The sequence below is a fragment of the Borostomias antarcticus genome (genome assembly GCF_949987555.1).
Source record: "Borostomias antarcticus genome assembly, chromosome: 1".
NCBI lineage: Eukaryota > Metazoa > Chordata > Actinopteri > Stomiiformes > Stomiidae > Borostomias > Borostomias antarcticus.
Genome location: NC_140234.1, coordinates 37,441,325 through 37,510,791, shown reverse-complemented (window position 1 = coordinate 37,510,791; position 69,467 = coordinate 37,441,325). Strand labels below are relative to the sequence as shown.

Genomic DNA, 69,467 nt, shown 5'->3' with positions numbered 1-69,467 from the left:
CATTAAATTCCAATCTGTAATTTTAGTAAAAATAAATAATTTTGGGCAATTTAGAGGGCCTTTAACACACTGAAGTGGAATTGGTGTGGCATTATGGGAGGTCTCTTTTTAATCTTAATCTGAAATTGGAGGAAAGTAGTATAGTCGTATAGGAGATTTTAGAAGGCCTATTTTGAAATGCCACATCAGAATGTCATGAAAGTCTCTTGGCGACACCTTGAATTGTTCTGCTTGCACACTGAGGTATAATTGTTGTGGCATTATGGAGGGTCTCCGTTTAATCCTAATATGAATTTGGAGGAAAAAGTAGGTCGTATAGGACATTTTTGAAGGCCTTTATTTTGAGGTACCACATCAGAATGTCATGAAAGTCTCTATGTAACACCGTGAGCTGGTCTGGTAGCACTCTGAAGTGGAATTGGTGTGGAATTATGGGGGATCTCCTTTTAATCTTACAGAAAATCTAATTTACAGAAATGCCTTTGCATTATTTTATTTTTTTGGTTCAGTCATACAACTAGGTGTAGGCTACATGTAAATCTGAAGCTCACTCAACTGTGTATGTGGTTCACTTTAGCCTCAAGAGTGACTACTACAGCCTGTACTTGAGTGAACACATTGAGTTTGCCACTAACTACACCCTACAGACCAGTGGGACTCGCCTCAGACTGACTCTGTCAGGAATCCCTTCTGTTCTAGAATGTCTCACCTCTGCTGTCGTGGAACCTGTGGAACGGTAACGGTCCACAGATGTGAGTTTCTAGGGTTGTTGACAGTGGTGTGTTAGAAGCTTACGGTTAGGACAAATGCAAACACAGCAACATGGCCGCTAGGATGTAAGCTGAGGAGGAAATGACCTCCACATGACACCACCCTCTCTCTGGTTCATGCAGAGAGATGTTATCGTGTTCCTGGCATCCCGACACCTGGCCTTCGAACAAACATCCTACATCACACCTTAGAGCATACAGCAGGTCTCCAGATACCAAGATGCAACAATATCATTCCCAGATGCAAGGGGCCTGGATCTGACAGAACCCTACCACGCCCTCATACACAGTGCTGTAGTTGGCTAGTTTAGACAGCAGATGGCAGCACATGCACATGTCTGGGGAGAGACAGCTGTGGGGTGTGTTCAGGGCAGTGTGGCCAACTTGGCGACTTTGTCACTATCTGTTGACTTTCCAGACCCCCTAGGCAACTTTATTAGTCAAAAGTGACCAGCGACAAATCTAGTGAGTTTTTCTGGTCATTTGGGGAATGATTGTGTTGACAAAGCTCTGCAAAAGCATCCAACATACATCCCGTTATGGCAACAACAACAACACAAGTTGTAAATATGTAAATTAGTCCAGGGGGCAATACTGATAATTTCACAAATGTGATGTCTCTAGTTTATATTTTGGTATGATAACCCTGCCTATATAGTAACTTATTAATCGTAAACACTCTATAAACAAACCCTCGTTACAAAACCCTGATTACTCTATATCTTTTTTTGTTTTTTGTTTTTACTTCTCGACAGTATTTTTGGAAACCAATCCAACCAACCAGTCCAACCTTGTAGCTTCATGACTTTTGTAACAGAAAATTCAAAATGGTGCTTTACTTGGCATTCACACAGGAGAAAATCCATATGAGTGTCATGTGTAACAAAACATTTAGACACTAGAATGGCACAGACAGTGCAGGCCTCCGCCCATGAATGCATAAGCATGTACAGTGACATTAGGGTGCCAAGACTTAGAGGTGACAAATGTCTAAAATATCCTGGTGGTGCATCAACGCTGCAGGAGCAGCTGGGTTTGACACAGCTGGGGTCAGCTGACCGGGTGCTCTCCAGCTCTGCTCTCTGAGCTACCTACAGTAGCTAGATGGATATGACAGAACTCACTGCAGTAATCTAGATAGCTACAAGCAAAACTAGCTAATTCAAAGCAGTTGATCTTCGCCATGATTAAACAAGTCCAAATGAATGGAGGTGAATGGGTGGCCATGTGTGGGCGGCCTCGGGTTGGAGCCGGCAGCGGGCAGTTCGGTGCACTCCGGGCTCTCCCCCCACACCCCCCAGTCCAATCCCTGTGTCTCTAGAGCCCCCACACAGGAAGCTGGCTTTGCTCAAAGTTTTGTTTTAATTCGATCCGCCTTGTAATTCAGATCCACTCAGAAATGTAATGGGCTCTAAATTGGCCCATTCAACAATCTGACTCACAAATCAGACACTTGAGTTTGTGGCCCAGAGGTGGAGTGTGTTTGGGTTATCCTTAACTAAATTCACCAATTGTGCTGTTGTTTGAAGTATGTGTGTAAACAGCTGTGCTGTGAATGAACAGAAGAGACATTATAGGATAAATGCTCAGTTTGTCTGTATGACCGGTGAGAGTATCAAAGCACTGTCTGTCTGTCTGTCTTAGTAAAGTACCGTTTCTATACAGTATAAGATGGATTATGTGCGTGCTGTATTTGGATATGGGGGGGGGGGGTGTTTTAAGTGCCAGCGGATGGGTCATGTGGCAGATCAGTGTAAAGGCAAGCCTAGGTGCGCTAAATGTGGAGGTGGTCATGGATACGGCGAGTGTGCTCCGGATGCCAAGGTGTGTTGCTGTAATTGTGGTGGGGAACATAGTGCTGCGTTTGGTGGCTGTCCTGTGCAGGTGCGGGATAGGGAGGTGCAGAAGTACCGTGTGGCGCACCAGGTCTTGTATGCCGCCACACACGGGCGTTCCACAGGCGGCGGACGCGGGTCCACAGGCCCCGGCGCCGCCGGTCCCAAGCCAACGGGCCGGGAGCCAGTCAGGCCCGCACCAGAGCCGGCCACCCCAGAGCCCGCCACCCTCCTAACCGCGTCCGCCACCTGTGGAACGCCCGTGTGTGGCAGCGATCGCTGAGGACACGCTGATTGTAAAGAAGCACAGCTTTGTTGCCTTTGTCTGTAAGGCTGTCAACGTGGCGCTGCAGCAGCGTACTAAGAGTGATCGGATCAAGAATATTGTTGCGGCGGCGGTTGAGTTCCTCGGGATTGAGGATATTACGGCTGAGCTGGTCCATGGGATGCTGAACTCTCCTCCTGCTGATGTTGTGGCCGGCAGTGTTTAGCCTGGGTATGGCTCTTCACGTCCTTCATTGGAATGCCAGGAGTCTTGTTTCGAATGGGCAGGAATTCAAGAAAATGGTGTCTGACTTGTCTGTTGTTCTGGATGTTATTTGTGTTCAGGAAACGTGGTTGAAGCCGTGCCTGGACTTTGTCTTGCTGGGTTATTGTGGGGTGGGGTGTGATAGGGTGGGTAGGCCTGGTGGGGACTGTGTCACGTTCCTCAGGGATGCTTTGGCGTATAGGAGGCTGCAGACGCCGCCTGAAGTGGAGTGTGTGGTGGTTGAACTCTGCAGCCCATGGGGTGTGCTGAAGCTGGTGAATTTTTATAATCCCTGTAAGGTGTTGTCGGTGCAGTTGTTTTCTGAGATTTTGGGTGCTGTTGGTTGGAGGGAATTGTGGTGTGGGGATTTTAATGCGCACAACTCTCTGTGGGGCAGCGGTCACACTGACGGGAATGGGGAGGTTGTGGAGGAGGTGATGGAGGAGCGCTCGCTGGTGTGTCTAAATGATGGCCAGGGGACTAGGGTGGATGTCACTAGGAACGTGACTTCGTGTTTGGATCCGACGTTGGCCTCTAGTGGTTTGAGTGGTGTGTGTGACTGGTCTGTTTTGTCTGGCTCTTCTGTGGGGAGCGATCATTTTCCCGTCTTGTGCACTCTAGCCTTTGCTCTGTCTGTGCAGGGCGCCTGCGCCGTGGAGCGGTGGTGCTTCCCTAAGGCGGACTGGGGGAGGTTTGAGACCTGTTGGGAGGAGGCTGGGGCGTGGCAGGGGTAAGGTGGTTCCGTGGTGGACGGCGGAGTGTGGGGATGCGGTGAGGGCGGGTAATCGCGCATTCCGGCTGCTGAGGTCTCGGTGGAGCCGCGTTGCTGTGGAGGATTACCAGAGAAAGAGAGCCCTGGCTCGGCGGGTGATTAAGTCCACTGTCGTGTAAAATAATTTACTATGTCTTAGGTCAAATTCCAAGAAATAAATCTAAGTCCAGATTGGTTTCAGAGTTCCAAAATAACTTCAGAGTCCGAGAAGAAAAACAACTTGAGGCACCAAGAGTCCACATGCGATTTGACTTTAATGCTCTTCAGAAACAAAACAGCATAAAAGTCGGAGCTTCCCGGGAAGAACCCCTTGTCCTTTGTGTTATTGACTTTTATAGTCTTATCACCACTCCCCCCCCCCCTTGACCACATCCCATTTTCCATACATCACTTACTTTGCCACCAATCAAATGGTGTCTAATTTGCTGGCTCAGCAATAACTTATGTCCAAATATGTCCACATCCGTGCCCCCATCATATTCCCGGGAATCCCCTCTGGGTATATGGGCACCTGTAAACTGCTTTCGTACATAAGACTGCAGTGCCAGCATTAATTAAATCTTTTGGCAACTCTGGGACGAGAAGAGGGGAAGACTGGGAATCTAACAGGAAGACATTGGGATATTTTGAATGCTCAGGCCGGGCGCACATTATTCTTCCCGCCTTAATGCTGCTAGCCTCAGCACTTTCTTAAAACTGCTGAGTTAGCAGGGAAACTCCATTTTCTACAGATCCGTTCCCAGTGGCTACACCTGGTGGTGACTTTTTATACTACTATTGGGCAGTTTATTGTTGGTCTCATCTAATATCACTCATGAGCAGATTAGCCTTTAAAGTTCTGGTTATGTAGAACAATCTATACCATAGGATGATTATGATTACAATATCATGACATGATTAAAATGCAGGGGAGCTAAATCAAATTTAATCACTACACCACCAAGAGAGCTGCCTGGCGGGGGTTCTGCTCGTCCATAGGCAGGGAAGTGGCCTTGGGGGATGTTTGGGCCATGGTTAAGAAGATGAGTGGGCAGAAGAGGTGTGTTGGTGTTCCAGTGTTGGTGGATGGGGAGTGTTTGGCGGTCACGGACAAGGCCAAGGCGGATCTTCTGGGTCGTGCGTTTGCCCATGTGCACAGTGGGCACCACCTGGATGCTATGCATGCGCAACAGTGGGTGGAGGTCCTGAGGGCGAGTGTGGATGTTTCAGGACGGCTGGGGGATGATGGCTCCGCCATGGATGCAGACTTCACACTGCACGAGCTGCAGTTGGCCTTGGATGGGTGTGGCTATACGGCTCCGGGCCAGGATCGACTGTGCTATGTTATGTCAAGCTCAAGACTGAGCTGCTGTTCCTCCCGGGGAAGGGCTGTCCGCACCGGGATCTGGCCATCACCATTGAAGACACAGTGGTGACCCCGACTCGGACTGCGAGGAATCTGGGTGTGATCCTGGATGACCAACTGTCATTTTCCTCACATGTCACATCCGTCACACGTTCCTGCAGATTCATGCTCTACAACATCAGGAGGATTCGCCCTTTCCTCACTAATGAAACGGCGCAGGTACTCACCCAGGCCCTGGTCATCTCCCGCCTGGACTACTGCAACTCCCTCCTCGCGGGGGCACCGGCGTCAGCCATTAAACCTCTGGAACTTGTCCAGAAAGCTGCTGCTCGCCTGGTGTTCAACAACCCCAAATTCTCCCACACAACTTCCCTCCTCCGTTCCCTACACTGGCTCCCTGTAGCGGCTCGCATCCAGTTTAAAACTCTGGTGCTAACCTACAGGGCAATGAAAGGAACAGCCCCCTCCTACCTCCAGGCCATGGTCAAACCCTACACCCCCTCCCGACCGCTACGCTCTGCTACCTCAGGGCGACTGGTTGCCCCGTCACTCCGAGGCTCCTGCGGTCGATCGACACGGTCACGGCTCTTCTCTGTCCTGGCCCCGCAGTGGTGGAATGAGCTGCCCACTGATGTCAGGACAGCAGAGTCGCTGCCCATCTTTCGTCGCAGGCTCCGCGTACAGCTTAGAAGTAGAGCCAGCACGCGCGCTCTGAATAGTGCTGATCACAGCCGCGGAGAGACCCCTCCGAGCTAACCGGCGCCGTTCAGTAACCAGGCCACCAAGCGCTGACCCAGAACCGGGGGGGCCTGTATCGTGCCGCCCGCCTGGGACAGGGCATCCCGCCTGTACAGAATGAGCCAAGGGCGAACCTGAACCAGAGCCATCAGTTCCGCGAACCATCGCGCACTGGGACGGTCTGGCGCAACTAGGATCACTGTCCGACGTTCGGACCGTATTCTGGTCAACAGCATAGGAATGATCGCCACTGGGGGGAAGGCATAGAGCAGGCCCTCCAGCCAAGGGGTGTGCGCAAAGGCGTCCACTCCCAGCGGGGGGCTGTCCGTCGGACTCAGAGAGAACCAAAGAGGACAGTGAGCATTCTCCCTTGTGGCGAACAGGTCCACTTTCGCACGACCGAAGCGCGCCCAAAGATGTGACACAATCTGAGGATGCAGCCTCCACTCGTCGTGGCGCGGCCCGCCTCTCGACATGAGGTCGGCGCCGACATTCAAGTGGCCCGGAATGTGCTGAGCCTGGAGGGAGCTCAGATTGGAGCTCGCCCACAGCCACAACCTCACCACCGTGCGATGAAGAGCCACTGAGCGGACACCACCCTGACGGTTGATGTAAGCTACCGTGGCACGGTTGTCTGAGCGCACTAGCACAGGGAGCCCCCTCAGCGCAGGTGCAAAGTGCTGAAGAACCAGCAACACAGTCTCCAGCTCTAGGAGATTGATGTGCATGTTCTCGCCAGGAGGCCAACGGCCCCCCACGGCTTGGGACAGGCACTTCCCTCCCCAGCCGGAGAGGGACGCGTCCGTGAAAATCGGTATGCGGAACGACACCCTGCCTAGAGGGACACCACGCGCGATGATGCGCGGGTTCCTCCAGAAAACCAGGTCCGCAGCCAGGGACCCGGGCAACGTCACCATCTTGAATTTGTCCCTTTTGACATTCAGACGAAGACGTGCGAACCAACGTTGTAAGCCACGCATGTGCAGGAGGCCCAGTGGAACCACCGCGTGGGCCGATGACATTAAGCCCAGCAAACGCATCACTGTCAGAGCCGTGGCCACCCTCCCTGGCCGGCAGATAGAGAGTGCCTGGGCCAGAGCATCGCGCCTCGGAGCCGCCAGGGACGCGCGCATCGAGACAGAGTCCAAGTTGAGACCCAGATAAATGACAGACTGAGACGGGCGCGGCGTGCTCTTTTCCCAATTGATGGCGAATCCCAAGCCTGTGAGATGAGTCACAAGCTGGGAGGTGTGCGACCTGGCCTGAGCGGCTGACGAGGCGAGGATCAGAAGGTCGTCCAGGTAGGCGAGCACTCTGATGCCCTCGCCTCAGCGGTAGAATCGCCGTTTCTAGGCACTTGGAAAACACCAGAGGAGCCAGCGCATAACCGAACGGGAGCCTGGTGTACTCGTAAGCCACACCCTGGACGGCAAAACGCAGAAACTTTCTGTGACCCTCTCTGATGGGAACATGAAAGTATGCGTCCTTTAGATCTATGCTTGTGAAGAAGTCTCCCTGGAGAACGGAGTCCAACAGGTGCCTCACTGTGAGCATACGAAAATGCCGTTTGGCTACGCATTTGTTCAGAAGGCGCAGGTCGAGGATGGGACGCATCCCCCCTGTTCGCTTCGGGACGAGGAAGTAACAAGAGTAAAATCCCGCCCCCGAGCGGCTCGGTGGAACCACCGCTATCGCCTCCTTGGATAGGAGCTCCGCTATCTCCGACTGGAGAGCGTTCTCCTGCCGCGGACCCGAGACCACAGTCTCCACCACCCCGGTGAAGGACGGAGGGTGGGCGATAAACTGAATCGCATACGCAGATGTCAGGATGCGAAACAGCCAGCGAGGGAGGCATGGCAACCGCATCCACGCCACTCTGCATCGCGAGAGAGGGCCCGCCGCCGTGCGCGGGACGTTCGCCAGAAAGCGATTGTATTCTAGAACGGCCCCGACCGCCACCGCTGGCACCTCCCCACCCGTGGGGGCTGCAGCAGTCCAAGGGGGGCCGCATATGAAAGGGAGGCGAACCGCAGACACTGTCATCACACACCGACTTACTTGAAGTGGGGGCAACATCAATGTCAGAACAGTGTAAACGTCCTCCAGAGCCTGGAGACGTAAGCTCGTAAGTAGCCCGAGAGCTGTTGTGAAAAGAAACTATCATGTCTGCAGACAGTGGGGCCGCGTCAGTGTATGCACATGAAGAGGCCACCGACTTAACCTGTGTAGCGGTAGCCCTTGTATCGCTCACAACGCAAGGAAAAGGAGCATCGCTCTCATATGCAAATGAGGCAGACGGTTGAAGTAGCGGAACCCAGTCATTGTATGCAAATGAGGCCGCTGCCGACATAAGCTGAATCCCAAATCGCGCACTTAGGCGAAAGTGCAGAGCACTCGCGGCCTTGTGGCCTTACATGCGCGTTCCCGCTAACCCTACTAACACAATCAGGTTGCAGCAATGTTGCAGAAACGTGCAATTTAGACTTTTGTATGGTCCACTCAACGTCAAGTTAAACGTGCATGCAACGCAAACGCGGTATCTGCACACAAGTTGCTGCAACGTGCAGGTGCAACGTGTCTGCAACGTGCCTGCAATGTGTACACAACGTTGTGATTTCCGCGATGATTTCGATGTATATTGCTGCAACGTTGTATACACGTTTATATATTACTTTGTTACGTTGCTGCAACGTGGTCTACACTTCCGTTGGCTACATTTATAATTTGCATTACAAAACAAATCAGCTCCTTGCACAAGCTCCACTACTTCCTGAAACTCTTTACAGGCATATTTCTTTACCGTCCTATACTATTGGATAGCAATAGCGATGAATCCGGTGTGCAGCACACCTGATCAATCACTTCCATCCACTAGTATAGGACAGGAAAGAAATACGCCTGTAGAGTGTCAGGAAGTAGTGGAGCTTGTGCAAGGAGCCTATTAATGTCATAGTCAATGCAGCAAGCAAAATTATGGTACAAAAGTTATGACACAACACCATTCAGTCAAGAACAATTTATTTTATTAAAAAAGTACACAATGTCTGGCCTGCAACATGATAAACAAGTTTAAAAACAAAAAAGGATTTAAAAAAAAAAAATACAAAAAGTTATTTACAAAAAAAAAAGGCAGGCTGTGCTCAGATGGGGGGGGGGGGGGGGGGCTGTGCTCAGATGGGCTGCGGGTGGGCGTCAGATGGGCTTGGGGGGGGGCTGTGCTCAGATGGGCTGCGGGTGGGCGTCAGATGGGCTGGGGGGGAGCTGTGCTCAGATGGGCTGCAGGGGGGCGTCAGATGGGCTGGGGGGCAGCTAGGAAGGGAAGTCTTCCTCATCAGAATGCTGGGGAGTGCTCAGATGGACTGTTCTTGGATGGGCTGTGCTCAGGCGGACTTCTGCAGATACCTAAAGACACAATGAAATGGCCGTAAATACACAACGCACATACATGCACAAAAAAGTGGTACACAATCTTTGGAACCATGCAGTGTCACTGGGTAGGAGAAACCAAAAAAAAAGACATCACTTACCCTTCTGCATTTAGCAGGGGCATGTTTCAATGTCTCCTGCAGCTGGGCGGCCACCTACGCCATCATAGCCTTTGGCATGGAGACCATCACTGCACCTTTAAGTTATCAAGAAAGGTAATGGTTTCAATTCACATCGGTCATGGAACAAAGACGATGTATTAAAAAATATTCAAAATATGAACCATTTCTTACGTGTTAGAACATTGAAGAGTGTCATACTCTTCAGTGGCTTCTTCCCCTTCTTCCCACGCACACTGTAGGCGCTCCACACCGCATGTGTGGCTACAGCTGACAGCACCCGCCGGACTGTGTCCGCCAAGTCTCTGCCACCAATGGCACCTAGGTATTGTGTCTGCAAAACAAAGACAGTCATTTACTGTACCCTTCCCTGCACTGCAAAAATAAGACAAAGTTCTGCCCTGCAGACACTCACCATCTTCCTCTGATGTTCCCGGTCCTTCAACCTGGCCTCACAGACCTGCAGCTCCTCGTCCGTTTGGGCAGGGTTCAGTACATCCAGCACTTCTCCCTGGGCTCCAGACTCCCCAGGCCGCATGCTCTGGGCCAGTTCCCTCACAGTCCGTGCAAGCTCACGGAGTTGCTCCCGCATCTCTGAGAACTGCTGATGTACAGACCTCTGGAAATCTAGATAAACACAGATGTGGCTATAAGTACATTGACATAAAACTAAATGAAACTCAAAATATATCCCTGCATGCAACATGAAGTAGTCCCATACCAGCATCTGCAGAGCAGCATCGATTAGGTAGAGGGGTACATGGAGTCAATGGTGCTGGAGCCGTTTTATTGGGCGACGGCATCACAGACCTAACTGAAAAACAAAAGGGATAAAGGAAAGGGATTAGCAGGAAACTGTATGGTGTTGGCAGCATGCTTTGGCTTCTAGCATTTGAAGGAAAATAAATTAAGACATTAACAGGTAGACATCACAACACCACAGCAGTACATGCCACTCTTACCTGGTCTGGCTGGGGTGCTATACATGAAGCCTGGGCTCGCATGGTTTTCGCTCACAGGGGATGAGCTCGGAAAATCTGCAAGATGAGTAAATGGTATTCAATCTAAAAAAGCCAATCACAGAGCTAACTGAAAACCTAAAGGGATTAGCAGGAAACTTTATGGTGTTGGCTTTGGCTTCTGGCATTTGGAGGGAAACTAAATAAAGACAAGACAGGTAGACACCACAGCAGTACATGCCACTCTTACCTGGTCTGGCTGGGGTGCTGTATGATCTGGCTGGGGTGCTATAAATGGGGCCTGGGCCCCGCTCGCCCACATGGGACAAGCTTGGAAAATCTGCAAGATGAGTAAAATGGTATTCAAAATAAATAAAAAATAGTCCAACTATCAGTGTGCAGTAGGCATAGACATTTCATTTCAACACAAACATGCAGTTTCAGTTTTAACAGGAACGCCTGTTTTTGACTCGAACTCCAACAATACACACCGATATTACTAATGTGGCAAACAAAGCTGCCTCCATCTTTGTTTCGAGCTAACGCTATTGTCTATGATACCGCGGTTACCTCGTGGGTGGCATTGTTCTCAGTCTCCCACTTTCCAGATAAATGGAAATATATAAAGCATTATCTTGGCTTCGCCTTCACTGTTGCCTATGTAATATTAGCCTAAGATTCGTGATGGCCTTAGAAAGCCTGACACGAGCGAGCTCCCAATGTGAGTCTCAAATTCAGCAGAGTCAAACAAACAATTCACATTTCCCTCAGTCCAGCGGCCATTTTAGTGTTCAACGTTACCTAACACAAACTACCAGCTCAGACCGTTCGCTTATGTTTCTGCAAATGTTCGCGGCGAACACAAAGCCAGCAGTAACAGAAAAAAGGTTTTATAGGTGCAATAGTTTGTCGGAGTATTTGCAATATTGTCTAAACGTTAGCCAAGTTCGGGCCTTGACTTAGCTAGCTAACATTAGGTAGCGTGCTAGCTAGCATTAGGTAGCGTTAGCTAACATTAGGTAGCGTTAGCTAACATTAGGTAGCGTTAGCTAACATTAGGTAGCGTTAGCTAGCATTAGGCAGCGTGCTAGCTAGCATTATGTAGCGTTAGCTAGCATTAGGCAGCGTGCTAGCTAGCATTAGGTAGCGTGCTAGCTAGCATTAGGCTTCCAATTCCTGAACTTAGTTTAGCGTTCAGGTTATGAGTTACTTCTGTTTACTTAAATCTTATATTACCGGTAAGTAAACAAATAAATAGCTAAACCAACGGTCAAATCAATGTAATTTGATGAGAAAAAACCCCCCGAGGTAACTGGTATAACTTACCAGATCTGAAGTGCGCACCACACTGTGTTTGTTGGTCCCCAATCTGCTCTCTTTATGGCTTTAAACCACAGCTTTCGACGGTTCCTCTGAAAAGGGTGACATCTCGAGGGGATGCTGAAGAATCTGAGGCCATCATCTTGTCCTTTTCTGTTTGTACAGTTCACAGCACAGCAGCTTTGAGGCATAATAAGCTACATGAAACGGAGCTCCTGGCTACTGTGGCTAGCGTTGCCTTTTTACCCAGAGGCCTCGTGCTCGCTCTGCTGTGACGTAGGCGGCGAACCCATCTATAGGGAGGGAAAATAATCTCATCGCCCCCTAGTGGAAGCGTTCCATAATGCCGAGAGAATGAATGGGATTTCTCGACACGTCTTTTGAAAAATGATATCTTGGTCGACACCGAAAAGTTAGTAGAATTTTTTTTAATTAATGAAAAAGCATTCAATTTATAACAAACAGGTAAATATACAATCAATAACATTTCTAAGATGCGTTATTAACCTCAACATACAGTACAATATGAAGGATATAAGCGAAAATAAAATAAAAAATAAAAAAGACAGGAGCAGTTTGGCAAAGAATCCTGCCTACTTTAACTGTGAACCAAGCAAGCAGTGACGTCACGGGATAGCCCGATTGCAATCCTATTGCTAGCCTAATAGGACTTTAATCCAACGTCACTGCAACGTTATTTAATGACGTTGCAGGGACCCATATTGCCAATGTTTCTGCAACGTTGCAGAAAAGTCTAATTAGACTTAGGAGGGTAAAGTTATTTTCGACCTTAGATGGACGTTGTCACAACATCGCCTGATGGTAACGTTGCAACTTACCTAAGTACAACTTATGTGCAACGTTGCTGCAACCCACTGTGTTAGTAGGGAAGTCCACAAGGGCTCAGGGTAGTTCCAAAACTGAATTGCTAGGTCCACAAGTGCGCCACGCCGCCATTTTGCGCACTTTAACCGCACTTACCGAAAGTCCGCAATTTCACGGAGCAGAAAATACCCACAGCCCACCGCGTCCCATGTGACACAGTGCTTGAGTGCATCCGCGTCATGATCCGAGTGCATCACACATAAATGATGACATTTGCAGATAACACAACATTTATCTTGAAATCCACATGCTGCAAACATATCCCACCCAACCTAATTTTTTTATTATTATTAAATTAAAACAGACGTCAATCGGTCAATTTGCAGAGCTGAAGGGAGCGTCAGAGCAGCCTCTGCGTCGGAGGAACGCGGCAGCCAATGAAAACGAAGTGGGAGGGGCATTGAGCGAAACTGGAAGTGCTGTCCCATTTAATTCACGGCCCTGCACCCTCTGGCCCTTCCAGCTGACGTCAATTAAGTGCTCAGGCCTCAGGCCACAAGTGCGAGGGGCCGCAAGTGCGGTTTGCGCACTCAGATTGGGATTCAGCTACAGACTCAGTCTGTGTGGAGGCAGACGCCTTTGAACTTTCCGCGAAAAGTCGGGGAATCTTGCTCCCATATGCAAATGAGGCAGACGACCCATACCGATGCAGCGCAACGGAGGGAACCAATGACGTACGATCATTCAATTTTGAAGTATAGCAGAGCGAGCGCTCAACTTCAAATGAAGTTCGCTTAACGGTCCTAACGACATCAACCGTCTCTCGGGCTGTGTGCGAGAGTAGCTTAGTCGAACGAGACACAGGGGCTTCATTTCCGAGCCGTTCACGATGGTGCGGTACACGAATACCTGCGCTCACCGTAGAAGTAGCAGAGAACGCCTTCCCAGCAGTCCCGTCTCCAAGGGCGGGCATTTGGGGGCCAGGCCCGCCCACTGAATCAGCTGGGCCCGCTCTGAACGAAACGCGAAAGACGTACTAAAATCTCTGATGACGGGATGACCCCCGGGCTATTCTGCATCTGATTGGCTTACCCTGATATACTTTAACCAATCGAACTGACCACTAAAACCTGACCAATCTCAACCAAGGAAGGCACCATATTAGCCAATCCCAGGCAGAGTAGGGCAGATCATTCACTCCGTGCGGTTATTTTTGGTAATGTTAACGACATACTAGTGCAAAAACTTGCATACATGGGATGAATTATTAGTGGATGTCAGAAGATTCAGAAGTAGGCTAGTGGTGATTGCTCCTTGGCTTAGGCTACCCATACAAATACAAATAAAACTTGATTTGTGCGCTTTCTTTCAGTGAAAGAAGGCACGAAAATCGACTTTCAGACTGTGTGTTAAATGCGTCTTGTATTCTGCCATATCGCTTCATTTTCATCCGTGGTTAGCATTTTGGTAGTGCTCCGTTGCCCCCTACAGTCCTCATGAAAATACAGTCCACGTTACGGTCCGTTGACCGGTCTTAATAGCTCGTTATTCACTTAACATTGTAGGCCAGGTAAAATGATGCAACAACTTGACTGTCCCGTCATTCACATCACCTATTGGTCAATCACGTTACCCACTTTAGCTATATAGCTACTGGCAGCATCAATGAACATTGAAAACGGAGATCTTGAGTAGGCTATTTGTTTAAAATTGATTACAAAATGAAGTGGATTAAACGAGTTTGGGTTACGATATAAGGTAGGTCTTTTGTGATTAATTACCAGTTGTTATGGCTGTGCGTTTTGCTTTGCCTAGATTTAATCGGCACTCGAGAGCGTTAACTTTGCTTCCTGGAGCGGTGGGCTAAAAAGCCTAGTAGGCTAGTAGCCTAGTAGCCTAAACACAGATTAGTGAGGGAGTAGGCTATTGAGTGCTGTACCCTAAGGGGGTGTATTTTATCGTTCTGTCATTCCTCTTCGTGGTGCTTGGCCATTGTTGTCATATAATGGCTCTGTAGTTTATTTAGTGTGTCCCTAAAAGCTTGGTTGTTTCTGTATGTTTTTTGCATATAAAAATGCCACTGCTCAGCGCCCTTCTGGTGCTGTGAAACCTCCCATCAGGGCATGCTTTGAAAGCGCATCCCTCCCAAAATTGTGCGCGGTGCGCGCTTGCTTCGCTGGTCCTGACTTACCCGGTTCTAGGACCCACCAGACGCCAGGGCTTAGTTGTCTTGATAAAAACATTTTAGTAATTACAATCGTTTTTAACGTGTTTTAACTTTACCAAGACAATTATCCACCCAGGGTTTAGGTTCTCAGGTCACCCCACCTATCTGGAGAGGAGAGTTGGCTGGTTAAGTGACTCGTCAAATAAGGCTGAAGATGCTAGTTTCATAAGCTGCAATTTTCTTTTGGGGAAAACTTGTTTATTTGTTTGCACAACAGGGATGCCCTTTTGCATGTACAGTACTTTGAATCACTTATGATGGACATGATAGGTTTAGTGTTATTTTTATTTAAAAAGGTTTAACAAAAATGTTTTTGCATATTCTCCATATAACAGCAATCAACTTATTTTGACAGTTTTGATGAATTCTGAGCAGTGAGGAGACATTCCAAAGATATGGTAATGGTAAGGTAGGTAGACAGACAGATAGATAGATAGATAGATAGATAGATAGATATAGACTTATGTCAAAAACACACAGCGGTAGGTGTCGGTGAGAACTTAGAATAACAATGAGAAATTAGATATCCCTCTAAATCTGGCTGAAAAACGACTTAAAACGGGCTTAAAAGCACCTAAACAATTTGTGTGTGCCCCCCCTAACATATTGAATGCCCCCCCCTGGCATTTCATTCTGGAAACGGGTCTGCTTCCCAGTATTACACACCAAGCGAGACACAGGATTAACTCTCTGGCGAGCATTTCTCTTGGAAACGGAAAGTTTAGCTGCCGAAAGCTGACCCGTGGAGGGGGAAGGCTGCCCGACAAACTTCCTTGATATCCCAGCCGGGGTAGGAAGAGTAGCCAGGCTAGCGCTAGCTAACTGAGTGGATGAACTGGCCCTTAGTTTACTTGAGACATGATAACGGGGCAGAACAGCGCTACCCTCCACAGACTTAATTCTCTCGGCAGAGAGCAGAGGGGCAGGCGCAACCATCTCAGAACCAGAACCCAGAGACACATTAATCATAGCATCAGACTGTCGAGCATGGAAATGACACAAGTGACCACCAGTGTACACATGAACATGCTCTTTATTGTGAGAACCCCTAATACAGGGACCACAACCATCCTCTAACGTGAGGGGAGGGCCATAGGGAACAATAGCAGCCTGAGCAGACGTTAATTGTCACGCATTAGTGCCGGGCTTCTTTCTCTTCCACTGCGGAGCAGGACCTTGGCGAGCGGTGGAAGGAGCATGGGGAGCCTGAGCGGATCGCTGGTTCGCGGGAGGGGGACCGGGGGCAGCCCTCGGAGGGGCGGACCTCGCCTTCCTCTTCCTCCTCTTACGGGGGCACGGGAGGCAGCAGACTGGGTCCTCTTGACCCCGAGATGCCTGGCCACCAGCTTGGACTGCTCCTCAACTTTGCCGAGGCGTTCCAGGGTTTCGCCGGCGGCAGAGCCGAACAGCCCGGACCGGTAGATGGGAGCGTTCAGCAGAGCCGTGCGAGCTGTGTCGTTCACAGAGGAGACGCCCAGCCACAGCAGGCGATGGTGCACCACAGCGTTAGCCATGACGCGGCCAGTGCAGATCGCGGCAGCCTGGCAGAGCTGCATGGCCGCTCCAGCCGCAGCTTGGAGGTCGGGAACCCGTTCGGGCGATGGCGAGGCGCCGCTGCTCAACTCCGATGCCAGGGTAGTGACCAGGATGGAGATGGAGGAAACGGCGGCCGTGGCCTGGGCAGCGAGGACATACATGCGGTCGGAGAGGGTAGCCGCTTGTCGGTCTCGCGCCCCGGGAAGCTGAGGCTTCTTGGTATTGCTCCACGCAGCCGCGCCAGGAGCGAAGTGGGCGGCAAAGGAGGGCTCAAGCGCCGGGATGCCACCGGAGATGTCGCGCTCGTAGCCGGACACACGCGTGGCGTCAGTCCAGGCGCGAACCGGGGCCTTAGCCTGCTCGAGAGGCGCCACCCAGGTACTCTCGACAAACCTGTCGATATGTTCCATGACAGGGAGGGGCCGCTTGATTCTCCGCGTCGAGAGCTCAGAGCAAGAAATGCCCCAGAGATTGGTGCAACTCGCCTCAGGCTCTGACGGGAGGGGGATTCCGATGGAGACCGCCGTGCACTCAAGTATACCGGGGAACACCCTCCGGAATACGAGCGGCTTGGCCCCACCGGAATCCCGGGGCTCATCGTCTGGGGGGCCGCCCTCGCCGCCGGCGGGGGGCTCGGAACCAGACACGGATGAGCCCGTGCGTGGGGAGGGGCCCTGGGAGGCGGGCAACTCCCCACTGTCTTCCGAGTCACTTCTATCCCCAGAGTCGTCGTCGGAAGGCTCGGACTAGCAGGAGGGGAGAGGACAGGGGACGGTACTCCGTGCGCGCCAGAAGTCCAGGCGGGCACGCCTGAATTCAGAGGACAGCAGCGCGCACTGGGAGCACGGCGGGTTGGGAGAGACTCCCTCTTCAGCGTGGCTCTTCCCCAGGCACGCCACACACCGGTCGTGGCGGTCGTCCAGGTCCAAGGCACCACAGCCGCAGTCCTCGACCCGCGGGGCATCTTCCAGAAGAGGAGGGGCGGGGCCGTCCATCGGGGATCCAGCAGCGCCGGAGTCCCTCAGAGGTAGGTCACCGCCGCCGTTCTTCTCGCTCTACTTCGTTCTCTTCATATTCTTACTTCAGAAAGGCTTCCTTCAGGTGCTTGATAGCTCGTCTGAAAATGGGAGAGGAGATTGCTGGGGTTTAGTCACCTTTATAGTAGGTGGGGGGTCTGTGATTGGTTAGGACGATAAGGAGTACATTTTTATCTTCAGATTGGTTGTTGGCATGCCAACATGGGTTACCAATAGGAGCGCTAGCGCCCCCCTATGGGGCGTAGCTCCACGATGTAGAACTGTACTATTTGACAGGTTCTTCCCTCCACACCCCCTCCACACGCAATTGGGTGTGGCTTCGGTCCCTTCAGCAGACACGCCCCCACAGTCTCAGACCAGAGAATGCTGCTGATTTTTAACCGATTTTGAAGCCTTATTTTATATACTTAGCGACATTTTTAATCACTCAGATTTGGCTGGCTGGTTAATGACATGTTTTCCTGTGGTGTATGAAGCTCATAACAAAAATTTGAACTGGGTTAACCTGGACTTTAAAGAAGAAGAAGAAGAAGAAGAAGAAGAAGAAGAAGAAGAACACCATTGTCCATAATGCAAGTCTCCTAAATATTCCGGAAGTTCCGGTTCACACCCGCCTTTTCAGTGGTCCTTAAACGTTGCGTACGCAAGATCTTCGACGTTTTTGTAATATTTACTTGCTTTGTTCTAATCCAAATGTCTTGTTACATACATTTACTGATAATATAACGTGTTGTCTTCAACGTCTACTGCCATGTTGCTTCCCTCGGACATAGCGCGGCTCGTTTTAGGTATGTCAAAGTCTGCAGCTCGCTGTGTTGTTAGCTGCAAGCTCTGTTAGCGTTAGCTAGCTCCACTGATTGTTGTATGTTTCCCGGGGTCGTGATATAGCCTAATACTCTGCTCAGCATAACCCTACTTGTTAGTGTGAATATCACGTTTAGAGTTTTGATGTGACGTCTTACCTACGAGTAAAGCTTTTCCAATGCCCCTTGTGTTTTCAGGGTATTTGCAACAAGAGGGACTGTCCTCCACCAGTAAGGAATTCATTCATGAAAGTCCCAATCTGAAGGAGTACGCTGAACACTACTCGGATGATGGAACTATTCCAGCTTGTGTATTTGTAAGTATTATGTCACTGAATATTCTACCACCGGCTATCAGGTTCACGACTGCCAAAGCTTCTTTGTAATTTACTGTTTGTTAGATTGGACACGTATTGAAAGTTACATGTCTGCTGCCATTGCAGTCTCTATTGGGAAAAAACCTGTCAACCATCCTGAATGAATATGTCGCTGCCAAAGCGAAAGGTTAGTAGCAATACCTCTACATCGCACAGTTATCCAATTAATTATTCTGTTTTTCACAACATTAAACTGATGACTGAGACTGCTCTCCTTATTGTTAAACTACTCCTTTCTCATAGATTTGAGTCAAGATATTCAGATACCTCCCATAATGACATCCCTTTGGAAAAAGATGGAAATCACACTCAATCAAATCAAGTAAGGAGTTGTTTTTATCTCATAAATGCAGCAATGCAATCAATACACTAACTTGTTTGGGAAAGATCTCTCTCTCTTCTTAATCTGTTACCTCTCCCCAGATGCATGCAAAACTCCCCATCGTTTAGCCACAATCAGAGAGGTGAGTAAATAACATTGTAGTTATGTGTGTGTGTGTGTGTTAACAGAAGTGCAAACCCATATTTAAGCACTAATTCTACCTAGCACTCCTTTTGATCTGATATTGGTAGTCCCCCTTTAACCACAACACTCGTGGTGGTATTTTCCTGACAGTGCGCACTCGTAACGGGATAGCGAACATCAGGCGCCAGAGTGCGCTGTCAGGCTCTCAGTCCTCCAGCCACAGCGTCATGGCCTCCCCAGCACCACAGGTCCTTCTTGCCATCCAAAGTCCCCGCGGAACGCCCCAGGGCATGCTGGGACACTCCACCCCCCTCAGCTATGCCTCCCAGCCGACCAGGCCCTCTCCCGCCTGTGGCCCACAAACCCAGATCCAAGATGGAGGCCGACTGCTCATCAACGTGAGCAGTAAGTAAATAGTCACATAACAGCTGTGTACGGTAGAGGTTTACATATCTGATACTGTATCTCTCATCTTAAAGGCTTGTTCATTTTGAAACTTGTTTGCTCCGTCTCAGGAGACTCGCCAGTTCATGTAATGGTTCCAGAAAACAGGTTGACCCCAGGTCCAGTGTCCCCAGCAAGACGGAAATGGTAAGATTGTCATATAACCTGTTTACCCACGGTAAAATAGTCTTAAAAGACTCATTGACTCCTTAAATCCTCTCACCTCATCAAAGCAGTTTGGAGGAGTTGGCTTGAGGCTCTTCACCGTAATGAGAGTGTGTTGAGGTGCTGATGAAGGGCTGTTTTCCCCCAGGAACTCTCCCAGGATGAGGGGCGGCGGGTGCGGCGGGTCCAGTGGGACCGGGAGGGCCAGCATGGCGGCCGGTAGCCTGGCAGCAGAGCCCCAGAGCGAGGAGGCTGCCACTGAGAAGTTCCCTGTGAGAGTGCCTTAGGAATCCTGCATTGATTCGTATAACAGTGTTTTCACGTGTTTTTTTTAATATGTGGATTTGTGTCCTCAGCAAATGGTGATAGAAAGTGCGAGGGAGAAGATTCTAGGCGACAGGTCCTTACAAGAGAAGCTGGCAGAAAACATCAACAAAATCCTGTCAAGGTAACAATGTGGATTTTGTAGTAGTGTCACTCTCACGTATTCACTCGTCTTAAAGAGGAAGTGTTGTACTAATCGTATCACTCGTCTTCAGATGGAGAGTGTAGTACTGACCGTATTGCTTGTTATTCTGCTCTCTAAGTGACAGCAGTCCCCAGGTGTCAAAAGCATCATGCAGCACGGTGGTGCCGGACCAGTCCATCGACGAAATTCTGGGACTGCAGGTAATGAGATCTACCTCCCTCCCTTTCCCTCCCTCTCTCTCTCCCTCCCTCCCTTTCCCTCCCTCTATCTCTCTCTCCCTCCTTCTTTTTGTTGTTATGTGGGTGAGGTGTGCTTTTGTGTCTTTTAACTTTTTATCTTTTGATCTTTATTGTTGTTGTGGTGTGAAGTATGTGTTTTTGCTAACCTGACCTGTACAAAACAAATTTCCACTCGTGGACATTAAAGATTTGCTTTGCTATTCTATTCTATTCTATTCTATTCTATTCTATTCTATTCTATTCTATTCTATTCTATTCTATTCTTTCACCCCCTCTCCATTCTCTCTCGTCCTCTATCTCCCTCTCCCTCGCTCCCTGTGTCTCTCTCTCCCTCCTTCTTGTTCTCTGTGTTGAAGGTCTTGTGTCTGTGCTTCCTCCTGCGCAGGGGGAGATCCACATGAGTGACGACGCCATCCACGACATCCTGGAGCAGACTGAGTCGGACCCGGCCTTCCAGGCTCTCTTCGACCTCTTCGACTACAGTAAAAACTCTCACCATGATTCTGTCTGCCGCTTCGCTGTCTCGTCAGCGCTAGAAATAACAACGGAAACGTCTTTTGAACGCCAGTGTTGTCTTAACCCGGAGAAGAGGAAACGATCTCTCCCGTAAGCTGTTTTTCTAACCATCTGGATGTTCTGGTTGAAGGTAAAAGTAAAGCCGGCGAGGATCCAGAACAAGGAGCAGGGGTCGGGAACAGGGGCGCCGTGGAGAGCAGCCAGACTGGAGACGCAGCCTGTGTGGACACCCTCCCTGAGACCGCAGATCAAAGTACGGACAAACCCACTTTCAGCTCTTAAAGACTACATGACCGGCTCCTTATGAAAAGAATGTGAACACGTCGCTAACTGCAGAATGTAAACAAACACTTTAGAGGGCTTAGCTCATTGTTCTGTCCAAGCAAGATCTGAGTGTTTATTCATATACTTGTTAATTCATTGACATATTCATCGAATTAAATCCTCCATTTTGTTTCACAGGCATTGTGCATGAAGATGCCACTAGTGCACAAGAACCTGCATCGGTAGCCGGAAGGACAAAATCAGCGCAAGAGGCCAAGAACAAGAGAAAGTGTGCACCGGCAAGCACTTCGAAGGCCACTCTGGGACCTAGCGCCTGCAGGCCGAGAAAGGGGACCAGCCGGACGAGACCCTCGGCCAGGGAGGACGCACCAGCGGAAGCTCCGTCAGCCGCCGCTCCGGACGCAGAGAGACGTGACGCGGACTCTGTCAACGACGACGGAGCGGCCATGGATATAGACCCGCCTGCGAACGCATGTCCTCCGGAGGTCACGGCCCCTCCGGAGGTCACGGCCCCTCCGGAGGTCACGGCCCCTCCGGAGGTCACGGCCCCTCCGGAGGTCAGGCCCCCCTCACCCGAGGTCAGGGCCCCGCCCGAGGTCATGCCCCCTCCTGAGATCAAAGCCCCCCCACCTGAGGTCACGCCCCCTCTTGAGGTCACAGCCCCCCAGACAGGGTTTGAGACGGGCAGACGGGGCAGCACTCCAACCCCCTCTACGACACTGACCGGGCCTAACGCTCGAAAACCAGAAACTAGAACTTCTACTAGTGTGAGCAAACCACAGGAAAGTAAGATGCAACGCGTGCAAGGAGGCGCAGGGTCCGGGCGCTTAACTACCACCCCGGCCGGGAGCGCGTCTACTAAAATCCTGCCGTTCCATCGCACGTCTCCGCCGGCCGTGTCATCGTCCACGCCGGCGCCCGGTCAGTTGAACAAAGCGCCCGCACAGAAACCTCCCGTCAACGCTGCGCCCGCGCAGCCTCAACCGCAGACGACCGGGGGCGTGTCCACTAAAATCCTCCCGTTCCATCTTATGTCCGCGCCCGTGGCATCCGCGCAGAACGCTTGCCTACCTCAAGTTAACGCGCCCCCCCCCGCCGGTGCGAGGATCCCGCAGCCTCCTCAACCGCAGCCCGGCCCCTCCGTGACCGTCCCGACGGCCGCGCCCCCCTCGCCGACCGCCCTCCCCGGCGCCGTGGCCAAGGACGTGGTGGACCCCAGCAAGATCGTAGCCCTGAAGATCATCATCAGCGACGAACCGGACGAGGCGTGCGGCGACTCCCATCTAAGCCAGGCTGCCGCCAGCGTGGGCGGAGACGGGATCCCCACCATCTTCCTCTCCTCCCCCGCGCTCACCGGTGCCCCCGCAGCCCAGGAGGAGACGGCGCTGGCGGTGAGCGGCCTGCAGCGAGCCGAGGCCGGTCCTCTCGGCGGGAAAGCTGGGGCGGTGGCGGCGACCATCGCCGGGACAACGCTCGCTGCCGTTCAGGAGAACGTGACGCAGCCCAGCTACATCATCCAGCTGCCGTTCGACTCGACCAATCCCGCCTTCGGAGGGGCCGCTACGAGCTACTTCCTGGTGACCGAACCCTCGGCCACAGACACTCAGGCCGGTAAAACGGCGCTGTCTAGCAGGGTCTCACAGGGACAGGTCGTGACCCCCGCCTCCTATGCCCTGGCAACACCACCTCGCTCTCAAACCTACACCACTGGTAAGATTAGGGAATGACCAAAACGCTCTAGAATTGCTCTTGATCCGCCTAGACATTTAGAAATGATTGGTTTGATAAATTTTTTTTAGGATCGTTTTCAGGATCAACACTCATCATATCGTCCCCCGTTCGGCCCGTGCTTCAGAACATGGTGGTCCCTGTATCCGTCACCGGGCAGAACAACGCAGGGAAGATTCCAGTGGTATCCAATCAGGTCAGCATCAATTGTTTTGACAGTTTTTGCTGCTATACTTAGCTACAGTATTTGCATTTAAGCATTTTTTGTTTGTTTTTTACTGATCTAATGATATTTGACTGATCTAATGATATTTAACTGATCTAATGATATTATACTGATCTAATGATATTTGACTGATCTAATGATATTTGACTGATCTAATGATATTATACTGATCTAATGATACTCTGTCAGTTTGTAGCCATAGCTAAACCAGCCGCTGCCACAGCCCCAGTGAAGCAACCTGAAACTGCGAAACTCCAACCTAAACTTGCCTCCATGGACACTGCAGTCTTGAGTAAGAACTGGTTCTCAGCTTCCATACTGCTTCCTCTGTGTCAATTCATGCTGTCCTCTAATGTTTGCATCTCCCTCGTATGTTTCAGGCAAGACTGGAGCTATGGGGCCCGTCGTGGTCACTAAGGCAGCCCAACCTCAGTCCTCTGAGAAGACCGGCCAGTCCAAGGTAGCCGCAGGCTCCAGCCCCGGCCACAGACGGATCCTCTGTTTCGACACTTCATCTGGCCAGTCTTCAACTCCGCCGAGAAAAACCACACTCAGAACCACGCCCTCCAAGGCCCTGGCAGCGAGCACTACCTTATCACCTCCTAGCCAGCAGACAATGAAAGATGGTCCCAAACAGACTGCAGTTAAACCGGCCATCTTGGGTGGGAGCAAGCCACAAAGAAGGATCGAGACGGTGAGGTGTACGGATGACACCCAGACCACATGGAGCGCTACACAGACGGAGAAATCCTCTCCCATCCAACAGCAGAAAAGGTCTCGAAAAGATAAACATAACAGAAGGATTAGTGATCCAAGCGAGAGCGCCAGTCAGAGCGCAGGCAGCAGTAATATAGAGGCGTCACCTCCAGAGCTGTCTAAGAGGTCCCAGTCCAAGAGGAGGTCACAGTCGGTGGGCCAGAGGGACGAAGGCAGGAGTCGGTCGACAGAGGCCTGCGGCACGCGCTCCTCCTCTGACCACAGGCTGAGGTCGGGCAGCAGGAAGGAGAGGGAGGAGAAGGACAGCAGAGCGGAGTCGTCCGAGAAAGGCTCTTCGAAATCCCGCGAGGGGCGGGCGGAGAGGAGGACTTCCTCCCAGGAGTCCCCCGTCACGGCCAATAAGGAGAACGAGGTGAAGGGGAGCAGGCTGGAGCAGCCCCCGCCCGCCGCACCAGCGTCCAGAGACTTAAGCCCGCCCCCTGTGACCCCGCCGACCCCTACCCTGCAGGTGCTGCCCGGCAAGACCCCCCCCAAGTCCAGCCCGCTGGCCGAGCAGGCGGCTGAGGCGCTCCAGGACGTCCAGCCCCTCGACCCTCCTTCCACCCCGCCCAAGAGGCCCGGCGTGGGCTGCCCCGACTTGCCCCTCCCCCGGACCCCCGGGTCCGGCCGTCTCCAGGAGGAATCCCTGGACTACTCCAGGACCCCCTCTCGGCAACGGCCAGGCCCAGACGGAGAGGGCACCCCCAGGCACCTGCTGCCCCCCCCGACCCCAGACCTCCCCACCTGCAGCCCCGCCAGCGAGGCGGGCAGCGAGAACAACATCAACATGGCGGCTCACACGCTGATGATCCTGTCGCGCGCCGCCATAGCCAGGACGGGAACGCCGCTGAAGGACAGCCTGCGCCAGGAGGGGGCCGGCGCCAAAACGCCCGAGGCCTCCAAGAGCAAGAAGAGGAAGCAGCCTGAGCCTCAGGTCAGCCCCCCGTCCAAGAAGGAGCCCAAGCTGTCCGGCTCTTCAGGCAGTAAGAAGAAAGCCAAGGTGAGATTCACACGTAGGATCAAATCTAGTGGTTCCTCACTTTTTTTTTTAATGCTATGATAAATAACCTCAATGACACTCGTTGTTTATTGTCCCTCAGAAACAGAAGAAGCTGTTGGACTCTTTCCCCGATGACCTGGACGTGGACAAGTTCTTGTCTTCACTCCATTATGATGAGTGACAGGGTTATAACTGGTTTATATAATTGGCGGCCGCAAGCGATGGAGATGTCCAGAACAGTACAGTATCTTGTCTCCTGTCCAGGAATAGAACAAGCCATCTACTGTCACAGTGCCTATGGTTTACCCATCCACCACACAGAAATGGGGTGCTTGTGGCCTAGTTGAACAATGTCCTCAGCTCCTAGATTTGAAATGTTATGTATATCTTTGTACATCCTCAGACTTAACATTTAATTATATGTTCTGTACTATGAACTTTGCAGACATGCTTGATAGACAGCACTTTGATTCCATACAAAGGAAACTGTTGTTGGCAATAGTTCTTCATTCAAGGTTTATTTCTTCAAGCCTCTTGTTGGTCAATGTTTGACTGTGTGTATTAAGGACTCACACTCTAATGTGCATTTGTGTTTAAAAGGCATTTCTGAAAATGTTGTCGTTGAGTGATCTTTTAATTAAACTAAATGCTCAATAGCCGAATGTAGGGAGACCAGAATGAAGGAGCTTCTCGTTCCTCAGGCTTTATCGTTTTACCATATGTTCAGTTCTGGGACATAGTTTGTGTATGGAAAAAAATATTTTAATAAAACAATGGAACAGCATCTTTCACAAACTATTTTAACTACTTGCCAATTGAATGTGAAATAATTCCAAAAAAGATTTCTCTGCTATCATGTGGAATTCCTACCATCTCTGGTTTCAGGTAATGTAGACGTTCAGGATCTCATTTAAGCGTTTTATAGGTGTCGCAGTGGATCAAAGAAGGATTACAATAACTACCTGACTGCACAGTTTAGTAATCACTTTATTAAATCTGTTCGCTAAGCAAACCTGGCAACCCCCGATTGGACCGTAAAAGAGTGCCACAATAAGAGTGCCACAGATTGAATAATGTGTTTTATAAACTGTACAGCAGGTACATGTGAATTGTGTTCATCAATGGAAGTTATCAATAATTATTATAAATCGATAATTATGATATGTACTTCTAGTACTATTTTGTAGAAAATTGGCTTACATCTGAAGAACCTTTATATCGAAAGCCGTTTCGGGAATTGTTCTTCCGGGTGAAAGGAGGAAGGTATGACAGCTCAATTCATCATTAGCTTGCTTGCTTGCCCAGTGCTACAAACCCATGATCTATTGCCTTTAGTCGGTTCTGTGTGCTATATCTTTAAATAGTGGATCACGTTTTGACAGCACATTATTCCATCTGGACACAAGGTAAACCGTTGCTAAATGTTGATTCTTTTTTTAGCTACCCATTATCAACCGGCTACTTGACTAGCTAGTTTTAGCAATTAGCAGCTAGCTAGCTAGCTACATTACCGGTTAGCATGAAGGAAGATGTTGCATGATAGCTACGCGTCATCTGGCCTCAATTTGTACTACACATATTTCATGTTGAATTAAATAGAAAAACCAAGAGCCTTGGTTATAATCTCTGACTACAGTTAGCTACACTGTCTCTATAAATTATAATAACTGAATGAGCCCACACAGCCAACGCTATTTCTGATTGATTCTGTCCTACAGGCTACCTGGAGCAGGTCAGTGAATGAAATGGCAGCCAATGGAGCTAGTTGTGAACAACCACAGAAGCGAGTGGGAGCCAAAGAGAAGCAGAATGGAAATTTCACAGGTTGGGTTTGTAGCTGACTTCACCAGAGAACTGTCCTCCTGTCTCTTAATTTTCTCTTCTTCATATACTATTATTGTGCCCATCCAGCCACATGATAAAGAGTTCAAGGACCAAAGTCGCATATCTTTAGAGATATGACCGCTATCACATATGGAAAAGATCAACCATGACTGACTGCTGTTTTCTCCCCTACATGCCCCAATGATAGCAGCGTTGTGCTAGTTAATGAGCATGTTCTTTTCCCCCCAGACCCCTCAGCCAGCGAGAGGAGGCGGAGGGACAGAGAAGAGCGCCTCTCTCTGGTGCTGTGGAGGAGACCCATCCTCACCCTAAATTATTTCCTCCTGGAGACCCTCATCACGCTAAAGGAGTGGACGTTAAAGTAAGACACCATTACTCCTCACAGCACTACTGTCCACACACATTTAGTGTGAAATCTCATCAAGTAGTGTGTGTGTGTGTGTGTGGAAATACACTGTGCTCTGTAGAATAGAATAGAATAAAAAAATTATTCTTGCCATATATAACCAGTACAGGTACAGTGGAACTCTTGTCATCACTTGTCATCACTTCTCCTTACAATATCTTATCAGCACTAATCACTTCCTCATTGCAGTCCCAGGTACACAGCTTGACCTTAAAGGATCCCAAACTGGCAATTTACTATCTGTTGTCTAGCAGGCTTATCGAGTTGGATCTCATCTACTTATCCCTTCCAGTCATGGATGACTCTGTGTCTGTGATATAGGCAGTGCGATTAATAGCATTCAAGTATACAGTTGTACAGAGTCAGTTGTTATTGTCTATTGTATATGCAAGAGTTAATTGTTATTGTCTATCGTATAGGCAAGGTGTTCAATTGTTCAAGTGTTGTCAGGTGTGGGTTCAAGTGTACAGTAGTACAGAGTCAGCTGTAGTACACAGTCATTTGTTGTCTATTATATAGACAAGGTGTTCAACGTGGTCAAGTGATCAGTTGTTGGTCCAGGGGGGAAAAAAGGAAATTGTAGATTCTATCATATTAGGACAAGGAAATGTAAACCTGTGTAACAGAGCCCTATGCCGTCTCTGCCATTCCCCCCCCTTCTCTGTTTAGACTATGGCAGCGCCGGGGGTCTGTGTTGGTGTTCCTCGTGCTGTGTTCACTCTTCTCTGTCGCCTACTCTACAGAAGGACCCCATCAGAAGGTGAGGACAGAAACCAACCAACTCCTTTTTATCGCCATTATCTTGTGGTGTTATTCTGTTGTTACTGCAAGGTTGAGGAGGCAGAATGTGACTCCCTTGTACCCGAACTATAGACATAATAATAAAGGCATCTGAATCTGAATCACGTCCTCTGTAATGGACTAGCTCTGTTCGGTGTTAATATTCAACACCACTCGTACCACCCTTGTTGGTGATGACGAGGAGGATGTCTAAAGGGCAAAGATAAGTCACTGTTTAGTCTACTTGGATAAACAACATTCATAGAGGAAAGGTCAACTCAAGATATACAGTACTGTTGTTGAGCAATGACCAGCTTTTCCTTGAGTAGCAAACATGATGAATCTTTGGGATAGGCTTTACTAATTTCAGGATGTGCTATTTTAAATAATCATCCTCTTCACAGATAGTGTCTTTATCTACAGTATTAGGCATACAGCGTACAATGGTTTTAGTAGCGGCTTTCTTTCTACCAGTTTCATGGACTGAAGTGCTTAGGATGAAGTGTTTAATGTCTAACTACGTACCGACAGTAGGACTGGAATGGACCTGATTAGTGCTGATAAGATATTGTAAGAACAAGAGACAAGAATTACAGTGTACCTGTACTTGTTACACGTAACACATACATTTATTATTCTATTAGGGATGTGAGCAGATAGTCCTTTATCCAACTATACGACGCAGCTTCTGCTAGTCGTTCAGGAAATACTAGTCGGCTATATATATATATATATATATATAAGAATATATACATTTGTATACATTTTATACATTTTTAAATATTTTTTTAATAATTAAAGTCACCTCACTCACAGTACAGGCATATAGTTATTGTCACACTGCACCTGGTGGGTGGGTAATGACCCAAAGCGAGCGTGTGAATTGGAGTTTAGTCATGTTCCCGTTGTTGCAGTCTTTCACAAACTGATGGCTTCTGTATTTGTACACATGTTAATGAGAGAGAGAGAGCGAGATTCTCCCCCACCCCTCATGGTTTTAGTCTAGTCAGTGTGTTCTTATTACCAGTCATCTCGTACTGGTTCGGTAAGTGTCCAGGTTCAGTCATCATTCAAACTAAATCATCATTGAAACTAAATCATCACACTGCATGTGAGCGGAGTGAGCGCAGAGCGTGTTTTCAAAAAGTCGGAGCGATCGGCATTCTCTTATTATTATTTTATTAATTCATTTTCATTTCCATTTACGATTTCTTGTTTGTGAATAATCAAATCCATCCATATGTCAAATTTAGTGCAGTTGACTCGAACCATTACAAATAGCGATTGATTCTTGGTGGCCTGTGTGTGCTCTGCCAATGATGATAGAATCCGTCACCAACCATTCCCATCTAAAAAAATAAATAAAACAGAGGTCCATCCTCTACTAGGATCTGGAACAAATAAGTTTGAGAAAGGCTGGTTTGTGTGTTTGTGTTGTGAGATTGTGAAATGAGCAGGTCTATAGCTAATGAAAACGTGTACGTCCTATCATTGTGGGCACGCGCGCCTCGCCTGCACCTGGCAAAAAAGTGTCCCTCATTTGGATTGAGAAAGTTGGCAACCCTAATCTCAGCCCCTGCCCCCCCCCCCCCCACACACACACACAAAACAGTGGTCCGCAGGTTGCTTCTTAGTCAGGATGGTGGTCCCTGGGACAAAAACAGTTGAAAACCCCTGCTTTGTGCTGACTGGCTGTGAGTTTGTGAATGTGACTGTGAATTTTGTTAGTAGAAAATAGGTTTCAACGAATAACGGTCTGTTTTTATTACTTAAAATAAAAAACATAATTAGCCTAGGCCTACACAGAATCTACTGGGCATGAGCTCCATATGGCTATTATCACACGAAGCATACATTTGATTTAATTTCATTTTATTTTAAACTTGTTGAATTAAATTATGGGCCTAACTAGAAAGGGTGCTCAGGGAGCACAGGGCTCCGCCCATTAATGCATTTTGTTGGTATAATCGAGTTGAAATGGTTAAACTCACTTCTCAGTATAAATATAGCACATTTGCACCATTGAAGACTAAGCTTTTTGGTGGTGTAACTGATTGTGGTGTTTTAGAGGTGGTCATGTATGAACTCAACTGAACATACTTATGTACTTTTTCCAATCAGCCAGTATAGACAATAACAGAAGACATAAGTTACAAAACTATATACAGAAATTAGGTCCAGTGTTTATTCCTCTGGGGGGTGAAAAGGACGGGCACTAGCCCAGTATCCATGTCTCTGGGAGGGGTAGAGGGGCATTAGCCCAGTGTCCATGCCTCTGGGAGGGGTAGAGGGGCACTAGCCCAGTGTCCATGTCTCTGGGAGGGGTAGAGGGGCACTAGCCCAGTGTCCATGCCTCTGGGAGGGGTAGAGGGGCATTAGCCCAGTGTCCATGCCTCTGGCAGGGGTAGAGGGGAAATAGCCCAGTGTCCATGCCTCTGGGAGGGGTAGAGGGGCATTAGCCCAGTGTCCATGTCTCTGGGAGGGGTAGAGGGGCACTAGCCCAGTGTCCATGTCTCTGGGAGGGGTAGAGGGGCACTAGCTCAGTGTCCATGTCTCTGGGAGGGGTAGAGGGGCATGTAATGGATTTTAACTGATCTAGTCAAAAAGGATTTACCAAGATTCGCTCAAAAGGTTAAGTCTGGTTTATTGAGAAAACAAATACGAGCGCAAGGACTTCCTGGACAACGCAACAAGAGTGGTTTATCCAAAGAAGTGAAGCCTCCTGATCTTGTGCTGCCTTATATTCAAGCAAAACACAGGTACGGCGCTTCCAGGATGTGATTGGCTAATCCATTGTACGTCATATGAAATGGCAGGCGTGGCCGAGAATACAGACATGTGACATGAGAAAAGGCGGCAATTTCTTGGAGACAAAGGGACAAAGGATGGTTATTCTGGAGTAGACATTTCTAGGTGTGTGGACCTCCTGGAGGCCACCCTGTCTATGTGAACGGTTGAGGGAGGTGGTGAGTTACAAAAGGAGAGAGAGAACAAAGGTTTAAGGTGTTTGGAATAGAAAGGTCTTGAGGCCAGATGTAAATTCTATAACAGGCACTAGCCCAGTGTCCATGCCTCTGGGAGGGGTAGAGGGGCACTAGCCCAGTGTCCATGTCTCTTGGATGGGTTCTAAGTTGGCTTATGCTACATCCCTCCATCGAGTTTTGTTAAATTGTTCTGGTAGTTTTTGTGTAATCCTCAGATATAATTTTGTTTTACATGCATAGAAACATAAGATAATATTGGTTGCTTAAACCACAAATAAATAAAGTTGATATGTAAGATGATATCTAAAGCTGACTTGATTCGTCATTGTAACAAAGAGCCAACATTCTCTAAATAAAAATCAACATCTTCCTTGCGGCTCGAACCCGCGATAAAAATGAATGAGACTAACACCTTAACCGCTCGGCCACCAGGCGAAGCGTGAGCCTGTCAGAAGAAGTTAAGACTAGACAGCGTTCTCAGGGCACAAGTTTCCAGGCATGAATGTGTAAGTTGATCAAAATTAAGGCAAAAAAATAAAAAATAAATAGACTATACATCAACGTCCATATAAAGTAGGCTATTCATTGTGCTTTTATTGAGTCATTTATTTTTCAAACTTCAAATATCCGTTCATGAAACAGTCATTCCATTGCGCTCTGCTTAATCCTATTAAAAGTTGATTAGGTATTACCTCTGATAGGCTTATATCAATGTTCTAATTTTAGCCTAATTAAATATTACAGGCTATTAGGCTAGCCTACTCTTCAGTTAAACAAAATAAATCACATGTAGATCTTTTGCTAAGTAATAAGCTGTAAAGACGGGCTGGAATACTGTTTTGGGGAGAGCAAAGTGAATGCAAATTGACTGCCACTGAGTGGTTGTGAATCTGTTTTATACTAGTCGTGTAGTCGGTTGCAAAACCACCGTATAGTCATCAGTGAAAATAGTTGCTGCGCACATACATATATTCTATTCTATTCTAGGAGAAGTTGTTTTCTGAATTCATTTCAGTTTCCACCAGTTTGACTCCATGTCAGATGTGGTCCAGACGTGATGAGCGGTCTCTCTGCCCCTCTGTGTCTCTCCCCCCCCCCACAGTACGTGCAGCATCTGGAGCAGCGGTTCCTGTGGTGCGCCTACTGGGTGGGCCTGGGCGTCCTGTCCTCCGTGGGCCTGGGGACCGGCCTCCACACCTTCCTGCTCTACCTGGTGAGATGACCCCTGACCCCCGGCTCTGAGCCCCTGTCTGTACAGGGCGGCTGGCTGCCTGGTACAGAGGGCTTTTTGACTAACACACTGTGAAATGAGATGGTGTAGATTAACATGTCATTTTATTTTGATTAGTACTTGGCGTCCTTGCCCATGATGTACGTCCAGTTCACTGCTTCACGTTGCGCTCTTTGACTTTGAAGAATGCAGGTTATCTGAAGTGGACTTCAGGATGTCTCTAGCTCAGTGTCATGTCCCTGGTTAATTCCCAATAGTCTCATGTACTGTAGCAGCTATCCATATTGTGTCCAGTGGGTGGCGTCATACTCCCCAATCACTTATTTCATTACATTCTTTCGTCAGTATTCCGCGGATCTGGGGAAAAGTGTTCAGTGACACTTGCCTCTGATGAGTGATCACAGGGTGCTGCTGTCCCTGTGGTCAAGTCACACTCTAGACTGTGTGTGTGTGTGGCTTTGTGACACGCGTCTTTTCTGTGGTGAAATGGAGCACTCAGCAGTGGGAAGTGATTCCATACCAGTTCCCACTTTAGCGTGATGACGCAGTCCTTTCCTCTTTAGGACCGGTGGCCCACAGATAGTCAGCAATTCCATCGTTCCTTTAGGCTAAATGACACAAGCCTACTACTCAACTACTCAAGCCTACTACTCAACTACTCAAGTTTTCACTTCCAGATACCAAATCACCTTTGTGGCCGCATCCAATAATGGTTCTGAACTAGACGCTTCTTCTCTTTCTTCTGCTGCTCTCTGGTCCCTGGAGACTTTAACGGCTCCGACTGCTGCTGGTGCTGACCTCATCTTTCTGTGACCTCATGGCGTGTCATCTCTCTGTGACCTCATGTCTGTTCCCACATCTCTCTCCCCCCCTGTGGGGGAGGAGCTTTCCATCACTGCTGCTCTGTCATTTCCCCCCTAAATGACATCAGCCTCGAATCGGGGAAACTTCGAAACGAGCTCTGCAAAATGCTGCTACCGTAGACGGGGGCAAAGTGGCGTTTGGTAAGTTCTCAAGGTTGCTGGCGGGAGGGCAGAACGACGACGGTGAACTGAGGCTCGGTTCCCCATGTTCCCCCTGAGAACAGTGAGATGAAGGCTTCTGCCAAGACTATAATGTGCATTTAAACCCCTTAGTCAGAGGTGAGCTCTACAGGCTGGGAATGCTCTTGTTTACATGCGGCCAGAGACCGCAGCTCCCCTAGTCAGGTTACTATGGACTGATTAGACCGGCCTCAGAGAAGAAGGTGAGGTCACGGGCAGACTGCGGAGGTCGCGAGCGTCCGCGGACGATGATTCACCACGGCCCGAGCATTTTTGCACTCATCCGAGATGGAAATCTTCAGGGAGGGTCTCGTCCGCTTTCAACTGGAGATCTTCAACCTGTCAGCTGGGGGCAAACATATCATGCCTGGGGAGAAGGCTCTGTCTTGTCTTGCCAGAGCTGATTCACCTCTGTGGTGGAACGTGGAGGTTTAGAATGGGAGGAAAGCAAGGGAGCAGGATCTCGTGAACCCACGCGGCCAACAGAAGACTCCCTAGTGTGAACTCCTCCCGCTCCAGGGGAATCACCACTGACTAATTGTCTTCTGTCTGTCACCGCCAGGCAGGTATAATGGAGTCTATGTTGCTGGTTCAGGTGCCCGGCCTGCTAATGAAGCCAGGTGGCTAAGCTCCCAACGCTGATAAATGGCGGCGCATACCGGGCTGTCAGTGGGGCTTCAGTGACTCAGCATACTGTGTGTGCTTAAACTCGGGAGATATGTAAAGAACAGCCTCTGTCTCTCCTTTCCAACCCCCCCTCCTCCTCGTCAGGGTCCTCACATAGCCTCCGTCACGCTGGCCGCGTACGAGTGCGGCTCCACCGACTTCCCCGAGCCCCCCTACCCCGACCAGATCGTCTGCCCTCAGGGCGTGGCGGCGGGAGGCGGCAGCGTCTCCCTCTGGTCCATCGTCTCCAAGGTCCGCCTGGAGGCCTGCATGTGGGTGAGTAAACATCTCAATCTTCTACCTCACCTCCGTGGTGGAATGACTAAAGGTTTCTACGAGGCCTTAGGTTACTTGAGGCGAATAGACGTTTACGGGATTTTAATAAGGCAACATTTGTCATTTGCACAGACAGCCGAGCTTCTCCGTGCCTTCGGGCAGCAAAGTTGGTAGTTCCTAGTGCTAGTACTAATACTAGTAACTACTTGGCTACTAGAGTATTAGACTAGTACTTGACTCTGCGAGGAAGCAGAGGCTAACCCCCCCGGTATGTCCCCCGCCTCCCCCAGGGCGCAGGCACGGCCATCGGGGAGCTGCCCCCCTACTTCATGGCCAGGGCGGCCAGGCTGTCGGGCGCCGACCCGGACGACGAGGACTACGAGGAGTTCGAGGAGATGCTGGAGCAGGCCGACACCGCCCAGGTGAGAAGGTCCGCCGTTAGTCCTCGTCCCTGTCCCAGTGTCCATCCTCACGGCCGTTAGTCCTCGTCCCCGTCCCAGTCCCACCCTCACGCCCGTTAGTCCTCGTCCCTGTCCCAGTGTCCATCCTCACGGCCGTTAGTCCTCGTCCCCGTCCCAGTCCCACCCTCACAGACTCACAGACTCAGAGGTGCGTTCCCGCTAAATGCGTGAGGGCTCAGGGCCGTCCCACGTTCAAGTGCACGAGGGACCTCTGGCAGACATTTTGAGCCCTTTATTCCCGCTTTACGTAAGTCTGCACTTGTGCAGACTTTTTCAAAGGGATTTACCCACAGTTCATTTAGTTGTGACGTGAAACACGGGGTTACCTGAAGAACGGACAATAAACAAACATGGACTGATCAACCAACCCTAACGTTCATGTTACAAAACAAAATGTTTTCATGTTTCAGCTGGACTTGCTTATCTGTACAAGTAGCCTTTCTTTCTGAATCCTTGGTTTCAATATTTTTACATATACGTTATCAACTCTATGGGTTCGTATAATTTGATTTGTTTGAAAATATCTAGGCTATGGTTATAAATTACATAGATATGATTCCCCCAGTTAAAAGCTGCATGTTATTAATCATCCATCTCGGTGCAGTGTTCTTTGAATTGAGATTTCCAGCATGAATATGGAAAGAGTTGTGAGGTGCAGAAATGCGTGTTGTCATTCTTCAGTAAATCCTTTTGAATTCATCACAAACAGTAAGCTTATGACCACAAAATGAAATGATTTCAATAAGTTGAACAGAAATGTTTTGAGGGTATCAGAGGGTTATGATAATGTAAAGGGGATTTCACTCAGCCCAAAATTAATTTGCATGTCGGCCTACAAGAAAAACATAACATAGAAGAGGGAGTGACAGCTGAGACTGCCCGGACCCTCAACATGTAAACAAACTAAATAAAACGTCCCAAACCCACAATGGTAAGAAATAAGTTTTGGCATCAATGTAACGTGATGTCACAAGTGCTGTCCCATTCCTTTTATAGCATTCCGAGCCCTTGCAGCCTCTCACACTCAACCACTTATATTATTGACTACCAGGTAACGTTAATAAGTCTGAGGGTTCAGGGCTTGAGGGTTTAGAGGGGACATTGGGACTGGGCCCTCCAATTAGACTTCTTTCATCACACATCACTTCCTCAGTCATGATTGGCCAATAAGCTCACTCCTTTCGTCCCGTGTCACTAGTTTCTCAATCATGATTGGCCAATAGGCTCCCTCCTTTCGTCATGTCACTAGTTTCTCAATCATGATTGGCCAATAGGCTCCCTCCTTTCGTAATGTGTCACTAGTTTCTCAGTCATGATTGGCCAATAGGCTCCCTCCTTTCGCCATGCGTCACCTGATTCTCAGTCCTAACGGTCAGGCTGACGAACCATTGGATGACATCCAGAACACTTGACGCTCCTCCTGAGTGTCCCCATGCACTGATGCTGGCCTGTCCTTTTGTCCACTGACCTCTGGCTTATGATTGGCCACCGTATGTCATATGATTTCAATGAAAGCCCCTCCCCCTGCTTCCAGTAATTCACTTGGTAGGGGAGTGAGTCACCCAAAACCCTACTCTCCTTTTAATCATCTTTCTCTTTTTCTGTCTCTCTCTTTCCCTCCCTCCCTCCCTCTCCCTCCCTCTCTCTCTCTCTCTCACTCCGGGATCCTTTAATTTGAAGGACAGCTCTGCTCACATGACAACCAAGAGCTTAGATCACATGCTGCTTCAGCTTCTCAAGTCACGCATGAATTCTCAATTTGCTGATTCTAAAATGAAGAAGTCAGACATCACATGTCTTGGTACATAGCAGATATGAATATATTTGTCTATTAGTCATCTAGTGTGTGAATGTTGGCCAATTCCATGTGTTTGATGCTGGTTATATGTTTTGAAATAAGTTTTGAAATGAAGAGATTTCTTAGTCCATGGGGATGGGGGATTTTTGGTTGTCTAGTTTGATCTTCACCATCACCCCCCCCCCCCCCACACACACACACACACACACCAAACGCAGTAAAAGAGATGGGATCAAAAGAGCTCCACACCCCCATGCCAAGCTTTCACAAGGCTTAGCCAAAGAAACTACACTTAAAATCTGACTTGCATTTAATGTGCCCCATTACTCTGCACAAGGGTGGATGGTTTTCCAGTCACTGTCCCGCATTGGATGGTTTTTGTGTGATTATATTAAGGATACTGACCTGTTTCTATTTTAATTTCAGGACTTTGTCACCAGAGCCAAACTGGGCGTCCAGAACATTGTGCAGAATGTGGGATTCTTTGGGATTCTGGCCTGCGCCTCGGTAAGCCCAAGTCACAGTCCGGCCGCCCTGCAGCCACCGTTCACAGTTCCATCAACCATGTGTCCTCATTCTGTAGTTGCTTCATTCTACTTGGTTATGTTGCACTTGTCTTAATCGGTATGCGGTTGTTTTAATTGTCTGCCACGATGTTCGATTTTACTGTAAAGCACTTTGTGATTGTGTATCTTGAAAGGTGCTATATAAATCAACTGGACTTACTTCCTCTTGTCCTTCAGATCCCCAACCCCCTGTTTGACCTGGCAGGCATCACCTGTGGACACTTCCTGGTGCCCTTCTGGACCTTCTTTGGTGCTACGCTGATTGGCAAAGCCATCATCAAGATGCACATACAGGTGGGTTATTGTAGTTGGGCCCTGCCGACACTCAGCCCACTTTAAAGTAACTTCAGAATAATATTTGTAATTTGGGGTGAACTATCGTTTTGAAGTGCCTGGATTCTCTGGGAGGGGGGTCAGTGGTTGCTGAGTAGTTGGAATACATTTATTGCCTTTTGAGGACCCTTAAGAGCATCCAGATGAAAGGAGACGCTGGCGAACACTTTAAACGAAAGCGCTTTTTTTTTGGGCTCGCCAGATCTAAACTCTTAATTATGGTCTGCCTTCATTGTTGAGTCTGCCGCAGTGACTAATCCGGGCCTAGACAGTGAGAGACTGACTGTGGGCCCTTGTGAGTCGTACGGTCTTAAGCTGCTGACCACACCGATCAATTCATCTCCATGTTGTACCAGCCAGTGATCTCACCAAACCTGACAAAGCTCCTGCAAGGACGAGGGGGGGGTTTGTCTCGCCCCTGACCCCTTGGGTCATTTCCTTTCCAGTGTTTGCTAGGGGGTAGGAGGGAGTAGGAGCTAGGAGGTATGTGTTTGCTAGGGGGTAGGAGGGAGGGAGTAGGAGCTAGGAGGTATGTGTTTGCTAAGGGGTAGGAGGGAGTAGGAGCTAGGAGGTATGTGTCACGGTTCTTCAAAGCAGGCCTGGATCCCCCGCCTAGGTGCACATGTGGTTTCAGGCTCTCATGTCTGGTCTGTCTCAGAGCGTGAGTCTGGCTCTGTGGGGGGGTATCAATAATCACACCGTTGATTCAGACGTCTCCTCTCTCTCTCTCTCTCTCTTTCTCTCTCTCTCTCTCTCAGAAACTGTTTGTTATCATAACGTTCAGCAAGCACATAGTGGAGCAGATGGTGTCTCTGATCGGGTGAGTAAGTGTGTGTGTGTGTGTGTGTGCGCGCGCGCGCGCGGATGAAAGTGTTTGGATGAGAAGAAGGTGCCTTGCAGAGTCAGCATCCTTCCTCTGTGGTTTGTGGAGATGCTTTTGAAACCAGATCGTTGATTTGATGATCATTCCCATTTGTGAGCGAATGCTATTATAATGGCGTAACATCAAAGCGAGACGTTGGCGGGTTCGCTTTCTCCCGAAAGGGTATGTCCCTCACACGCACACACTGTCCCCCTCGCTGGTGGCCTGCCCTGTGGGACCCGTTTGGATGGAATGTGTGTTCTGACTCATCAACAGTACAGCTCTGACTGGGCCAGAGTCCCCCTTAACGAGCAGGAAACTCAAGAGCTGCAGGATGTACCAAAGACAAATAAAACAGTCATCAGACTTCATCAGCGACCTCCAGCTTGTCTTAAGTGCATTTCTATTCACAATCAAGATAAGTTTCATGACTGACTCCATTTGCTGTGTACTAGGAGAGAGTACTGTAGTTAGGAAAGGTGGAGCGCGTCTGACTCGCTGGGATGCGTCCGAGTGCTGCTCTGATGCTGAGTCAGGTCTGTCGGCTGAGTGCAGCAGTGTGTGTTTGTGTCCGGGTGACTCAGTGGACGGGAGCCTGGGGCGTGTGAGCTCCTCATCACAGCCTTTTGTTTGAGATCAGCCAAGACTTGTATTTCAGTCTTACTAAGAGTTTTGGACTTCAATGGATGTATCGAAATAAGCTACGCTGGTAATGATGAATTAGGTTAATGGAATAACTGTAGGCCATGTCTGTTGATAGGAATATGAATGTGCATCTACGTAAGCACTGTTCCATTATACAAGTAAATAATATACCTGTGATGTGGGGGGTGGTCACTGTTGGATTCACTACCATTGGCCACACGTTGAGTTAATCCCTGGCTCGCTCTCTCCCATATAAGGAGAGCCATATCGACGCACCCTCCCACTCCAGAAGAGTTTCTGCCCAGAGGGCTGTGATGACAGCGTGTCGAGTCACTTCCTGGTTAGCTCAGCCCGGTGCCTATAGGGCCCTGGTGGGGGATATAAGAGGAGGGATGAGGAGCACTAGCTCAGTCCACTGCTGTGTGCTGCTCGGGCAGCAGGGGGGCAGGCAGGGCAGCTCTCAGCCAGAGGCCTCTGAGGATGATAGATACCTGCCTCCGGAGCTGCTATTAACTACCGGGACAGTCTCTGCTGAGGACTGAGAATAGGAGAATAGGACTTAGCTCTGGCTCGAGGGACGTGGTGTTCTACAGAAGCTCTCTGGCACGTGAAGAAGGGATGCTCTGTGGTAAGTACTTGGCATATAATGTCTTTCTCTCTCTCTCTCTTGTCTCCTCTCGTGTGTGTGTGTGTGTGTGTCTCTCTCTCCGTCCTGGTTGCTGGCGCAGGTCAGTGCCCAGGGTGGGTCCCTCTCTCCAGAAGCCCTTCAGCGAGTACTTGGAGGCCCAGAAGAGCAAGCTTCACCATCCGGCTAGAGAAGGCGCCCCTGCTGTAAGATCTTCTGTAGCATCACGGCTAACGTGCTATCAGCAGCGCTTAGACCGGCGCAGCTACTCCTTCTTTTGGAATGTTTATTGATGAAAAAACATAATTTTGATTGGTGCCAGTGATTTTGTTAGTGCCGCTGGTTGTCATGTCAGATTCAGTGTAGCGTGTACATGCTGAAATAACATATTGCTCTGTGGGGATTTCAGGGTGAGAACTGGCTGTCGTGGGCGTTTGAGAAGCTGGTGCTGGTCATGGTGTGCTACTTTGTGTGCTCCATCGTCAACTCCATGGCCCAGAGCTACGCTAAGCGACAGCAGCAGCGGAGGCACTCTGATGAGAAAACCAAGTGAGGAGCCGGGAGAGCTGACCAGGCCGCTGAGGGGCCCTGGGCTTGTCCGGGTTCGGCCCGGCCCGGTCCGGCCACCATAAAACTGAAACCTCACCCTCTTCCTTCCAAGAGGCTGAACGCGCAAAACTGGCACTGTTCTGTGTTCTTCTCAAGGACGAACGCGCTGTTTGTCCTTACCCATCTTTGTAGTTCTCATCTGTGTTTACTAGTGTGTGCGATTGGTCGTTCATGATGACCTGTGTAATTCTAACTAGGATGTAATAATAATAATAATAATAATCATTAACCCTTTCAGTGACTAAGAAGTTCAAGGAGCAGCTGGATGTCAACTATAGTTTTTTTTTGGGGGGGGTGGGGGGCTGCTGGCGGTTCTACTGGCTGCGAGGCCTTATGCACGGTGGAAGATCATTCTTCCATTGAACGCGATTCTTAATCTCTTGACTTGACCTTTATTTCATTTTCTAACAGTATGGGTTGGTTTTGAGTCAGACCAGTGTGTTAATGTGTTGATATGATGATGCGAAGGACTCAGTCTTCAGGGTTTCCTTTTCCTTTCCGTTCTGTTCCGTTCTGTCCTGCTGTTCAGTGATCGACCATCTGTCATTTGTGTTTCTGGGATTTCTCACAGAGAATAGCAATATCAAGTCGGATCAACGTGGTATTGATGGGTTTTGCACATCCTGTAAATATATTTTTTGGACAGTATGTACATGTATTTGTAAATGGTCAGGAGAATACTTTACCTTGAACCAAAACAGAAAAAGGAAAAAGGAGAAATCATTTGTAACTTAACATTACACTCAGTTAACTTAAGACCATTTTTATTCTGTATATTTAGACTTGAATCATCGGAACATATATAAACTGCCTAAATCATTCTCCTTGCTTCCATGTCTGAGTTTGTCATTTGTTTTTATTTTCCCATTGCAGACTTAGTTGGAAAATTATTTAAAGTAAATTATTCTCACTTGTAAGCTTTTTGCCCATTTGATGGTACTGAATGAGAAGTATTACTTTAGATTCTCTGGGTGTCGAGACTGAAAGAATGCTTGAAACGTCTCTTGGGAAACTGGAAACATCTAGACGGTAAGTGGAAATATACAGGACATTCTCCATGTTGTGAAATTCACTTGTGTGAAGATACTTAAAACACTCATCTATGTGAATTGGAATATGAAATCGACTCATGTAAAGTGGATTTTAATTGCATTCATATTGTCCTGTGTGTGTATATGCATGTTTAGAGATGGTCACATTCCTTCTAGGTTATTGAAGGTCTCATCCCTCCCTCTCTCCCGTCTGGTCAGCTAGCTTATCAGACTGGTGTTGGCTGTTTGTATCCCATGGCGACAACAGTCTGTAAGCTGGCTGAAGTTCTGGGTTTGGACCACCTGAAGGGCCCTGGCCTCTAAAGTTCTACTTCTTTCAGTACCATTATAATCAACCATAATCTCCATTTTTGCTACGTACCAGTTTTCTGTTTGGCGCATCTTGCTGTGTGACTTAAATTGATCAGTCCTTAATAAAACTAACTATTAATTCAATGTCCTTGACTTTTGTCTTTGTGTGTGTGTGCATTGTAGGTGTTAAATTGAGTTAATATTAGGCTGTAGGCTTGATAGGTAAAGAAAGGAGCCTTTCTGTCGTTGGAAACACCTGATGCTTCTCGGCCTGTTGGCTTCCTCACAGAAGCGCACCTGGAAATGGTTAGCTCCTGATTCCAGTACGCTAAACCACCCTTTAAAAGACCCACAGAATTATTCAGAAAAGCAAATAATTTGAGTAATATATATATTTTTATTCACACAAACATCTTGCTAACAGTAGCATTTTAAAATACCACTCATTAGAATATGCTGACCATATAAGTTAATTATACATCCATTGATCATACTGTAATTCATTAGCAAAGCTCTGTTGTACTCCCAGGACCCAGCACACTTTATAAACAGCATCTCCTGGCTGCCCTTGGAGGAAGGATGATGGGAGAGCAGGAGAAAAGTTTGTCGGCGGACGCTCCAGCCATTCGTGTGTGTGTTTCGGCATTGTGTGATGTGTGTGTGATCACACCGTGCAATTCTCACAGTGTGATGAATAAAGATGGGTTGTTGTAATGTCTTTTTGTCCAACGTAGTAGAGTAATATCAGATCCTTCAGAGTTCCACTGGCCCAGTCATAGACGGTGTTTCCCTGTCCCAAGCAGCGAGCATGCTGCGTCACCACAGATGACTGTAGCTGGAGAGGACTTGTTCCAAAGAGGTGAAGCTGTCCAGGAAATCTTCCTCAGAGATCCCAAACTTGGTGTACTGATGAATGTAGGCCCTGTGGAAATCAGAATGACAACATGTCATTAGACAGTTCAGTCAAGTCAGACATGTTGATGTGAAGACATTCACTCTGAAAATGTCTCAGTCTTTAGTCTTAAAGGTTCACCTGGAGGCAAACATGTTCCAGGCCTTCCCCACCATGTAGTCCAGGGGTCTGAGCAGCGCCTGGCTGTTGCTGACCAGGGTAGCAGACTTCTCATACTTATTGAAGGGAGCAGGTGTCTTCCACGTGTTGAAAGCCTCATCTGCCGGAAGCCAAGGGGTATAGAGTGCCGAGTCCTGAAATCCACCTGTGGATATAAAGCCATCTAATAGAAGCCTTGAGCTCATTTATAGCTGAAACACATTTAGATTGCTATTCTTGCACTTTGTCTTCAGCACTAGATTATGCTCTTAGTCACTTGTTTTGGAAAGGAGATGCACTTGTGAGTTGTGGCAAGTGGTAGTACATCGGCTTTTCCTACGTTAAATGCAATTATTGTTAGTCGCTTTGGATAAAAGCGTCAGCTAAATGAGTAATGTAATGAGAAATATAACTGCACATAGTAATGGGACGGGGTTCTACAAACATGCCCAAGACGGGTTTTTAAGATATCAACACCCGAGCCGATAAGGTACAATTTAGTAGTGTACTCTTTATGCCCAGTCTGGTTCCTAGTCCCTAGCTTATTGTGGCAAAAACTATACTTCATTAGCTATACTATATTTCAACACTTGAACATATTGGATTCTTTTTTCTTTTGATATGTCATTTTTTCAGCCATCTTGGAATGCATTTCTTAGCTGTTAACACCTGATAAGAAGACATGCGCCCTACAGTGCATGACAATTTCAGACCTATGAGACCTAAGGTTGATTTAAAGTTTTTTTTTTTTTTCTATCATAGCGGACCTTGTGGCTTCTTGGGACAAATATTTTCCCTACAAGGAAAGACAAGTAAACCTGGTTTCATACATTTTCATAAAACGAGGTGGAAAGCCAGCATTTTGAAATTTGCCTCACAGTAGGACCCCTAATAATATACAGATTCTGGTACTCAGTGGCGGGGATCTGTATCCAACTTTGGGGAGCACTCTTTCATCACTGCTACTGTGTGTATGTTTATAGTGCCATCTAGTGGTTAAAGACCAAAAGTACAGGTCATTCACCTGTCTCTGCACTGTACACATCCTTCCCCCGCAGAATGAGCAGATTGGCCACCGATGTATTGAAGCCCGGCCCTCCGTGGCTCCTGGACCAATCACCACCACCGCCGGGCAAGAGGGGCGGGGCACGCACCTGCCAATCAATACCTGAGAGACGGCAGAATCAATACCATGGGACCTGAATCTGTGTTCTTCTAACAGAGAGGTGTCAAACACAAAAGCTCTCAGGGGGACACAGGACATTTCAAAAGTGTCACTGAACTGTACAATTGGTTTTGCTTCCACTACGGCTAGGACTGTACAAGTATAGAGTCTGGTACAGACGAGAATAATGCATCGTTGACCCCTACTTGCCTTCCTCCATCTTGGTATTTGCTATGTGCATCTGACGCAGGTGTTTGAGCAGGCCTGGCCAGGTGAACACGCTGTAGACCATGGAGGAGCTGGACACCTGCGGGATGGTGCACACGCTCAGCAGCTTGAACTCCGGGTGACACACCAGGCTGCCCACCAGGTCACCTGGGGACACAAGCACTCACTATATTAGTGGGTACCTTTGGGACAGTACAGTACACTCAAAATATTGAGATAGAGGTCGCGCCTACTAGGGTGTGTGTGTGACCTGCTGAAGATGTTATTGTTGCTGACCTAGGGGATTTCTGCTGTAGACGCCATGGGCATCGCCAGTGAGCGCAGGCTGCAGAACACTGCCCAGCTGGTGGGCGATGACTTTGTTGATGTCACTGAACGAAATGTGTCTGTTGTTCATGAGCTGGCCACAGATCTTGTGCACGGTGTCATTCTCGTGAACCAGGATGGCGTCAGACAGCTGGTAGAGATTAGCTAGCGTGAGGATCGAGTTGTAATTCTGTACGATCACCTGTGAAGAAAAACAATGAACAGAAATTATAAATAACTGTGGCAATATTAGACTATATGTCCAAGCATTTATGGAAGATTGTGTGTGTGTGTGTGTGTGTGTGTGTGTGTGTGTGTGTGTGTGTGTGTGTGTGTGTGTGTGTGTGTGAATGCCTTACCTCTCCAGTGCCATATGGCCAGGTCAGGTGATTGAGGATGAAGGAGTTTGGGTAGGCATCTCGCAGACACTGGGTGGCATACGTGCCCATCCCAGACCCCGTGCCCCCTGCTACACTCATCATGGCCATGATCCCCACCAGCCTGTCACAGCGCTCAACCTCTCTCCTCATCAGGTCCTCCAGCGTCTCCTTATGGCGAGGGCCATGGACACAGTACCTGAACAAAGACAATCACATCATAACAATCACCGGAGCAGTCTTTGATCACGTGTGACACCGCGGTCAGCTTCTACCGAGGTTGCCGGGAGGATACTAGCCTACAGTCAGAAACTGTATCAAAATGGTTCGCAGTGACGTGTTTCCATGTTTACCCGTTGGCCCAGTTGTTTCCGGATCCCTGTTTCTGACTGAAGTGAGACGTCTCTCCATATGTCCATCTCCCCGTATTCGCGGCCTTGGCCACACTCTGCGCAATGACTTTAGGTTCCATATCAATAAGAACTGCCCGTGCCACAAAGTCTGTGAAAACAAATACACATCTTCAATCTTGAGGAACACCATCATCAGAAGAACGCTTGTATGCCTTAAGGAAATAGAATAACTTTCCTACCTCCATCGGTCGTCTCGTTGAAGAAGCGCTCTCGACTGCATTCACTGTACAACTTTCTCTGCCCATCATTTGCGTCCTTGCTTATCACGTCAAACAATTCTTGGCCTACCTGGTTACCGCACTGTCCAAGTTGCACTGTCACGACTGACATTGTTATGACTTTGCAGAAAGCACAGAAGCTTACGCTATACATGTACGCACGACAAAGTTAAGTCGGCTACCAATTCTGAATAAGATGTGGACTTCCCAGATCCATCGAAAACGGTCATGACGGAGTCTGGAAAAGCAGATTTGAAGATCCGCGCTCTTCCTGCAACAAATCAACTGGTCGGCGTTCCTCCTGGTAGACTTGGTTGTGCGCATGCTCCGTATAGTAGCCGGTTATGGCGGCGGTGTGTGTTCGTCCATGAGGCGGGGAGCTAGAGCTATTCTCACGGACTGAGCGAGCGGACCGGACCGACAGCGAGAGCAGCCATGGCTGGGGTGTTCGACATCGATTTGGATCAGCCGGAGGAAAATGTGTCGGACGACGAGCTGGAGGAGGTAATTCGCGAATTCATGACAGTTGTGGCTGCTACACGAGTTAACTGTTTGTAGCCGTAGCCATGCTAGTGCTACAGGCCCCTTTTTGGTGTCCTGCCAAAGCTTCCAGGGCCCATTTCGACAACGCTACAAGCTAATGTTAGCTATATGGCTAACATTAGTCAGCTAGCTTGAGTTAGCCTGTAGGCTACCACACATGATCTGTCAGTCAGCCACTGGTGCAATCAATTATCTGTGTTGTCATTTGCTATCCATTGTTGCAACTTGAAATCTTGCTATTTGCTTTCAATTCCAACGAATACAGTTTGCATCATAAGTTCCATGTCAGTCGTTATGCCCTAAACAATTCAGCTAGCTATATAACGTTAAGGCTAGGTCTGGTCTTCTGATGGCATGACAGCTGCAGCAGGTCGGGCTAGCACAGGCAAAGCATGCTTTGACTGCTGGCGTGCAACAGTTTATTTTGGCACTTGGCTAATAACATTACGGACTGCAGGTCTATGCGAGGACTCGGGCAGATCCCAAATTAGATTACAAGGGTTCCTTATTCAGGTCTTGAACTGTGATGAGGGGGCGTTGTGATGGCTAAATAAAACAGTTCATCTCATGTACAAGTTTGAGCTCCCAACATAGACCTGTTGTTTGCACTGTGGTGGATGTCTTCATGCTTGATGCTAGTTGACAGTTTGTGTACAGAAATACTTGCAAAACAGCTTGCATCATGTTCGGAACAGCTGTGACACAGATTTTGCAACTCGCGTATTGTTTGCTTAGGGTGTAAAGTTTACCGCAGCCACAATCATAGCATTGTCATTAGCTAATGGCACTGACTGAGAAGAAAATCACAGTTTAGCCTATGGATAATGTTAGCATTTCAGTATTTTTTCCACTCTTTGCTGTTTCTCAATCTGTGTCATCAACTAATGTAATCCACCAGTCCACTCTGATTCTGTTGACATTACAGTTGGTGCTGGCAGCATATTCACTGCAGTCCTATGGCTCTACACCTCATTCCACTGCACCCTTTCATCAGTAGCAGACATTTGGGATTACAATGTGCTATGCTTTTCATTCTAGGCTCAGATCAATGATTTCATGGACCAGTGCAGCGGCTTTGAGTTGTAAGTGTGCACTGTCTACTGTGTGTGTGCTTCTGAATGTGTTTCAGGCTAATATGACATTTGTTGAGGGCGTACAAAACATTGTATATTATGCTTTGGTGTGCTCGGGTGCAGAAAAGGTTAATTGTGACCTGTGTTTTCCCAGTAATATGGATGACTGTGAGAAGATTGAGATATCTGAGGACAACGTCAACCAAGGAACAGAGAACATCAGGCCAGAGTGTTTTGAGCTGTTGCGCGTTCTGGGGAAGGGCGGTTACGGGAAGGTACAGTTCCCCAAACAGCAGAGTGGAGTGGCTGTGTGCACATCGAGCCTGTACTTTAGACCAGTGCAGGATAAAAATGCTAATCTATAATTGAAAAAGGATATCCGCATACTGGATTATACGTCTGAATAAAGAACGTCCGAATAAAGATGCCTCTGAAGACATTTTGCCTGAAGAAGACCCTGTGGGGTTGAAATATTGCTTAAATAAAGTGTTTGTGGATATAATCCTGTGTGCGGATCCCCCCAACATTCATGAGATCATATCTCTCTACCTGCCTGTCATACTAATGGTTTTCCTTACTATCGTGAGCAATGCCCTAATCCCCATGGCAACGGCCTCTTCTGATTTTCTATTCTGTAGGTGTTCCAAGTTCGAAAAGTTGTTGGAGCCGCCTCGGGCAAAATATTTGCCATGAAAGTTTTAAAGAAGGTAGCAACCTTTATATTATTTTTTGAAGTAAATTATAACGTGCCATTTATCAGCAATGTTGTCTTTTTACAGGCAGACAACCAAAACATAACCTTCAGTTTCTTGTATAGAACATTAGTAGACAGCATCTCTCAATTATGTGTTAAATACTGCAAAGGTATGATAGATAAACATTGTATTGTGCTGCTTTTTCGTCAAATATTGGCTTTTCCTGAATCCTGTATCTGGGTAAGATCTTGCTGATAGTTGGTGGATTGCCATCAGTGCACTCTGCTGCAGTCTTGGCAGTGAAGAAGACGCGGTCTCAGACCAGCAGTTTCTCTGCTCAATAGAGAGTTTCTGCTTGGTCGTTTCCATGGCGGCTGGTGCAGTCATGTCAAACCAATTCAAATGCGTACGATTTGTTAATAAAACCGTGCATTAAGGGAATACGCACCACAAATAGCTACCACTCTGGCAGGATGTCGATTTGTCTGATCACGCGGTTCTGGAAGCAGCAGGTGGGCTGAACGGCGGCCGACGCTAACGTGTGTTTCGGGGGCGACTCCTAGGCCATGATCGTGCGCAACGCGAAGGACACGGCCCACACCAAGGCGGAGAGGAACATCCTGGAGGAAGTGAAGCATCCCTTCATCGTGGACCTCATCTACGCCTTCCAGACGGGAGGCAAGCTGTACCTCATCCTGGAGTACCTCAGCGGTCAGTAAATCAGGCTCCGCCCCCAGGACCCTCACCAGAGACCATTCAGGGCAAGACGGACGAGCAGCCATTCTTTCTGCTGCTCTTCCTGTTGCCTGAGAGTTGCCAGGGTGGTGACCAGGCCATTATAGACAGCAGTGTGCTATCCTTCTATCCAGTTGTTTTCTTTTAATATTCTGAGAGGATTCCCAAGCAGTTATACAGTAATGGATGGATTGTGTCCAGTTATGTCTGTTGCCATGCAAATGAGCTTCATTGATGAATTGTGTTGTCACCTGCAGGTGGAGAGCTATTCATGCAATTGGAAAGGGAAGGCATTTTCATGGAAGACACAGCCTGGTGAGTAGAGATTTTTTTTTATTTTTAAAGGCTGATGCCGCATACAGTACCAGCTGTGCCAAGGAAATTAAAGTTGGCCAACAGAAGGACTGAGGTGAAGTATTGCTCATTACCGTGACACAACATGGTGTTGGCTGTCTTAAGTTTCTACCTGGCAGAGATCTCCATGGCTCTGGGCCATCTGCACCAGAAAGGCATCATCTACAGAGACCTGAAGCCAGAGAACATCATGCTCAACAACCACGGTAATCCTGGGCCCGGGGAAACCTTGGTGCACACACGGCTGGCTAAGTCATACTTCTTGTGTACAATTTTTGACAGCTTTCCATGTTCTGCTTAGATGCTGACCTTTCCTCTGCTTCTAGAGTATTTTTCCATGCTACACGAACTCCAAACACATGTACATCTAAACTTGTAACATACAGATTAACTTCATGTCAGACCAAATGACTTGACAAACGATTCAGTGCGTTTGTGTCTCCTTGTCCAGGTCACGTGAAACTTACCGACTTCGGGCTCTGTAAGGAGTCCATCCACGACGGCACCGTCACCCACACCTTCTGCGGCACCATAGAATACATGTACGTCTGGCAGACATCACCCGGCCCGCACCACGCCCGAGACGTCTCCTGACCTCGGGAGCCGCCTGCTAAAGGAGCGAGTGTGTTTTATTCTCTCAGGGCCCCGGAGATCCTGATGAGGAGTGGACACAACAGAGCGGTGGACTGGTGGAGTCTGGGAGCCCTGATGTACGACATGCTGACCGGAGCGGTGAGTACGACGCCGAGACGCCCGTCTGGCAAAGGCGGTGTTAAAATAGCTCTGTGTGTCACCGTTAACGGCTACATCGGGTCCAGGGGACGAACACGTACGCAAAGACGGCAGCGTTTTCCTCTCGTTCTCTCTCTTCACCCTCGTTCTCCTCACCTCCATCTAGCCACCCTTCACCGGCGAGAATAGGAAGAAGACCATCGACAAGATCTTGAAATGCAAGCTGAACCTGCCGCCCTACCTCACACAGGAAGCCAGAGATCTCCTCAAAAGGGTACCCCGCCATACGCTTGACATGTTCAGCCCTGCGGCGCTGTATTCACTTTGGTTTTGCTTAGTGGACGGGTATCTATTAACGCCATCTCTGAGACAACAGCGTCACCATTTTAAAATAAAAATGTAAAGGTAATAAAAGCAGACAACCTTTAGTGATAACAATGTAGCTTACTTTGTAGCTCAAAATTAGCTTTGTAGCTCACAATTCCGTTTTTCAAATCTAACAGCGTTATGTCGGTTTTGAATCCTCTGAGTAAGTATCTATTAATGCCCACGAATGTACAGTAACGTTCAGTCATAGACATTAATAAATAGTGCTCACACAATGACGCAGCATCCCCAAGCAACATTTTCAGGGTGAGACTTAACAGAATTAATAGTGATGATTTGAGATCGTTTTTATACAACTAAATATGCAAATATGGACGTAGACTCTATGATATGTAATTGTAGGAGAGTCGGTTACTTTTCCATTGCAGTTTAAAATGTGGCTAGTACAAGGCAGAAATGAGTCTTGTTGCGTTAATAGATCCCCATTCGAGGGTGGGCGTTAATAGATCCCCATGCGCTGTGTTTGAGCTACTCTGTTTTCCAGTTGCTGAAGAGGAACGCATCGTCTCGACTGGGGGCGGGGCAGGTGGACGCCACGGAGGTGCAGGTGAGAGCGAGGGGGGGGGGGGGGGGGGGGCGGGGGGGCTCGGTGTGGGAGGTAGCTACGAGGGAGCACTCACTCAGGTGCTACCTCAAAAACTAGTTTCAGTCCCACGGGGAGGTGCAGTGAAATCCTGTCTGAACCAGTCACCAGCGCTTCAAACGGCAGCCCGCTGCACATGCTCTGCTTTGGTATTTGATGTCGGTTGTCCTCCCTCAGGCCCATCCCTTCTTCAGACACATCAACTGGGAGGAGCTCCTGGCCAGGAAGGTCGAGCCGCCGTTCAAGCCTTTCCTGGTGAGCAGCCCAAAGCGTGCATCATTACAGACCTCCCTGAACCCGGAGCCACTCAGGTTACCGCTAACTCACTCAGCTCTCGTTTCTGCAGCAATCGGCTGAAGACGTGAGTCAGTTTGACTCCAAGTTCACGAGCCAGACGCCAGTGGACAGTCCCGACGACTCCACACTCAGCGAGAGCGCCAATCAGGCCTTCCTGGTGAGGAAGTCGTCTGGTTATGTCGCTCATATGAGACCACCGTGAAATAAAACATTTCACTCCCAATGACACCCCTGTGTTGGTTGGAGACGGTCAGGGCCGTCTAATTTCCCCGTGCGTTCTTCCCGGCAGGGCTTCACGTACGTGGCTCCGTCAGTGCTGGAGCACGTCAAGGAGAGGTTCAGCTTCGAGCCAAAAATCCGCTCGCCTCGGCGGTTCCTCGGCAGCCCAAGAACACCAGTCAGGTACGGCAAATCCCGACGGGAGCGATCCTTAGGAATGACATCCAGGTCTGGCTGATTGCACTAATGTGCGGCCCCAGTCTCTCTGATTACCCTAACGCGACCCCCCCCTCTCTCTCCCCTCAGCCCAATCAAGTTCTCTTCGGGCGACGGCTGGCCGCGCAGCCCCCTGCTCCAGGCCGGAGCCCCCCTCCAGCCCCCCTCGGAGCAAGCTATGGACATGTCCACCCCGGAGCAGATGGACGTGACGGCTGGGTCCGAGGCCTCGGCCCCCCTGCCCATCCGCCAGCCCGCCAGCGCCAACCCGGCCCAGTTCAAACAGCAGACCTACCCGGTCGTGGCCAAGCGGCCCGAGCATCTACGTATGAACCTATGACCAGCCACGCTATCGTAGAGACCCCACGCCTCCTCTGTTCTTTGTTGATTTTCTTCCTCTTTTTAAAGAAAGATAAGGACACTAGAGACTATGAAACTAATCTCACACTCACCACACAACACACCGTCACTACCTGCAGTCTGTCGGAGGCTGCACCTTCAGAGGGCTGCAATGAGTGCTGCTCCGCAGACCACGTCGTCGCCTCAGGTGCCCCAACCTTTGAACCTTGACCCCCCCACATCTTCGCCCGACTCATGTATAGGACCGGAGTAACAGGATATGGCATCACTCTGGACTTCCAACCTTTTTGTATAATACTATCATACCACCATAACGGGAAATTAATGAGATGAGTACGTCTCAAATGTGACTTCATATCATCACAGTTATCCATGCTTAATGACAGTCTGTAAGACAACATCCAAAGTGCTTCATGTTAAGACGATGACATTGACTATGGCTTCTGTCGAACACTTGGGAGATTTGACAGTATTTCTAGACGATTGCTTCCCAGCTCCGTATGATTGAAATCATGAATTATTGTTAATTGATGAGAAAATAGATGATTTGGAGGAGCTTCAATAAGCTGAGGATCTGAACATAGCTTTATGTCTTAAGTATTTTACAAAAGCGGTGCATTGACTGTGCTATATATCAATGATGGATCAATACAAGAGAGCCTCAATAAAAAAAAAAACACAAATGTTTACTTTTTACATTTTCTCACTGTGTCATGTATTACTCATTGGCTATGTCTGTTTATGTGTGGGGAGTAATACGGGGTGTGGGGAGTAATACGGGGTCTACCACAGAGTTGCGGAGTCATCCAACAAACTGAAAATCAATGACAGTACATATACAGCTATTTTGCTAAAATTATGTAGATGCCTGCAAGAATGAATGTCCTCCCAGGGGGTTGGGCATGTCTTATGCAGTACCTGATTTGGTTTACCCATTTCCCAAGTGTCACCTTTTGGCCACTCCATGTAGCTTTTCACTTATTTGTTTAAATATATGTTGGTTGTTCAGTCTATTGTATTCTGATTATATCCATGAATACAAAAAATGTTCATTAACGTTTGGTACTTTAGCTGTCCACTGCAGTCTTGCTTCATATAACTGGTCACTGCATGTTTGGGTTCCTCAGTCAAGCAAGGTGCAAGCTAGACTCACGAGTCAGTCTCTAACAAGGTACAAGCTGAGCGCATTGCCATGAGTGAATGTAACACACTTGTGTCATATTCCTTAGATGTGGTTAGAAGCCAGATGTCAGGAGGTTGGGGCCTACTTCTGAATTCAAGATGTGGTGTGAAACCTGGTCTGCTTGGAATTCTGCCAGGAGGAAATTAGAACTGCCTAGAAAAGACAAGTCATTAGGTAAGTGACCCAGTCAAGATTGTAGACTAACATGCAGAAGATATGATTGGTTCATGGGCATAGTATAATTGTTTCCATATGAGACAAAGAACAATGTAATGTGTACATGTTCATTTTATTACATATATAACATTTGTATTAAATGTTTTCAATGTTACATCCGGGGAATGTTGGTATAAAAGTTCCTCAGGACATTTTACAGTGGCTGCTATCATATTTACATCTCAAAAATCATCACCCTGTGAAGTCTGTGCTTGCCTTGTCTTGGTCTGAGGGGGCATTGAGAAATTGACCATAAATCCACCACATTCTTGGAGAAAATAATCTTTGAATACAGATTCTGTGAACCTTGCCCATTCTGAGATAAACTACATTACATAAAGCCAAATCTCCAATAAAGAATAAAATTAAATTAAAATAAACTCAAACCATAAATATAAAGACAAATACAGCTGAAGGTAACTGCTGGTAGACAGGTCATTGTTGTTATTTTCATGTAACAGTGACTACAGTACTGGCACATATACACATTAAAGGCCTTGTACACAGCAGCATCACAAAGTTAACACCAGGGTTCCCACACACGTTCAAAACTTGAGTTTTAAAAAGTTGTCCAAAACAATTCCATAATATTTTACCCCATTCCCATGACTTTATGTAGTTTAAAATAGATAAGACCTATATAGCAGAATAATGAGGGTCCTACTCAAGTGTGCTATTCCCTAAGATGGACAGTGTAGCAAAAATGTAGCATGGAGTGTGGAATGGAATGCCTTTGTGTCCATACAGTAGAAGTCATTCCATATTCCGTGCCACATTTTTGCTACTCTACCTAACCTAGGCAATATACCGCACTGGAATAAGAGCCTCATCATAGCACCTATATTCTTTTATTTTCACTAATATTGCATTGGCCAAGTGAATGTCACCATTTGCCAATGTGTATCACGTGATACTAATGACACTTCAGCGGTCACGCAGCCTGCGCTCGCCTCGGGAGACCATCCTGATCACCATCCTGATCATCCACCAGTTCACCTTCAGTTTCTCTCGCAAATCAGTCTGGATACTCTCGATAGAGATCCGTTTGGGCCAACTCAGAAAACGATCTAGCCAATGAGCGTTGGTTCTGAGGAATTTGAAATACAAACAGCTACGCTGGGCGGGTTGATGACAGCGAGGGGGTTGAAATTAGAGCGTGATGAACCTTTTCTGATTTTTTAGATGGTTCATCCAATCACCTGCCAAGTATTTTTGAAAGTGCCTGCCCTTTTCCAAACAGTTTTGAAACAAACCATCTGGCGTGTTAGGTTGAGCCTGTGCAGCACAGCACTAGATTTGATTTTAAATCTAGAAATGGTGCTCAGAGAGCATAGACCTCTGCCCACGAATGCATGTTGTGGCTCAGTGCCTGCGCACCTGCGTGCGTGGAGGATATGTTTGGTATTACCGCATTCGTTAGGTCGAGAGCTCTATGCCAGTCAGAACCCCGTGTCTCTGTGACCCCAAGATCCCCTCAATGACAATGAATGGGGGGAATTTTTTCACTCCTGAGCCTAAATCCAAAAAATGAATGGAGGTGAATGGGCGTGTTTGGGTGGCTCTGTAGCGCCCTCCTCGGGTGGGAAGTTGGCCCATGCTACAATCCTGCTAAAAAATAAACCACCCAATAAAATACACACCACCGAAAACATTACCTCTTGCCCTGTGCTTTTGCTGGGGCGGAGGTAATTAGTAATTTAAGGAACATATTTTGCATAACGCCATGTTTAGGGATTTTTATGAACATATTTCAAACAATACCCAAAAACGGTGTATATTCAAAACTTTTCCAGAAGATTGTTGATTCCAAACCATTTCTAGGCCTGGAAAACTGTTTTTTGAATTTCAGAACTTTTCCAGAAATTTCATGAGTGTGGGAACCCTGAAACGACAAATGACTTCAAATCCAGTCAGTCATAGACTGATACTACATATAAGAGACTGACCCAGCAGGCTCACTGCAGATGCAGTATAGGTTTCCTTATTGTGCCTTCTTTTAGTAAGATGGGGCTAAGGACCCAACCCCGACTATAATGATTTGGATTTATAACATTATTTCTATCATACACCAAAAATAACAGATCTTCAAATATCACACACATACACACAATCAAATCATGAACCATTACAGTACCTGATCCCACGTGGACCCTGACTGTTCCCTAGGACAGAACGGCTGGCTTCCCAATGCTGGTCGAGAGTAATACTGTGATGTCGGGAAAACGTTGCAGGCGTTGTCGTAATCTAATTTGATAAGAGTATGGTTGATAAGGGTACAGTTGTGATATCTACCCCCAAGATACTAACCTGAATTTGACCGGAAAAAAACTAAGTCCAGATGTGTTGCATTGTGAATGCCTTTTCAAAGATCTGACAAAAAACTTTATTGCCAGAGCCTCTGAAGAACACACACAAATAATCAGTGTAAAAATGAGCCAAAGGCCTGGCTATACATTTAACAGAGACAGCCAGACAAAGCAGCTATTTCCTTGAGTAGGTACCCAAGATGTTTCTTAATGTTGCCTTTTGTTTCCAAGGGGACACTTGTATAGTGAGCACAGCATAAGCCATTGTGAGATCATTTCTGCTGATGGGAACAGAGAAACTGATGATGTGAGAGGACTTGGGAGCCAGGCAGACTGAAGTGGACTGAGGTGGTCTAGTGTTCGGCCATACTGGGCAACTGCAAGAGTTAATTGGATGGGAGTGTGGTCACTGGTTGGCCCTGCACCTCCAGGCCGCGGGGCTCTGGTCCTGCAGCCGCCTCATCCTCTTCCCTAGCCACACCCACCAGGCCAGTCCAATCACCACGCACACCACCGACTCCACGTAGTAACCGTCCAACGACGTCACGCACACGCCGCCCTCCTTAGTGCACAGCTGCAGGGAGAGAAAGGGTTAACGGTCGGCAAGGAGAGAGAGAATGTCGGCGCGCTGTCCAGTAGCTCCCACGGTAGAATGTAATATAACAGCTGTGACCATGACGATCGACCGCAAGGGCCCCGTCACTCCGAGGCCCCTGCGGTCCATCGACACGCTCTTCTCTGTCCTGGCTCTTCCCTGTCCTGGCTCTTCCCTGTCCTGGCTCTTCCCTGTCCTGGCTCTTCCCTGTCCTGGCTCTTCCCTGTCCTGGCCCCGCAGTGGTGGCTGCCCATCTCCCGCCACAGGCTCAAAACTCACCTCTTCAAGAAGTATTTTTAGTTTGCTATTCTTGCACTTTGCCTTCAGCTCTAGATTATGCTCTCGTCACTTGTTTTACAAAGGAGATGCACTTCTGGCACAAGCTTCTGCTGAGTTCTGGCTGAGCTTTTCCTACGTTAAATGCAATTGTCTGTGAATTAAGTCACTTTGGATAAAAGCGTCAGCTAAATGACAGTGTCCATAGTGGGGTCAATATTAAAAAGCAGATACAAAATACACCATGCAAAAAGGGCATTCAAAAATATTCTCAAACAGGAATTCAAACTTTAATGCAAACTTTAACGGCCGTTGACACAGAACAGAATTCACTTACTCAGTATTCTGAGGTATCGAGCTAAGACACACACACACACACACACACACACTTACCCCTGCCTCCTCCGGTGAGCCACAGCTCTGCATGGCAGCCCCCTGGCACTCCTTGGAGGTGAGCGGGTCGACCATCCACAGCGCCAGCGTGGACGGCCAGTTGCTCCCCAGGTTCGTGACCGTGTTCAGCAGGGTCATGTAGGTGCCGCCGATCAGCGGGTCGCTCACCTTGGCGTGGAATGCCATGCAGGCTACGTACATGCTGTACAGTGCCACCTGGGGGCCGGGAGGGAACAGACGTGCGACAGGGAATGTTACTGGCTAGGGAAGAGGACGAGGAGGCTGCTTCACTTAGCTGAAGCAGGAGGGACAGAGAGAGAGAGAGAAAGAGAGAGAGAGAGAAAGGGAGAGAGGGAGGAAGAGAGAGGGAGAGAGAGCAGTCTTACCTGATGTAGTGCGTAGCTGAGCAGCACTATAGCGTAGTAGTAAACGGGGAAGCCCCCATCTTGTTTCACACTGGGGGTCCACCACACCAACAGGGCATACTCCAAACCTATCAACAACCTGGACCCAAGAGACACAGAGAGAGACAAGTGGACATAATTTCATTAAGTAAAAGGACTCTGTGTCTGTGTGTGTGTGTGTGTGTGTGTGTACATGTGTGTGTGTACACGTGTGTGTGTGTGTGTACGTGTGTGTCTACCTGAAGGGGAAGGCCTTGTAGAATATATCTAATGGTCTGGGCCCAGCAGTGTATTTGCTGATGATTAGGGGCAGTAGTATCTGCAGGGGCACCATGGGTACTGCCAGCAAGGCCAGCTGCTCCTTCGGCACGCCGGCCTCCACCAGCTTCAGACCCGTCACCGCGTCTGCCGCCGAGAAGCCAATCTGGATCACACACACGGAAACACACACAGCTTAGACGAAGGAGCACGCTTTTATTGGCACACATGCACACTTCCGCCAGCAGAGGGCAGCGTTGGGTAGATTGGGAGTCAGTTACTGGTGAGTCAGGCACAGCTAATTACTATGAGGTAGTGGGTAAACAAACTGGTATAAATGACTGTGTTAATGTGTAAAAACTAAATAAAATACATGCGTGGAGTGTATAAACAAATAGGGTAAGATACCAGGTGTGTACAGGGAGTTTAAGAGAGCCGGGTACGGTAGATCTTTCTCTAGTTACCTTAGCCGTGAGCAGCAAGCTACAGAAAGTGAACACCGTAGGCATCTTGATGATGGAGAACAGGAGCTTGTAGGTTTCCATGACACTCTGCGTTTCCTCCTCCTGGACCGGCCTCCTGCCGCGGACCTGCGCATTCTCCCGTTTGAAGATGGCCACCAGCGTGGTGGACACCAGGAACACCACGCCCCAAAAAAACAGGAAGTCTGCGGCACGGAGCCAATCAGAGATGAGGTTTACGAAAGCAGGGTATTACATATCACAGCTTTATAAGCATCATCAATAATTAATTACAGGAATATTAATGACTTATAGTAACCCTGTATGTTCCACCTCAGCCTCTCTCTCTCCCCCTCCCTCCCTCTCTCTCTCTCTCTCTCTCTCCCTCCCTCCCTCTCTCTCTCTCCCTCTCCCTCCCTCTCCCTCCCTCTCTCTCCTTCTCTCTCTCTCCCTCTCTCCCTCTCTCTCTCTCTCTCCCTCTCTCTCTCTCTCCCTCTCTCTCTCCCTCTCCCTCTCTCTCTCCCTCCCTCTCTCCCCCTCCCTCTCCCTCCCTCTCTCTCTCTCTCTCCCTCTCTCTCTCCCTCCCTCCCTCTCCCTCTCTCTCTCCCCCTCTCTCTCCCTCCCTCCCCCTCTCTCCCCCTCTCTCTCCCTCCCTCCCCCTCTCTCTCTCTCTCTCTCTCTCCCTCTCTCTCTCTTTGTGAACACATTTCATTCCTCGCTCCCTACCGGATAAAGTGACGATGCCCGTGTCTTTGGGCTCTGTCCTCAGGTACTTGTTGCAGAAGTTGGCCGACTCCAAGGCCAGGAAGAGCACGTTGCCCAGGAAGTACCCGGCCGTCTGGCCCACAGAGTTACAGGTGGAGGCGTAGCCCACATTCTCCCTGGACAGCATGGTCAAAGCCCAGCCGTCCACTGCTATGTCCTGGGGTTGAGAGCACAGAAATCAGGATCAATCAAGTGTGTGTGTGTTTGTGTGTGCCTGTGTGTGTGTCTATGTGTGTGTGTGTGTGTGCCTGTGTGTGTGTCTATGTGTGTGTGTGTGTGTGTGTGTGTGTGTGTGTACCTGTGTGTGTGTGTGTGTGTGCCTGTGTCTGTGTGTACCTGTGTGTGTACCTGTGTGTGTGTGTGTGTGTGTACCTGTGTGGCTGCCAGGAAGGCCAGCATGAAGAACATGCCTGTCAGCGTCAGCACGTCAGGGCCGTGCCCCTCTTCACTCTGTAGCAGCGAGTCGACGGTGAGGGACAGATAGAGCATGAAGAGACCCAGCAGGTACTGGGTCGGCACCAGCCACGACTTCCTGGAGCCGGGGAGGTAGGGAGGGAGGGAGGTAGGGAGAGAGAGAGAGAGAGAGAGAGAGGGAGAGGGAGAGGGAGAGAGATTGATGAAGCGAAGGTCGGAGAGGGGGAAAGACCATTTCGATAAAGTCCAAGAAAGCAGCGGGACGTCCGATTGCACAAAACGATTCCTCACCTGCGGCCGAACCTGCTGAGGTACAGGGCGTCCACCAGCGGAGCCCACAGCAGCTTGAGACTGAACGGCCAGAACACGAAGCTGAAGAAGGCCTGGTCCTTGTAGCTCACGCTCTTACTCTGCATGATCAGGGGGATGCTCCCGGCCAATCCCAGGGGAATCCCTTGGAGGACGTAGAGGAAGAGGAGGACGGATATGTTTCCCAGCTCTCCGCGGAGCCCGGGGCGCTCCTTGGGGTGTCCGTCCTCGTCCGACCCGCGCTGCAGGAGCGCCCACCCGTCCTCCTCCAGGTCCTCTGTGTTCCCTGCTCCGCCCCTCATGCTCGCCGCCTTCCTCTGACGCCCATTCTTGTGTGTGAACGAGTCAGGGAGCTCCATGGTGGCGGGCGTCAAGCAAGCTGTGCCCTCCGGATACCTGCGGGATAGGGAGACGGCAGAGCGGATGACTACAGTGATGTAGCACTTGGACATGCTGAATTAAGATAGCTACTGCGACAACTCTGGTACCCTGGGGTGCTTGATTTTAAAACTTAGAGCGTAAGTAAGAACGTAGAGAAGAGAAACCTGGAGAACGTGTAGTTTAAAGACGCTGAACTGGTTGTCAAAAACCTGCAGTGCCATGACACATCCACAAGCTAAAAAGGTACGAAAATCTACCCAACTGTAGTAGCTAACTAGCTAACCTACCTAACATACAGTTGCTAAATATGAAAGAGGAAGCAAGCATGGTCATGCTCATGTTGCACTGTCATCACGACAGCATATGGTTTGACTAAGCAAACAAATGCAAATGGATACGTTACTCACAGAGGTACCTAAGGTAGTCAGAAAGAGACAACAGAGGCCAATAAAACGGCAATTAATTATCAATATATGTCATGCTGGCGATTCAATGACAGAGATGAGGTACATGCATACCTTGTTGTGATAGCATGACACGTCACATGCCAGACAATTATTTGATTGACGAATTAATGAATCGATCGATGGCCAGATTATTGCTATGATTAATCAAAATTACGATTGTATGGCCTTTGATAGGCAATATAATTCAAATTATAGATACCGTTCAGCTTTCACACAGTTCGGTGGGAAGCCTACATCAGTTAGCTAGCCAACAACAGGACGAGATGCTCGGAGGAACGAGGAAGTATCGGTGTGCAACATAGAAATATGTCCGAACGTTTGAGATGACGTGTCAAATAGATATTAACTTAAGTTCCCCACGGATAAATAGGAACCACAACCAGCTGCGAACACAAAAGTGTAATAACGTTTAAAGTACTATTTAATTTCCATACATTTAAGCAATATAGAGATAAAACATAAATTATGTAATCTAGCAACTATCCTCAGGTTTCTCCCCGCCCACACACACGCACACGCACATACACACACACACTAAAAAAAAAAGTTATTCGTTTTGCGTGTGCGGCCCATGGATGTATTAATAGAACTGGATACAGCCACTCCATTCACTGACCGCTATCAACAATGAAGCCCTATTGAACCGCGCCATCTTGGCAAATTTGTAGTCATTTGACCATTTCCGGTGACTTTTGTACTAGCGCAGTTGTGCTTTTCTGGCCTTCCGGTGACTTTTGTACTTGCGCAGTTGTGCTTTTCTGTCCTACGCGCGTCCACGGTCAACGTTGGCGTTGACCGCTTCTAGCTATCGAATGGCCGACTGGTGTAAGATGGATAGCCTAACGTTAGAGAGATAAATGTAGTCTATGGTTATGTTAATAAAGCTAACAATGATGTTGTAACATGCATGCAGCACTGCCGATCTGAACGATTGATTCATTATTACCATGGATCGGTATTGGGATTGATCAAGGGCGAATGTGAAATAGCAGCCACGAACTCAGCGGGTTATCCGAGATGCGGTAGCAGCTGCCAAAGCTCCTGCTGGCGGGGAGTGAAGCTTCTCAACTCGCTTGTCACTGGCTCCCTGGAGGAATTTAGCCTGGCTGCAATAACGTTATCGCGAACGGAATGAATACCATCTACTAGCAAACAAAACATCTTCAGCTATAATTAACCTGTTAAAACTAAGATGCCTGGATGAAAAAATAATTTCTCCAATGGATATATTTTACAAAAACAGGTTAATATGCAAGCCGGTTTTCATTGCTAAATCAAAGCGGGGAGAGCCGGAAACGTGCGTGGACGCGCGTAGGACAGAAAAGCACAACTGCGCAAGTACAAAAGTCACCGGAAATAGCAAAATGACTACAAATATAGCCAAGATGGCGCGGTTCAATAGGCCTTCACTTTAGATTTCGAATCCTGGGGGCTTGGTGCGGCCTAGCCTCGCGTCACCAGTCTCTCCTCTGGGAGAAGAGCCTGGTGTCTATTTACTTCACTGCCTTAAGCCTATGGAGTTAGATTTGTGTCTTTATTACTTGCGAGAAAATAAATGATATGAGAGAAAAAAAATGTTTGAGAGAAAAAAAATATTTGAGAGAAAAAGTTGTCACACTGATAGCAAAAAAAAAATCAATAAACTTTTTTTACTCTCAAATATTATTTTTTGCTATCAGTGTGAAAACAAAAGGTTTCTTCTCTCTCTCAAAACCTAAGTCTTTGCTCTCGTGTCAGGATTTTGCTTTCGCTACGAAAATAATGTCACGGGCGGGGCCACGTTCCTATTGGCCAGTCTCAATCGGATTGACAGCTGGGTGAGGATCGTCTTGGGAGTCGAATTCAACTGAATCATTCATCCACCATGGTCGATTCACCGGCATAGATGCGCTGCGTTATTTGGGAGCGGAGACGTTTGGGTAAGATGATGACACACAACTCGATGGGTAGCTAAGGCACACTCATTATAGTGCCTTAAATAGCACGTTGGCATAACGTTAGCTAGGTAGATAACAATGATGAAAACATGGCGTTAACGTTACGTAGACACGCGCTGGTTAAAAGTTAGTGTCAATTAATAACACAATCTCGGTAAAATAACGTTAGGTGAGAAAAGGGATTCATTATAGGAATGATTCTGATAACCAACTTGCTCAGCTAGCTACCCATCAAGTTGTGTGTTATCATCTTACCCAAACATTGGAGTCTCCCAAATAACAGCGCATCTATGCCGACCATGGTGGATGAATGATTCAGTTGAATCGACTCCCAAGACGATCCTCACCCAGCTGTCAATCCGATTGAGATTGGCCAATAGGAACGTGGCCTTGTCCATGACATCATTTTCGTAGCGAAAGCAAAATCCTGACACGAGAGCAAAGACTTAGGTTTTGAGAGAGAGAAGAAAAGTGTTTTGAGAGTAACTTTTTTTTTTTGAGAGAAAATGTTTTCACACTGTTAGCAAAAAATAATATTTGAGAGTAAAAAAAGTTTTTGGAGAGTTTTTTTTTTCTCAGAAATCATTTTTTAAATCTCAAATTATTATTTTTTAGATTCTATGACAAAATACTTGCTCACCAAACTTTTTTTAGTCTCAAATATTATTTTTTGATATCAGTGTGAAAACATTTTCTCTCAAATATTTATTTTTCTCTGAAACATTTTTTTTCTCTCATATCATTTATTTTCTCGCATGTAATAAAGACACAAATCTAACTCCATATTAGCCCGCCCCCTCATCCGGCTCGAGCCGGTAGAGCCCGCCTCCAACATCCGTTTGCTTTATTTTTCCTTAACCGGTAGTTCTCCTCGCATCTTCTTTTACAATTTTCGTCGGTGTTAAGCCTGGTGATGCCATCGCGAATGTTATCTACTCGAAACTTCACCATGTGCAGCCTACAGTAAAAACATTACAACAACTGTTCTTCTTCCGGTCCAGACCGGATGATTATGCGATGCGTCATCGCGCTTCCGCTCTAGACCGGCGAAACAACTGCGAACGAGACAGGCCCCAGACTAATGCGGCCAGTCCTATTTAAGTCCCTGAGCACTTTCTTTTAATTCTGGAAATCCAGAAAGCACAAATAAGATCGTCCGACATTGAAATTGTCAGACAAAGATGCAATGTGCACCTGTCCGTTTTTTGCTTGCGTCCTCCTGTCAACGAGGATACAGTTGGACACACGAGTAGCCTAGATCAGTAGCCTAGGCTAGACAAAGGCCAGTCTGAACAAATATGAGTCTTGTCTGGTCTTTCGTTAGCTGCTACTGGCTGCAGTAGCCTACGTTCACATTACTGCATAAATAAGTTGGCACAACATCCACCTTGTTTGTTTTGAGAAAAAACACACAAAAAAACAAGCTGGCTTGTTTCTGTTCAGGACTTGTAGCCTAGGACAGAAGCTAGCCACTGAAATAGCTGTGAATTGAAATGACATGAAATAATGTCTGATAAATTAAGAGTTTTGTTGCCTGGACACATCAGTTCCAATGCTTCCAGTGCTAATCCATCATAATAAGAGCGGGATAGCCAGTTAGCTCATGAGCTCACAACAACTAGCAGCAGCTTCCATAACATTAATGGTAGTGGTCAGTGGCTAAAGCAGTTACACTGATGATTGCTGTAACGTTAGCTATTTTGCTGAAATTGAAACTTCTGTTTCTGGACAAAGGTAAGAGATAAAGCCAGATAACACAAGGCTAGCGGACCTACAGCGGGTCCCCAATGGATGAGCTGGCGGACCTCCGGCCGAATCCGCTGGCGGGTTCCTGGCCATTTGCACATCAAATGGCAAGCTAACCTCTGGTGGATTATCAGCATCAGGGACAGCGGTCCGCTAGTAATCCGAAATGCTACCGCTATTGCTCCACCACCATCAGGCCTGGCGGGAGGCAATTGACCACCCTAGGCAAAATACCATCAGTGCTGTTCTTTTCTCCAACTCACTCTCCTCTTCACAAAGTTCGCTCTCCTCTTCATCAAGTTGGCCCTCATCTCTGCTATCACTCTCCTTTCTATAAAGTCCGCTCACCGGCGCGCGGAGCCACTCTGACTCAGAAAAACAACATTAATTTTGGATACGATTACAAGGCCTGTGTCTTTTCAACTGCACGGCATCTGAATTGTGCACCACTTGGTTTTGACCGTTTCTTTTGGGTGTTGTTTTCTCGAACAGTTTCTCTCTTTTTTCGGTTGAATTATTTCTCTGCAATTTTTGGTTGTTTTCTATTGTTTTCTTCATTAACCTGTGACCTGTGGGGCGGCGGCCAATGCTCCAGGACGCCCCTAGTGGCTCGGTGCCCTAGGAAATTGCCTTGTATGCCAAGTGCATGCGCCGCCCCTGACCACCATTCCACCGGTAGTTTATTGTCTATATCCTAGGCCCATTGGCCCTAGGCTTATGGATTTCTATTGCTAAATTAACTTACTCTGAAATTTTTTGGGGTTACCCTTCCTTTCATAGTCCCCCAATTACTAAACATTTACCTGGTAAATACTTGCGAAGTATAGCCTAATATTTAATGGGTAATTACTGAGTATAATGGGTAAGTACTGTAGTTATAATTTCAAAACAGGAGTATTTCAAATGTTCAATTACTGCACATAAATTCAATAACTGACATAGCACCACCAGGTAACCACATTTTACATAACTTCTATAACATCCAGTGACAAACAAATGACAAATCACAATGCTCATATTTATTAAAATGCTTTGAATGCTTTGACTGAGAACAGGAGGAGCAGAAAACAAAACACAGAGTTGCATACACAGAGAAACATAACAGTAAGCACAAGTCTAGTATATCAATAGGACTTGTAATTGGTCACTTAATTGGTCACCCAGTTTCTGCAATTGACACAGTTAATTCATCAGCAAAAGAGATTGTACATTTCCTTAAAAATAAAAAAACAACCTTTTGTTCTCATGGGATCTCTCGATCGAACCCATGATCTTCGAAATGTCGTGGCTAAAGTTAAAAATCAAACAGGCTCATGCTCAACCGGAAATCAAGCCCATGACCTTCCGCATGGGAGTCGGGCGCTTTATCCACTACACTACCGAGGAACTTGAAAGTGAGGGATGTCATAGTATTTTCATTTTGGTGTGCTAGGACTCTTGTGGTGGCACAATCAGTTTGACACAGTTAATTCATCTGCAAAACAGACTGTATATTTCCTTAAAAATAAAAATAACATTTTGTTCCCATGGGATCTCTCCCGTCCGTCTGAAAAAAGGGGGCAGAGAGGAGAGGAAGAAAGGTTGTGGCTAAAGTTAAAAAACAAACAAGCTCATGCTCTACCAGGAATCGAACCCATGGCCTTCTGCAAAGAAGTTGGGCGCTTTATCCACTACACTACCGAGGACTTGGAGGAGTGTGGGATGTCATAGTGTATTTATTTTGGTGTGCTGGGACTACTGCCTCTTGTGGTGGCAACATAGAAATGCAGGTCAACAATGGGACGGAGGGAGGGAGGGATTGACAATCCGACATTTGCTATCTATGGTGTGTAGCCACGCACAAAAACATGTTGCATGTGCATGCATATTTACTTATTACTTTCATGAATCATTAGTGGGACCTTTTGGTCTCAAATGGGGGAAGAATGATGAAGTTTTTATGAGGTTTTGTAGAACATTTTATAGATTAAGTTTGATATGGCATTTTATAGAAATATTGTGAATCTACAACACTGTAAGGTCATGCAATAATACACTATGAATACACTGGATATTTGTAATACCTTTGTAATACACTGTAAAAGTTAGATTAAAATAGGTTAGGTTAGGTTAAATTTCATTTGTAGCAAACCATGTATCCTTCCTATCATTGTTTAGACAAAGATTACACTGGGAATCTGGTCACAGACAGGTTTGAGCATTACCAAAGAAATGTAATCCCTTCAACTCTCCACTAGATGGAGCTAGTGTTGTAGTCCGGAGGTATTTAATGAAATGGTAAACCATTCAACTCTTTACTAGGGAGAGTCAGAGATAAGAGACCCCGGATGCCAATTCCAATTAGGCATCCTCTGTTCTTTGGCCTTTGGACGGACAGGCCAGGACAGACAAGGACAAGATCATCCAGATTGTGATTTCTGTGATCCTGGGGACTGTGGAGAACTGAGATGAACGTTCCAGTTTCACCTAAACCCCACCATAAGCAGGATCAGGAGCTGCGTCTTGATCGTTCCCGATCGGAACCATGCTTAGTGCCGATTTTTTTGTCAGAACATCAATGGACACCAGTGACCACTCTGTGAGTTTCCTGTGTTTGAAAACGAGAGTTTATGGTGTTTTTGAGTGATTTTGTCTATGCACCTACAAATCCATTGAGTGTGTTAGCGGCGACGGGCTATATCTCAAGAGTGCACCGTTTGATGAAACTAGCCGTTGTATATGATCGTAAATAACCTTATAATATGGCTTATAATGCTAAATTCTGACCCTGTCCTTTAACCTGGTCACCCTCGCACTCCAAATGGATGCACGGCTGTGGGAGCGGTGTCAAGAGCGGCTCCTAGATCCACCGCCTCACGGCCCCCAGCCAGCGCCCATGCCCCTGCTTCTCGGGAGAACTCACCACCAGGCCGCTTCACCATGCCACCCACGCCGTCTCTGGAGAGGCAGTGGAGGAACCCATGCATGTGGGTCGGTCACGGCTCCCTCCGGAGGAGCGGGAGCAGGGAGGGCCACTTCATCCAGTCCTGCCCTGCGCGGCCAAAAGGCTCGGCTCAATAGGTGGGGGGGCCCTAGAGAACTTGACCACCTTACCAGTCAACCAGGGAGCAAAACTGTTTGTTTCCGGCCACTCTCACTCAGGGTAGGGACTCTCTCACTGTTAGTGCACTGTTGGACTCAGGGGCGGACGAGTTCTTGATTGATATCTCCCTGGCACGGCAAGCTGGGGTTCCACTCGTTCCCCTCGACTCCCCCCTCACTGCCCAAGTCCTAGATGGTCGTTCACTCTGTAAGATTATGCACAGCACGGCTCCCCTCACACCCACTCTCTCGGGCAACCACATTGAGACTGCATGCTTTCTTGTCTTGCACGCCCCCACTGCACCCCTAGTGTTAGGTAGACCGTGGTTGGAGAGACACCATCTTGTGGTCTACTGGACAGATTTTGGGTGGGAGTGTGGCCTGTCATGCCAACTGTCATGCCACTCACTATCCACCCAGTGGGTCTCCACCCATGCTCTCTATCCTGGACCTTCCTGGGGTCCCCACGGTCTACCGTGACCTCACGGCCGTGTTTAGTAAGGACAAGTCACAGTCACTGCCCCCTCACTGTCCCTATGATGGCGCCACAGATCTCCTTCCCAGGGCTGCCCCTCCCACCGGCCGGTTATACAACCTCTCTGTCCCCGAGAAGGAGGATATGTGCAATTAATGAGTCCCTAGCCTCAGGAACCATAAGGCCATGTCTTCAAATAAAATAAAATCAAACTTTATTTGTAAAGCGCATTTCATACACAGAGGCAACACAATGCGCTTTACAGAGAGCAATGTTAGGATGCACATAGGTCCCACCCCTACATATTCCAGAGGGAAGCCAAAAAGCAGTGTCACCCGGGAGCCAGAAAAGTGAGCTGTAAAAATTATTCCCTGACCTCTCTCAATGAGACGATCGAGCAAGCTCCTGGAAAATGTTTGTCTATTGGCTAAGAATATATAAAGAGCAGTAAACATGGGCTAGATACTTCATGAGACATGACTAACAGACTAATAGAGTGCACAAATAGTTACAGAGAAGTTGCCTACATGGTAGGCCATTATGTGTTAGCTATCCCTGTAGTCTCTAATATGATATTTAAGTGAATCATATAACAAAGCACAGTAAGCACTTAGCAGAACAGGCTCAAGGAGAATGCAGCAAAGCAGAGGTGGGGAAACAGAGAGCAGAGAGCCAAGGGTAAAAATGGGTGGCCTGAAAACACAGAGTGGAAAGGAGCTTGTCACGAAGAGGCAGGGGGCCTTTCCAGGAGCCATAAGGTGGACTTTGGCCGAGGACGGGAGAGGGGGGGGGTCTCCGGGACCTGCTACAGGGTGGCCTGCAGGAGACAGGGGGAGTCCACAAGACCTGTTTAGAGTATAAGAGAGAGACACTACGGAGGAGGAGAGGGTTAGTGGCTGTATTGGACATCCACAGCAGACACAGGGGTATTATTGGACTCAGGGTCTGTGTGGCATCCACTGGACCTGGTCAGAAGGTAGGAGGGAGAGAGAGAGGCACTAAGGAGAGGGGAGGCAGAACAGGGTTAGTAGCACGTAGAGCCATAAAAGCAACACAGATATTAAAACAGAATGTGCCAGTTGCAGGGCAACCAGCATCTGTATACACATCTAAATATACATACAGTGCATAACAGGATATACACCAATGTATACAGAGGATTCACCAGCAGGCTGGAGGCTGCCTTTCTGTGTCTCTAGGTCCTGGCTAGTGATTGTAGGCTAGACTGAAAAGGTACGTCTTGAGATCTCGCTTAAAGATTTCCATTGTTTCAGCCGTTCTTAGGTACTCTGGCAAGGTGTTCCAGAGGTTGGGGGTATAGAAACTGAAAGCTGCTTCTTCGTGTCTCTTGGTCCTTGCTTCCGCATTTGCTGCAGGCTTCTTTTTTGTGGCAAAGAAGGATGGCAGCCTGAGGCCATGTATTGATTACCGGAAGCTCAACACCATCACTGTCAAGAATAAGTATCCACTCCCCCTTATGAGTTCTATGTTTGAGCCCCTCACTCACGCCATGGTGTTTACCAAACTGGACCTCCGCGACGCGTATCAACTGGTGTGCATACGGGAGGGAGATGAGTGGAAGATGGACTTAGCACTCACCTGGGGCACTTCGAAAACCTGGTCATGCCCTTCAGCCTCACGAGCGCCCCGGCCATCTTCCAAACGTTGGTCAATGATGCGCTCTGCGACATGTTGAACACTTTCGTGGTGGTTTACCTGGACGATATCCTGGTGTTTTCAGGACCGAGGAGGAACACCACCAACACATCCGCCTGGTCCTCCAAAGGCTGCTGGAGAGCAGGTTATTCTTGAAGGCAGAGAAGTGTGTTCCACTCCTCCGTGGAAAGGGCACATCCGGGCTGACCCCAAGAAGGTCCAAGTGGTGGAGGAGTGGCCACAGCCCACTGACAGGACCCAGCTTCAGCGTTTCCTGGGATTTGTGAATTTCTATCGGCGCTTCAACCGGGGGTTCAGCTGGGTAGCCGCCCCCCTCACCACTCTCACTTCCACCCTTTGCCCCTTCTCCTGGACCCCAGAGGCGGAGTCAGCATTCTGGGCCCTGAAGACCCTGTTCACAAAGGCCCTGGTGCTCTCTCACCCGACCGATCCAGGCAGCGCATCGTGGAGATGGACGCGTTGGACTCGGGCATCAGGGCCGTCCTCTCCCAGCGGTCAGTGACAACTATGACATCGGAAACAGGGAGCTGCTGGAAGTCCATGCCGCCCTGGAGAAATGGGGGGTCTCCTCCTCCACCCTAGAGAAATGGGGGGTCTCCTCCTCCGCCCTGGAGAAATGGGGGGTCTCCTCCTCTGCCCTGGAGAAATGGGGGGTCTCCTCCTCCGCCCTGGAGGAATGGGGGGTCTCCTCCTCCGCCCTGGACCTGCCCCTCCCTGCTACATCCCAGAAGACGTCCCTACACCATCTACCACCTCATTAACCCCTCCGCGGTACGCCTCCACCTC

At 48.2% G+C, this 69,467-nt stretch overlaps 5 protein-coding genes and 1 long non-coding RNA gene across 6 annotated transcripts; 3 read left to right on the top strand and 3 right to left on the bottom strand.

Annotated features, from left to right (window-relative positions):
- Positions 1-9,215: 9,215 nt before the first annotated feature.
- On the bottom strand, positions 9,216-9,858 carry LOC311310493. The gene is made up of 3 exons (XR_014630502.1): positions 9,709-9,858; positions 9,517-9,611; positions 9,216-9,391 (listed from the first exon to the last, which is right to left on the bottom strand). It is a non-coding gene; the product is annotated as an uncharacterized lncRNA (long non-coding RNA).
- An 8,253-nt stretch (positions 9,859-18,111) lies between these two features.
- npat (nuclear protein, ataxia-telangiectasia locus) lies at positions 18,112-25,473 on the top strand. The gene is made up of 17 exons (XM_084446548.1): positions 18,112-18,226; positions 18,440-18,558; positions 18,685-18,745; positions 18,862-18,940; positions 19,042-19,082; positions 19,235-19,489; positions 19,600-19,675; positions 19,842-19,965; positions 20,050-20,141; positions 20,281-20,362; positions 20,787-20,883; positions 21,048-21,170; positions 21,380-22,912; positions 23,002-23,126; positions 23,346-23,448; positions 23,537-24,912; positions 25,013-25,473. The coding sequence occupies exons 1-17, from the start codon at positions 18,190-18,192 to the stop codon at positions 25,091-25,093; spliced, it is 4,404 nt and encodes a 1,467-aa protein (XP_084302674.1). The 5' UTR covers positions 18,112-18,189; the 3' UTR covers positions 25,094-25,473.
- Positions 25,474-26,216: 743 nt separating this feature from the next.
- On the top strand, positions 26,217-40,842 carry LOC311317115 (vacuole membrane protein 1-like). The gene is made up of 12 exons (XM_084448129.1): positions 26,217-26,318; positions 26,631-26,736; positions 26,986-27,118; positions 27,833-27,923; positions 32,030-32,140; positions 33,973-34,143; positions 34,434-34,565; positions 36,829-36,909; positions 37,146-37,262; positions 38,060-38,121; positions 39,537-39,639; positions 39,843-40,842. Exons 2-12 carry the CDS (start codon positions 26,658-26,660, stop codon positions 39,984-39,986), a joined length of 1,224 nt encoding a protein of 407 aa, XP_084304255.1. The 5' UTR covers positions 26,217-26,318; positions 26,631-26,657; the 3' UTR covers positions 39,987-40,842.
- Positions 40,843-42,172: 1,330 nt separating this feature from the next.
- tubd1 (tubulin, delta 1) lies at positions 42,173-45,255 on the bottom strand (the record flags this gene model as incomplete). Its single annotated transcript, XM_084442630.1, has 8 exons — positions 42,173-42,307; positions 42,419-42,602; positions 43,461-43,604; positions 43,812-43,976; positions 44,106-44,337; positions 44,495-44,711; positions 44,866-45,013; positions 45,105-45,255. 8 exons carry the CDS (start codon positions 45,253-45,255, stop codon positions 42,202-42,204), a joined length of 1,347 nt encoding a protein of 448 aa, XP_084298756.1. The 3' UTR covers positions 42,173-42,201.
- Positions 45,256-45,273: 18 nt separating this feature from the next.
- rps6kb1b (ribosomal protein S6 kinase b, polypeptide 1b) lies at positions 45,274-52,004 on the top strand. The gene is made up of 15 exons (XM_084442619.1): positions 45,274-45,647; positions 46,725-46,768; positions 46,914-47,034; positions 47,398-47,466; positions 48,018-48,165; positions 48,447-48,504; positions 48,649-48,749; positions 48,995-49,085; positions 49,185-49,275; positions 49,442-49,549; positions 50,147-50,209; positions 50,423-50,500; positions 50,592-50,699; positions 50,832-50,944; positions 51,068-52,004. Exons 1-15 carry the CDS (start codon positions 45,579-45,581, stop codon positions 51,315-51,317), a joined length of 1,512 nt encoding a protein of 503 aa, XP_084298745.1. The 5' UTR covers positions 45,274-45,578; the 3' UTR covers positions 51,318-52,004.
- An 847-nt stretch (positions 52,005-52,851) lies between these two features.
- slc33a1 (solute carrier family 33 member 1) lies at positions 52,852-60,036 on the bottom strand. The gene is made up of 9 exons (XM_084440108.1): positions 59,965-60,036; positions 58,900-59,313; positions 58,567-58,726; positions 58,156-58,351; positions 57,433-57,635; positions 56,950-57,134; positions 56,693-56,810; positions 56,307-56,522; positions 52,852-55,616 (listed from the first exon to the last, which is right to left on the bottom strand). The coding sequence occupies exons 2-9, from the start codon at positions 59,274-59,276 to the stop codon at positions 55,449-55,451; spliced, it is 1,623 nt and encodes a 540-aa protein (XP_084296234.1). The 5' UTR covers positions 59,277-59,313; positions 59,965-60,036; the 3' UTR covers positions 52,852-55,448.
- Between the last annotated feature and the right edge of the window lie 9,431 nt (positions 60,037-69,467).

Excerpts from the sequence above, each read along its gene's own strand:
- rps6kb1b (XM_084442619.1), top strand. The coding sequence starts at position 45,579 with ATGGCTGGGGTGTTCGACATCGATTTGGATCAGCCGGAGGAAAATGTG. Across the intron at positions 48,166-48,446 it reads CATCCTGGAGTACCTCAGCG|GTGGAGAGCTATTCATGCAA; the intron begins GTCAGTAAATCA and ends TGTCACCTGCAG. Across the intron at positions 49,276-49,441 it reads ACGACATGCTGACCGGAGCG|CCACCCTTCACCGGCGAGAA; the intron begins GTGAGTACGACG and ends ACCTCCATCTAG.
- npat (XM_084446548.1), top strand. The coding sequence starts at position 18,190 with ATGTTGCTTCCCTCGGACATAGCGCGGCTCGTTTTAG. Across the intron at positions 18,227-18,439 it reads CATAGCGCGGCTCGTTTTAG|GGTATTTGCAACAAGAGGGA; the intron begins GTATGTCAAAGT and ends TTGTGTTTTCAG. Across the intron at positions 21,171-21,379 it reads CCCTGAGACCGCAGATCAAA|GCATTGTGCATGAAGATGCC; the intron begins GTACGGACAAAC and ends TTTGTTTCACAG.
- slc33a1 (XM_084440108.1), bottom strand. The coding sequence starts at position 59,276 with ATGGAGCTCCCTGACTCGTTCACACACAAGAATGGGCGTCAGAGGAAG. Across the intron at positions 57,636-58,155 it reads GGGCATCGTCACTTTATCCG|ACTTCCTGTTTTTTTGGGGC; the intron begins GTAGGGAGCGAG and ends TCCGTGCCGCAG. Across the intron at positions 55,617-56,306 it reads GCTCACCGGAGGAGGCAGGG|CTGTGCACTAAGGAGGGCGG; the intron begins GTAAGTGTGTGT and ends CTCTCCCTGCAG.
- LOC311317115 (XM_084448129.1), top strand. The coding sequence starts at position 26,658 with ATGGCAGCCAATGGAGCTAGTTGTGAACAACCACAGAAGCGAGTGGGA. Across the intron at positions 26,737-26,985 it reads GCAGAATGGAAATTTCACAG|ACCCCTCAGCCAGCGAGAGG; the intron begins GTTGGGTTTGTA and ends TTTTCCCCCCAG. Across the intron at positions 34,144-34,433 it reads GCCTGGAGGCCTGCATGTGG|GGCGCAGGCACGGCCATCGG; the intron begins GTGAGTAAACAT and ends CGCCTCCCCCAG.